At 36.9% G+C, this 68,427-nt stretch overlaps 10 protein-coding genes across 17 annotated transcripts; 7 read left to right on the top strand and 3 right to left on the bottom strand.

Annotated features, from left to right (window-relative positions):
- Positions 1-8,973: 8,973 nt before the first annotated feature.
- On the bottom strand, positions 8,974-10,901 carry LOC125204560 (acid phosphatase 1). Its single transcript, XM_048103249.1, has 3 exons — positions 10,429-10,901; positions 10,141-10,350; positions 8,974-9,287 (listed from the first exon to the last, which is right to left on the bottom strand). Exons 1-3 carry the CDS (start codon positions 10,809-10,811, stop codon positions 9,110-9,112), a joined length of 771 nt encoding a protein of 256 aa, XP_047959206.1. The 5' UTR covers positions 10,812-10,901; the 3' UTR covers positions 8,974-9,109.
- A 2,647-nt stretch (positions 10,902-13,548) lies between these two features.
- LOC125203353 (splicing factor-like protein 1) lies at positions 13,549-17,159 on the bottom strand. The gene is made up of 2 exons (XM_048101678.1): positions 14,704-17,159; positions 13,549-13,861 (listed from the first exon to the last, which is right to left on the bottom strand). Exon 1 carries the CDS (start codon positions 17,016-17,018, stop codon positions 14,739-14,741), a length of 2,280 nt encoding a protein of 759 aa, XP_047957635.1. The 5' UTR covers positions 17,019-17,159; the 3' UTR covers positions 13,549-13,861; positions 14,704-14,738.
- Positions 17,160-17,361: 202 nt separating this feature from the next.
- On the top strand, positions 17,362-21,723 carry LOC125203787 (probable isoaspartyl peptidase/L-asparaginase 3). 5 transcript variants are annotated; one of them, XM_048102235.1, is made up of 8 exons: positions 17,580-17,602; positions 18,128-18,296; positions 19,164-19,536; positions 19,827-19,891; positions 19,999-20,391; positions 20,461-20,519; positions 20,936-21,040; positions 21,300-21,723. In XM_048102235.1, the coding sequence occupies exons 4-8, from the start codon at positions 19,877-19,879 to the stop codon at positions 21,532-21,534; spliced, it is 807 nt and encodes a 268-aa protein (XP_047958192.1). In that variant the 5' UTR covers positions 17,580-17,602; positions 18,128-18,296; positions 19,164-19,536; positions 19,827-19,876; the 3' UTR covers positions 21,535-21,723. The 5 variants fall into 5 exon arrangements, with proteins under 5 accessions (XP_047958190.1, XP_047958192.1, XP_047958193.1 ...); XM_048102236.1 differs by having other exon boundaries at positions 19,989-20,391; XM_048102233.1 differs by lacking the exons at positions 17,580-17,602; positions 19,164-19,536 and adding an exon at positions 17,362-17,536.
- Positions 21,724-28,492: 6,769 nt separating this feature from the next.
- Positions 28,493-32,680, top strand: LOC125205890 (leucine-rich repeat receptor-like protein kinase TDR). The gene is made up of 2 exons (XM_048105068.1): positions 28,493-31,252; positions 32,137-32,680. Exons 1-2 carry the CDS (start codon positions 28,630-28,632, stop codon positions 32,520-32,522), a joined length of 3,009 nt encoding a protein of 1,002 aa, XP_047961025.1. The 5' UTR covers positions 28,493-28,629; the 3' UTR covers positions 32,523-32,680.
- A 1,168-nt stretch (positions 32,681-33,848) lies between these two features.
- LOC125207252 (E3 ubiquitin protein ligase RIN2-like) lies at positions 33,849-40,757 on the top strand. 2 transcript variants are annotated; one of them, XM_048106516.1, is made up of 13 exons: positions 33,849-33,945; positions 34,880-35,304; positions 35,825-35,902; positions 36,192-36,278; positions 36,360-36,481; positions 36,975-37,071; positions 37,156-37,261; positions 38,472-38,629; positions 38,754-38,891; positions 38,975-39,042; positions 39,129-39,356; positions 39,771-40,113; positions 40,357-40,757. In XM_048106516.1, the coding sequence occupies exons 2-13, from the start codon at positions 35,062-35,064 to the stop codon at positions 40,411-40,413; spliced, it is 1,725 nt and encodes a 574-aa protein (XP_047962473.1). In that variant the 5' UTR covers positions 33,849-33,945; positions 34,880-35,061; the 3' UTR covers positions 40,414-40,757. The 2 variants fall into 2 exon arrangements, with proteins under 2 accessions (XP_047962473.1, XP_047962472.1); XM_048106515.1 differs by lacking the exon at positions 33,849-33,945 and adding an exon at positions 33,975-34,110.
- A 1,062-nt stretch (positions 40,758-41,819) lies between these two features.
- Positions 41,820-44,301, top strand: LOC125207729 (BAG family molecular chaperone regulator 7-like). Its single transcript, XM_048107195.1, has 3 exons — positions 41,820-42,500; positions 43,317-43,598; positions 43,886-44,301. Exons 1-3 carry the CDS (start codon positions 41,883-41,885, stop codon positions 44,093-44,095), a joined length of 1,110 nt encoding a protein of 369 aa, XP_047963152.1. The 5' UTR covers positions 41,820-41,882; the 3' UTR covers positions 44,096-44,301.
- Positions 44,302-46,202: 1,901 nt separating this feature from the next.
- Positions 46,203-48,134, top strand: LOC125205802 (plant intracellular Ras-group-related LRR protein 3-like). Its single transcript, XM_048104934.1, has 3 exons — positions 46,203-46,488; positions 47,136-47,302; positions 47,388-48,134. Exons 1-3 carry the CDS (start codon positions 46,252-46,254, stop codon positions 48,001-48,003), a joined length of 1,020 nt encoding a protein of 339 aa, XP_047960891.1. The 5' UTR covers positions 46,203-46,251; the 3' UTR covers positions 48,004-48,134.
- Positions 48,135-51,837: 3,703 nt separating this feature from the next.
- On the top strand, positions 51,838-55,685 carry LOC125205803 (methylesterase 17). Of its 2 annotated transcripts, none has more exons than XM_048104936.1 (4): positions 51,838-52,170; positions 52,895-53,038; positions 54,837-54,980; positions 55,176-55,685. In XM_048104936.1, the coding sequence occupies exons 1-4, from the start codon at positions 51,916-51,918 to the stop codon at positions 55,452-55,454; spliced, it is 822 nt and encodes a 273-aa protein (XP_047960893.1). In that variant the 5' UTR covers positions 51,838-51,915; the 3' UTR covers positions 55,455-55,685. The 2 variants fall into 2 exon arrangements, with proteins under 2 accessions (XP_047960893.1, XP_047960892.1); XM_048104935.1 differs by lacking the exon at positions 51,838-52,170 and adding an exon at positions 52,520-52,830.
- A 4,721-nt stretch (positions 55,686-60,406) lies between these two features.
- On the top strand, positions 60,407-62,881 carry LOC125203778 (protein NETWORKED 4B-like). Its single transcript, XM_048102220.1, has 3 exons — positions 60,407-60,550; positions 61,093-61,173; positions 61,251-62,881. Exons 2-3 carry the CDS (start codon positions 61,101-61,103, stop codon positions 62,681-62,683), a joined length of 1,506 nt encoding a protein of 501 aa, XP_047958177.1. The 5' UTR covers positions 60,407-60,550; positions 61,093-61,100; the 3' UTR covers positions 62,684-62,881.
- A 240-nt stretch (positions 62,882-63,121) lies between these two features.
- On the bottom strand, positions 63,122-64,961 carry LOC125207894 (LOB domain-containing protein 4-like). 2 transcript variants are annotated; one of them, XM_048107403.1, is made up of 3 exons: positions 64,917-64,961; positions 64,628-64,849; positions 63,122-63,511 (listed from the first exon to the last, which is right to left on the bottom strand). In XM_048107403.1, the coding sequence occupies exons 2-3, from the start codon at positions 64,805-64,807 to the stop codon at positions 63,278-63,280; spliced, it is 414 nt and encodes a 137-aa protein (XP_047963360.1). In that variant the 5' UTR covers positions 64,808-64,849; positions 64,917-64,961; the 3' UTR covers positions 63,122-63,277. The 2 variants fall into 2 exon arrangements, with proteins under 2 accessions (XP_047963360.1, XP_047963359.1); XM_048107402.1 differs by lacking the exon at positions 64,917-64,961 and having other exon boundaries at positions 64,628-64,867.
- Between the last annotated feature and the right edge of the window lie 3,466 nt (positions 64,962-68,427).

Here is a 68,427-nt window from a genome sequence, read left to right as displayed (position 1 = left end):
GAAGGCCAAAATTATGTAGACTGGAAATATAAAATGGATAAGATTCTCATTGCTGAAAACTTAAAGTTTGTATTCACCAATCTATTTCCTTGACAAAATTCTATAAAGAAAGTTTAAGAATGCATCTCATGCATGTACTTGACAAGTTCTTTGAGATAGAAGGTCAAACTACTTTCTTTTAAGTAGTAAGACACGTCTTGGTTTATATTGATGAAAGAGGAATACCAATAAGGACGATTTCTAGATTCTATTGGAATATCCACAAGAGATAGAATGTTTTCAGGAATCTTCTGATTCAGTTACTCAAATAGTTTCTACACTCAGTTCATCGCCAAATGTAATAGGAAGTGATTATATGAAGGTTGTTACTTAAAAGTTGGAAACCTTCTACATGATATTCACTTTATTACTAATAATAGAGGAAGATAACAAGATAGATGACAAATTCCTTAAAGGTGTATCTTTCCTATGTCTTAGTTCAATCGAACAGAAGACTAGTAAGGGAAATAGGGAAGAGCTGAATTGTCATCAATGTCTGCTGAAAGCAAGAAATACAAGAAATATTTTGGTGAAAATGCAAACAGCAGATACATTGTAAGTTGGATTGACCTCTTCTAAAGAAGGAAAATGACTTAGATAACAATGTAACTTCTAAAGGAGAGATCTTAATACAGTTGGGCAGTTGTTGCAGTGGGAGCTATTTATTTATGCTTACTTAATTGTTTTGTTTTGATGTTTGAGTTTTGTTTTATTGGTACAGTCTTGTTTAGAATGAATTTATATTCAGTTTCTAAACTTGTTTATGATTAAGTGATGTTCGATGTCATTTTATAATGCGTGCATTATTAAGAAATGTGATTCGAATATCTATCATAGTACCATAGAAAAACAAATTATACATCATAGTATCTAAACAATATAAATGCAACAAGATTGAGTTTCGAACAACAGTTCAACTTCTTAAACAATGAATGATAAAGTATTTATGGCACTTAGTTATAAGGCCAAGAAAGTACTTAATTATTGTTCAAACTGATTTTTGTCTAACTCAAGTGACTATCGTGATTTTAACAACTTGCTTGTTAAATAGCTTGAAAGTCAAGTAAGTCTGGTTGATGCATTATAAGTTAGAATCCGTTGGTGGTTCAAGGGATTCAGAATACTTATAGAGATGCAACATAGAAAGACTAGCAAGTCTCAATGGTCTACACCATAGGAGACGCGCGACGAGTTAAGATCAGTAGTGGGAGTTAAACCATAGTTGACTACTCCAAGCATTCTTCTAAAGAATGAGATAGTCATATAAGAAGATATCGAAGTTCGATAAGTGAACAATTGTACTCAATGATACCTTATCATTGATGGGATATGCATTGAAAACAACGAGTTTACCTTAAAGAAACTACCATAACAACATACGAGTTGTGGACTAGAGGCTAGTCTAGTCCAACACATCTCAAGGTGTCGAGTTATTCCAACATATGTTTTGGAAAAGGTATCCAAGTAACTGGAGTTGTGTACAGAGGTATGTTTTAAAGTTATCCCAAATGATAGAAATGGTATAAGTTCTATATTCTTCAAAATTAGAATGTATTTGTTTACACGAATACTAGATTCTTAGATGAAGATTATGAGAAGAACTACAAGCCTAACAAGCATGATAATTCTCAAGATAATGAGAATATCTATTTTCCATCTTAACCAAGTAGTCATACCATTAGATACTTATGCACTTAGATCAACTTGAATCTAATCCCTGTAACTACAAGGACACATTGACTCATTCAGATAATCATTCTTGATAAGATGATAGATTCTGAATAATAATCTAAGATAGACAAGAATGTTTGCAAGACTTGCGATACTATCAATGGACTATTTTAACCAGTGGGAGCTAGTGGATCTGCAAGTGTAAACATGGATCTTAAAAGGCTAGAATAATGGCTAAAGGGTTACACCTAGAGAGAATCATATTCTCGCCTGCCATTCTGCCTAAGTCGATATGTATCATATTTTCTATTGTAGCCTATTAGGGTGTATGCATTATGATTGTCAAGACAGTTCTCTTTGGTAGTAGAAGTCTTGAGGAGATCACCTGCATGGAACATCTTAATGGTTATGTGCTACAAGTACAAGAAAGTTGAAAGTGCACTATATTTGGTATTCTTGGTACTCTACGATGATGACATCTATAAAAGTTGATAAACAACTTAGAGGGTTATCTAGCGTAGGAAACTGGTTGTCTACCCAGTTTAAGGATGATGGATTTAAGATAAACTAGTTACATTCTAAGCATCTAAGTCATTAGATTGCTAGAAAAAGAATGTTAAGTTTTCTTAAAGAATTCTGACATCTACATCATACTTAGACACTTTAGCATTGAAAATTCCAAGAAAATGTTTTACTTCTCTAGATGGAATTATCTTGTCTCTAACCAAGTGTTTTTCAACACTAAATGAGATCAAGAGGAATGAGACAAGTTCCGAAATTGGAAGTCTTATGTATGCTATGGATGTGTATTAAGTTAGATATTAGCTTTGTCGTTGGCATAGAAGCTTGATATCATTTTAACCATGGCCAAAGACATTGGATTGGGTAAAGAATATACTATAGTACTTGAAGAAGACTAAATGGTATGCTCTAGTTTACCAGACATCCATGTTATGTCCTTTAGGTTACATCGACTCGATTTTATTATTGATCGGTGATCGAGTCATCCTCTGACTATGTGCTAACTTTAGGAGTTGAAAACTGAGTCCTGAAGGAGTGTGATCACATTGTTAGAGTTTGTATACTAGAAATCACGTTTCGAGTGATTGAATACTGTAAAACTCTTATTTTATTTTCCAAGGAATAAAACAGATTATTTTTGTCATAATGTTGTTACGTTTTACATTTAATGATGTTCATGCATGTTTAAATGTATAAGTTAACTTAACAAAGTTTAAGTCTTTGTTTTAGTAAACCGGTTGTGGGCGGCGTCCACTTTAAGGTAACACGGTCAGTTCTAAACAAAGAAAAAGATGAATTTCACAACCTAGTTGGAATTAGACTATCCATCGAGAAAGGTTGCAATGTCAATCCGCATATTTCTAAGCCTTACTGAAATAAGATGACATTGGTTTGGTATAGCACTGAACGGATCTAACAGCAAGAATTGTCCTTAGGCTATCTACTGAAAGGCGAGGTCTTGATAAATATTTGTTTCTTAATCAATGTAGGTTAGCATTGAGCATACGGTATTGATTATGCATTACTTTGACTTATCAAATGGTGCGGGTTTTTCGTAACCCAATAAACCTGATATATTGGGTAGTGGTGATTAATATCTAGCGGTGCTAGGATTGCTATTATATTGAATCATGCGCGAGGAGAGTCTCGTTTGATAATGTCCTCAAGAGGAGCGCGGAACAATGTTTTATTATTCGGAACCTAGCTAGTTGGAGTTTAATTACTCTATGAATAATAAATAAGCGTTTCATGCTAAGTCCACTCTTAGAATTAATAAGAAGTTAATTAATTAAGTCCATAGCAGACATTAATTAATTAATGGACATTTTTATCTTAAGCGCGGGAAATGAAAGTTAAACGGAAACCCGGATTACTTATAATTTCGGATTTGGATGGGGAGAGTTCAATATTACTTCTGTAGTGGCTGCTCGTAATATTCCAATTAAGCTTATATTAAATTGTGGGTTCAATTTAATTAGTAAAAAGTAAATTGGATGAGCACATATCCAAAACCTTCCATAGATCCCTGTCTGGGCCCAAAAGGAACTTAATATAAATAGGAGAATAAAAAAGACAGAAATCATAAGTTTTAATACCGCAAATTTTCGCCCCCCCCCTGTCCAAGAGGAGTTCGAAAAAATTCTCCTATTCCAAAAAGGATTTCATCTGTCTTCTTTATTTGAGTCATAGTATTCTGGTGAGAACAACCCACACCGATATCGAGTACAGTTCGGGAACTGTGAGAGAGAAGATTTGTGGTCTAGTATTCAAAGCGTCACGTGGAAAAGCTGCATATGCCATCTTCAATTCTTTGGAGAATTAATTAGGTATTATTTCTGCTCCGTAGAAAAGCATGTTTTAGGTTTCAATATTCTTAAAGCATGATTAATTCAAGTTATGAGCATGATACATGTGAGAATTATGCGAATAGATTTTGTCTAAATAATCCGCTAAATAGATCTGATTATTATGTGATTTATTTGTGCGATTAATAATTGTTAAATTATGGATGGGGAGAGTTCAATATTACTTCTGTAGTGGCTGCTCGTAATATTCCAATTAAGCTTATATTAAATTGTGGGTTCAATTTAATTAGTAAAAAGTAAATTGGATGAGCACATATCCAAAACCTTCCATAGATCCCTGTCTGGGCCCAAAAGGAACTTAATATAAATAGGAGAATAAAAAAGACAGAAATCATCAGTTTTAATACTCAAATTTTCGCCCCGCCCCCTGTCCAAGAGGAGTTCGAAAAAAATTCTCCTATTCCAAAAAGGATTTCATCTGTCTTCTTTATTTGAGTCATAGTATTCTGGTGAGAACAACCCACACTGATATCGGAGTACAGTTCGGGAACCAGAGAGAAGATTTGTGGTCTAGTATTCAAAGCGTCACGTGGAGAAGTCGCTAGCCATCTTCAATTCTTTGGAGAATTAATTAGGTATTATTTCTGCTCCGTAGAAAAGCATGTTTTAGGTTTCAATATTCTTAAAGCATGATTAATTCAAGTTATGAGCATGATACATGTGAGAATTATGCGAATAGATTTTGTCTAAATAATCCGCTAAATAGATCTGATTATTATGTGATTTATTTGTGCGATTAATAATTGTTAAATTATGTTAATCCGTCGCACCGCTTCCGCTGCCAGTTCCTTCACACATCACAGGCTCTATCATGATAATTACAAGTGTGGTTTCATAGGAAACTACTAAGGTAGTTGTTCATCTCAGTAACTTTCTAATAGCTTTGACCGTGATTCCGAGTATGCCTATGAGTATTATATTTTATTATGGTTACTCTAGTCATGTGTCTAACTCAAGGGAAACACGATCTGATAAGGCTAAGCAATCACATAGAGAGGAAGTATGAAATTAATTAAGGATTAAGTGCGCAGCGAGACATTATGGTTACCAAGATATCATCAGAGAACAACCTGGCAGAATTTTTCACAAAATGCCTATATGGCAACATGTTTTACACATGAGGTGAAAAGTATGGTAGTTCGATGTATCTGAAGGGGTTGGCAGCGGAAGCGCATGCATAAATCAATTACATAATAATCAGATCTATTTAGCGGATTATTTAGACAAATTCTATTCGCGTAATTATCTCACGTATCATGCTGATAACTCAAATAATAACATGCTTTAAATTAAATGAAACCTAAAACATGTTGTTCTAAGGTTTAGCCATTATACCTTGATGATTCTCCAAAGAATCGAAGATAGCTAGCGCCTTCTCCACGTGATGATCTTCAAGTACAAAATCACGGATCTTCTGACTGGTTCCCGGACTGTGAACTGATATCAGGGTGGGCTGATCTCACCAGCGCACTAGGACTTAAATAGAGAAGACAGACATCCTTTCCCACGGAAGAGAAAAATTCGACATCTACTAGGAATAGAGAGGGCCGAAAATTTTGAGAGAAAAACAAGTATATTTTTTTCTGTCTCCTTTATTCTCCTATTTATAATAAGTCACATATTGGGCCCAGACAGGGATCTATGGAAGGTTTTGGATATGGGCTCCCCCAATTAGCTTTTTACTAATTAAATTAAACCCAATTTAATACTCCCTCTGTCCCATTAAAAATGAAACGTTTTCCTTTTTTGTCTGTCCCATTAAAAATGAAACGTTTCCTAAAATAGAAACAACTCTATCTCTACTTTTTCATCTCTCTTACTTTACTCTCTCTTCATCAACTCACAAAACAACACTACATAAAATCCCGTGCCGATTCACAAATGTTGCATTTTAAGTGGGACGGAGGGAGTATAAGCTTAAAATTGGAATATTACGAGCAGCCACTACAGAAGTAATACTGCACTCCCCATCCAAATCCGAAATTACAAGTACTTCGGGTTTCCAATACTTTATATTTATTTCCCGCGCTTAAGATAGAAACATCCATTAATTAATTATTGTCTGCTATGGACTTAATTAATTAATATCTTATTTATTCCAAGAGAGGACTCAGCAAGAAAATCTTATTTATTATTCATAGAGTAATTAAACTCCAACTAGCTAGGTTCCGAATAATAAAACCTTATTTCAAGCTTCTCTTGAGGATGTTATCAAACGAGACTCACCTCGCGCACGATTCAACATAATAGCAATCCTAGCACCGCTAGATATTAATCACCACTATCCAATATACCAGGTTTATTGGGTTGCGAAAAACCCGCACCATTTGGTAAGTCAAAGTAGTGCATAATCAATACCGTATGCTCAATGCTAACGTACATTGATTGAGAAATAATTTATGAGACCTCGCCTTTCAGTAGATAGCATAAAGACTGTCTCGATTGTTAGATCCATACAGTGCTATACCACACCAACGTCATCTTATTTCAGTAAGGCTTAGAAATAATCGGACTGACATTGCAACCTTTCACGATAGGTAGTCTAAGCCTATCTAGGTTGTGAAATTATTCTTTTTCTTTGTTTAGAACTGACCGTGTTACCTTAAAGTGGACGACGCCCACAACCGGTCTACTAAAACAAAGACTTAGACTTTGTTAAGTTACTTATACATTTAAATATGCAATAAACATCCATTAAATGTAAAACATAACAACATTATGACAAAAATAATCTGTTTATTCATTTGGAAAATAAAATAAGAGTTTTAACAGTATTCAATCACTCGAAAGGTGATTTCTAGTATACAAATTCTAACAGTATCATGGTCCGAGACCTGCTTAGAGTATAAGTGGGAGAGTTTTGGCAGTGGGTATACTCGAAAGCATGATTTTGAGTATAAGTGGGAGATTGTTAGGATTGGTATACTGAAAAGCATATTTCGAGCATGTTGCACGGATAGAATTGCTTGTATACAATAAATTCTACAATCCACTTTTAACCCAAGGCGAGAAGAAGTAATTTTATCGCATTGATGTTTGCTTGTGCATTTATAAGATGTTTCTCAAACATTTAAATGTATAAGAAGCAAATAAGTCTAATTCTTCTACATAGTAGACTGGTCGTGAACGACGTTCACAGAAGGTGACGCAGTCGGTTCTTTGTAGAAGAGAAATAGAATTTCACAACCTAGATAGGCTTTGGCTACCTATCGTGAAAGGTTGCAGTGTCAGTCCGCATGTTTCCTTACCTTAGGAAATAAACGACACTGGTGTGGTATAGCACTGAAGGATCTAACAGTTGAGATAAGTCTTTCTTGCTATTTACTGAAAGACGAGGTCTCGGTGATTGTTATTTCTTAATCATTGTTGATATAACATTGAGCATACGATATTGATTATGCACTACTTTGATTTATCAAATGGTGCGGATTTTTCGCAATCCAAGAATCCTGATATCTTGGGTAGTGGTGATCAATGTCTAGAGGTGCTAGTATTGTTATTGCAATGAATCGTGTGCTGGGTGAGTCCAGTTTGATAATATCCTCAAGAGGTGTTCGAAAAAGGTTTTATTATTCAGAAACCCGGCCGGTTGGAATTTATTCCAGAATAATAAATAAAGATTTTGAACTAGACAACTCTTGGAAAAAGATATTAATTAATTAAACTCAAATAACAGACTTAAATTAATTAATGAATATTTATATCTTAAACATGAGAAATAATAAATTAAAGAGGTAAAGCCCAGATTACTCGTAATTTGGGATTGGACAGGCAGTCAATATTATTTTACTATAGTGGCTGATTATAATATTCTGTTGGACTTGTATTAAATTGGGGCTCAATTTAATTAGTAAAAGTCCAACAGGTTTGGCCCAAGTCCAACCTCCATGGATCCCTAATCTGACCCATCATAACTCTATATATAAAGGAGATTAGGGAGAAGACAAATTAATTAATTCATTTTATTCGTTCTCTCTTTGAGATTGACGTATTTTTCAGTTCTCTAGAGAACTGATTTTTGTCTTCTTCTCTAATTAAGTCCTTTCGGTTTTGACAAGCTTTGCCAACCCAAAGGTCATTATCTGAGTTCGGGATACAGATTAGAAGATTCGTGGTCGAGTACGAAGATCTTCATGTGGAGAAGGCGCAAGCAATCGACGATTCTTTGGAGAATCAGATCGGTAATTCTAAACCGTAGGAATTCATGTATTAGGGTTTAAATTTCATAAGCATGAATTAATGTGCGTTCTTGTTTGCAATTTGATTGTTTAACATGTAGTTAATTAATTCCATAATTGGTCAAATAGATCCGTAGATCTGATTTATTTGTGTATGCATGACTTCCGATGTGAAGGGGCACCAAACCCCAACAGTTGGTGCATCTAATTTTTTGGCAAGAGAAATTTCCTACTACTTTTTTGCATTAGAGTTGCTTAATGATTTTAATGACACAACATTTCTGTTATGGAAGTTCAGCTGCTCTGGCATTACATTGATGTTTTATGCTGGTGCATGATAGCGTCATGTTTTTTGAAATTGTGTATTGAAACTTTCTTCCATTTTACCCTTCAGTTTGAATGGTTAGTAGTAGTAAATATTACTATTAATAATAATTAGCAGAAGTAATAATAGATTACTAAAATTTTATTTTGAGAAATTGTTCAATCAAAATTTGATGTGCATGGTATCAGAATAAATGCAAAAGAGTCTAATTAACTTGGTACAATCAAGCAATAGAGAAAACCAACCAAATATAATCATGATTGGCAGTGGAAATTGGCCATTTCTCGCACTTATCCAATCTTATTCAATCAAATCTAATTGGATTATCGCTCTAAGTAAGCTTCTATTTACAATTCAAATATTAACGCATATATAGTAGCTAAACAAACCAACATATATAACACTTATTGTTTTAGTTCCCAGATCTTCCTGTACATCATTCAAATTTGACAAACAATAGATCTACAAGCAAGTTGCAGATAGAGGTTTTTGAATGGTAAAAGAATAGATCAAGGAATGTAATACATGGGATTTGGAAGCTTGAAAGAACGTATGGACATGGAAGACCCCAACAAATCACTCCATTGGTCTCCAGAGTTTCCCACTATTTCGTAACCTTCCTGCTCCACCTCTCTCCTCTTCTCCGACTTGTACACCATTGCTGTCTTTCCATGATCCTCCGACGACCTGTGTAGTAAGAAAACTTGTTAAATTTTCACAAGTTTTAACTAAGTTCCATGAACTTAAAACACTGAAGCATCACCATTTGGATAGATCTTTTTAAAGAATTAAGTTCCATAAATTCAATCAAGACCAGTTATCATCTAACTGCATATATCGATGTCTATGTCTCCCTCACTTAATTCATCTAACAGAAGATATCAATGACTATATCTCCCTCACTTAAGTCATCTGACATAAGACATCAATGACTATGTCTCCCTCATGTAATCGTAATCTATTCAGAGACTATTATACTGCATCCACAAATGTTATAGCAGCCTAAGTGTACCTTTGGTGATTGTAAATCAATCTACGAGGATGCATCTGCATTTCCATTGCGGATTCATGGGGATTCCCAGCATTAGGATTAGGCAGATGGTGCCATTAATCTTACATAAGAACCACTCACACTCACATGTTATGATTCGTTATCAACCAGATAAATAACTAAGCAGATGAAATCATGAAACCAAACTGTTGTTTTCTTAATAGTCCTCAAATCTTCCATAGGAATCCAGCAAAACCATAAAGCAACAGATCATGCAAATGGCTGAGTGCATTTTAGGGCGTTTACTATAGAGGATTATGCATAGATAGATAAAAACAGTATAGACTATCTAATCAGAAACTTGGGATATCCTTAAACCCTTGATTGCTTCTACAATTTGGGTATCTTGCTTCACTCACATTGTAGAAATCCTTATCATGAACATCAAAATATTTGGTAAATCATCTAATTCAAGCTCAAAATCATTTTCACACAATTACAAGATAATCCATAAATACAGAGACATTGAAATAGAAGGGAAGGAATAACCTGAGAATGAGCATGCCCCAATCCCGGAATCCAGATTGGAACAAATTCTCAACCGTAACACCCCGATACCTCTCGCTTCGACCAGTCAACAAAATGACCTTAAATCCCAAATTCAAAACCTCTTCGTACACCTTCAAACTAGACTCTATAGCCGGCGCCCTCCCCATCTCAACCCACTCATCAAATTTCCCACCATCAAATATCTCCGACCTGCACCAATAATCACAATTAAGAATCACACACTATTGTTTAACAAAGTGATGATGATGAGTTGATAACGATACATACCCGTAGCCATGTTGAGCATAATAGGGGAGATTCGAAAGCAGAGTCTCATCCACATCAAAAATCCAGGCGAATTTCCCATCCCCGTTCAACTTAACACTTCTGGCATACAAGACGGCCTCATCGGCGACCCTCTGGAGATCGAGGAGGTACCCTCTCCCTCTCATATATTCCATCACATAATCACGGCACTCTTCAGGAACCGTCTTCCAAGGGCTCAGATTGTTGGCTTCCACAGCCACCCTCCAGCTCGTACAATGTGCTTGGGCGTCGAGTTTATCCAGCTGTGGCTGGTTGATTTGGAGGATCAGAGATGGCTCAGCGTCTTGAGGGAAAGCGAAGGGCAAAGCGAAGGACAAGAGAAGGAGCTGTTTCAATAGAATCATAGCGCACCAATGGAATTATTCCTTTTGATCCAAGGTTTTATATTTTGTGGATTTTTAACTGTTGAAGAAATGCTTTTCTTGACGTGAACAGAAAATCTCTGTTTGTTTTTTTTCTGGATTTCAACTTTATTTATGACCTCAAGCGTGTGAGCAAAGTAAACGGAGTAGTCAATGGGTGGAGAAAGTGTATCTTATTTTATATTCTCAATATTTTGGATATATATTTGTCTAATGATATTCTAAGTATTTAATATACTTAATTTTGGATCTCATTATAAAACAAGTGACAAAATTGAGTGAACGCGTGTTTCATCCAATCAAATTAGGTGCTAATGTATTTTATATTATGTGTAAATGGTAACTTAACGCGTTTAATAAAGATTTGGTATATATATTGACTATCGTATAATAAAAATTTTATGGAGTATTTAGAGTTGACTAAAAGCGGATGGTCGGTGGTCCCATCGGGTCCTAAAAAATGGGTGGAGCCCCGCCTACCTCTTCAAACCTTTAGTTATTGTAATATTGCTGTTTAAATTTAAACTCTATAGCTTCATCACTTGAGATCTTGATTTGCATTAAAAAAACAAAATCATTGTGAGAAATCGGTCAACTTGAGATCTTAATTTGCATAAAGAACCAACATTGAATTTCTTTTCATCATTAACACTAATATTTTGTACTCCTATTAGTTCGGTGCATTAGTTTAGGAGTAGATTCACCATGATTTATAAGATAAAATGTGCAAATGAGCCTCGCAGATATGTATTATTCAAAGAATGGGAAATCATATATTCTTCTTGAGGGTTGAACCGTATGGGAAATCATATGTTCTTATTGAGGGTTTAGTTGAACCGTAAACCTCTTAGTTAAAAACCCAACAACCAAACTATTGGACTACTGCATTTTATATGACATTTATTGAAAATAGTACATTTCTACACTGCAAAAAGGGAGCAGATATGCTATTTTCGGCTAGATTCAAGAGAAAGTTTAGGCTCTCCATACGGCCGGGAGGGGGCGACCGCCCTCTCCTGCCCCCCACCCTAGATCCGCTGCAGGAAATAGGGTTGTGAGCAGAGCAGGTGCTCTAAGAAAACAAGAAGGCTTATGAGGCTGACTAGTTGGCAAGATCTACTCATGAGGCTGACAAGGACGGAAATGACTTAGCATTATCCAAAAGATAGCAATCTTCATGAATGTTTGATCAAGGAGGAAAGAATGAGGAATTTTTCCCCAGAGATTGGAGCCAAGAGGAGAGAGAAGATCAAGACAAATTCACTCACCACTCCACGCTCGAGTTCTTCTCAGCTTCGACCTCTGGAAGCAGGGGAATCTCCACACTCCATCATCATTCCAGAAAGAGCAGTTAGCATGAGATAATTCGTTTTGAAATGCTTTTCTTGATGTGAACAGGAAACCTTTGTTATTTTCCAATTAATGGGATTTCTACTTATAATCTTATGACTTGAATTTTGAAGAGATTCATTGCTGTGAAAATGGCGTGCGATCAAAGTAAATGTAGTCGTCAATTTTATACTCCACAATCAAGATGTTATGCTTTGTCACCCAATTCATCGGATAACGACCTATAAACTTTGTGGTCCATTTTATTCTAGTAAATTTAATAGTGATAAAAAAACACTTGCGAACAAGTAACATACCGATGCCATTGACGACCAAGACATGTTTTCCCAACTAGATACAACCTCAGTAGATCGAGGCATATGCAATTCTAGTCCTAGAAAAGCATTACTATCTTACTAGGAAATTAAAACATTCAAGTGCTCAATCCAGATACAGTAAACGAACCTGCATGTTTAGGCCGAGTTCACAGCGCATTACAGCTTCAGCTATACACTACTACTAAATAAATTATACCTAGAAACAAAGATTCACATCTTAAGGGAAATTGAAGTTCACATCTTGCAACTGCAAGCGCCACAAAGAAATTTCAATCAGAAGATTACTGATAAACTAGAATCAATTATTAGACTTTGAAAGCAAGCCATGCAAGTCTCTTTAGGTATGATAAGACCAAATTGAAACAAACCATGCAAGTCTCTTACATAAGTAGGCTAAACATGTAACTCGTATTTATGTGCTAGACGCTAGACTCAATTATTAGCGAAATTCCAAAAAACTAGAGAACAGACTTTTAAAACCCGAGGGACGCTTGTATAATCATTTAGCTGTCAATATCACAAACACAAACATCATTTAATACAATTACGACCTGTATTCCATTTAGACACAACTGAAACCTCTAACCAAATACTTCTAACAACTTCATTTAGCATCATCTATCTTCTTCCTGCAACCATTCAATTCCAAATCCTCAAGCAACCAAACAATTTATGCTACAACAATTTTCTACTATCGGTGAAAAAGGCAAAAACTAGACTCAATCCAATAACACATAAGCATTAGGCGAGAACCAACAGAACATATGAATGATTATCCCAGCACAATGACACCACCTGCCATAAATGAACTACGAAAAGGCATTAGAAAGAATTAGAAGAAAATGGAATCAGACATGTTCAGAAAGAAACTTCCAGATTAGCCATACCATCTGACCTCATGATCCAAGGTGGGCCTCACCTTGATTTAGATTAGTAGAGACAAGCATCAGCCTGGATTCAAAGTATAAAGCTACAAACACTACAAATAGTTGTAGTAACAAGAAGCAAAAGGTGCACCAAATCAAATCAGCGGGCGTTAGAATAAGACAAAGTAGAGAAGAGCACAAGAAATTGTTAGATAGTCGACAAAAGGGTCAGCAGAGATACCAACAAGTTCAAACATATAATCTTGGAAAATATAAGAAAGTCAGACACGCTAAATGCAGATATATCCGTCTGAATAGAAATGATCCTACAAAGTGAGATTTCAACAGACATATATGCAAATTGATCCTGCAACACGGTTGAATGGCTTCATGGAAACTTTCTGCAAATGTAACAGTACATCAAGGTTATGTGAGTCCCAAACTTCCAACAAGTAAAGAGACATTAGAAACCAGGATGAGAAGTGCTCCAGTAAACAGCCTGTAAAGATATTACATAGCGACAAAGAAACAAGTGTTATTATCTGTTAAAAATCAATGAAAATGATAATATTGTACAAAAATTAAAAGCATGCATGATCAGAAATTAAAGAGAATAATGGGCCCAAAGGAGGCCAATTCTCCAAGAAATGGTAGAGCTGTTGCCCACTGAAACATAGAAAGTTGTATCACAATGGCAATCTGCATAGACTAACAAAGCATTTTATGTGAGGAACAGATATGTAATTCAAACAGTATATGAGCTTTTCAAATTAGTGCTATAGTTTTATCAGGACAAGATCATGACAGATTATAAATTTATAACAAGCAAAACCAAAAATGAAATAAACCTTGGCAAATATATCTAATTTAAAGGGTTATTTTATTACTACAGGGTCATCAATGTGATGTCTAAAAAATAAATGGCATCCAGGATCTTCTTATACTCTGAAATGTATTTTGGCCACAAGTTGATTGCCTGTTCTAATCAACCCTAATTTGTTCTTGAAAAATACTGCTTTGTAACATAGTATTTCCTTATTCATTGCATAAACAATTATTAAAAGCTTAATGCAATTCTACAGTGATATATTAATAAACAATTGAACACATGCCTCATCCATTTTATCTTATTCCCCCAAAAGATGCTCAGAAAAATTCTCCACATTACAATCATGCATTTGAACTCTTCTATGCCAATATCTGAATATAAACTAAACATTCTGCTGCAACACCGTACAGTGTGATATTAGACGTGCCAAAAATGAATAAATGAAGTGATATGTCAGCAAATATCAAGACATGTAAATCGTAGAGAGTAACATAAAGGAGGACTATATTTACCTCATCCTGAAAGCCATCTTTGGAATATCCTCTCATCATTTCATTTCTGCCATGAACTTCTCATATTCAGAGTCCGTGCTGTGGTTACTTTTCTCAGCAGGAGGTGGAGGAGGCACAGATGGATTTGAGGACCACGGAGCATTACTCAAGCTTTGTGAAGGGTCTGAAAAGGACTGGGGTGCAGCAGGAGGGGGTGGTGGAACAGCACCATAATGAGGTGGATAGCTATATGGAGGTGCTGGGTAAGGAGTCTGGGAATTTGGTGGTAACATTGCAGTTACGGAATTGCCATAGGCATAAGTTGGAATAGATTGGACTGACGCACTACTCTGAGATTGTACTCCTGGAGGGTAACTTTGCTGCATCTCCCCAGAAGATGAGTCAGCGGAAGAAACAGCCTGAGTCTGAACACCAGATGAACCTGGAGGCATTGGAGGCGGAGGGTATTGCACTCCATATTGATGAACTGCTTGACCTGGAACTGGAGGGTACATTGTCGATCCTGGTGGTGGAGGAGGATAAGGGGAATATGAAGGAGGTGGTGGAGGTCCCCAAGGAACCGGTGCCCCAGAATACATGCCAGGTGGAACTGGACCACCAGCATTGTACTGCTGGGAGGGGTAGGCACCAATGGGATGATTCAGAGGAGGATATGTTGGCATAGGTGGAGCAGGAGGGCCTGGAGGCACCGTGGGCTGAGGTGGTTTACCTGCGACTCGCACAGCAATTGTTCTCCCATCTAACTTGTGTCCATTCATGCTTGCAATTGCATTATTTGCCTGCTGAACATCCGCATACTTCACAAAGCCATAACCCTTGCTCAAACCAGACACACGGTCTTTGATAACTTTAGCCATCACAATTTCACCAAAAGGAGAAAACAAACTGATCAAACCATCATCCTCCAGAGTGGGAGGCAAGTAACCAATGTATAAGTTTGTCTCGTCAAATTCCTTTGGCTTGAGCAGTGGTGATCCAAGAGCAGCTTGTGTGGTGTTAATCACAGTGTTGGTAGAACTTGCCCAAGGAGGATTCAGGCCTGAACCCCCAGGAAGAGCAAGTGTTGCAGAGCTCGACTTGATTGAAGACTCCGGAACTGTTCCTCCAAGTTCTGCCAGGAAGTTCTGATACTCATCATCCATTTTCTTGCCAGTAGTATTCTTCACAGGGCAATCAATAGTAGGATGCCCACCATCACCACAAATCTTACACAAAACATCACTCTTAAAAGTTGAGGTGCGGGAAGGACATGCATACTGTCGATGACCAGGCTCCCCACACAGCCTACAATACTCTTCATCTCTAATAGTACCATTCAGTGCAGCAAGCTCCCTAAGCTGTTGCCTCTTGTGCTCATTAAGAACCTCGTCAACTGGCTGCAAGAGTTTCTCGACCATACCAGCAGCAGCCTCAAGAGACTCCTGAGTGTCAGCCTCCACCAGCACATGCAAATCCTCATTTTCTGCGGGATCAGGCTTCAAATCCCTCTTCTGTTGCAGCCTACCTTCCTTCACAGACCCTTTGCCCCGGATAACAATCTTCGCACCAGTCTCCCTTTCCATCCTCTTCTGTGTGTTTCCTCTTGGACCAATAATCAATCCAATAAAATTATAACCAGGGTACTCTTTCATCGGTATGTATAGCTTCTTGTGAAGCTTGGGCGGCCTATAATCCGCCGGGGGCTTAAAGGCAGGATTCTTCTTAATAATCTGCGATATGATCTCTTGCCTCTCCCTATTCAGCTTCTCTCTAGCACGATATTCCCTAGTATTAATCCTCACTCCCATGTTATCATAAATAGGTTCCGGGGAGGGTGACCTAGCGCCCTCAGGCCGATCATCCAAGAGCATACCGGATTGCAACTTACGACTAATCTCAAGCAACCTACTATTCAAAGCTTGAATCTCAGGATCAAATTCAATACCTCCGGCGAAGTCCTTCATAAAGTCAGGCAGCTGGATCACCGGCTTCGGCTCGTCATCTGCCCACCTCGACTTCCGCTTCCTCCCACCGGTTCCAGAATTTCCATCGCCGTTGGCAGCGGTACCATCGTTGCTGGACTCGCTCGGGGGCGGGTCCCACCTAGATCGCCTCCGCCTGCGGCTTGTGGTTTCTTCCTCGCCCCCGGAGAAATCTTTGTCAGTGCCGCTGTGCGTGTTGGCGAGACCATTCCCCGACAAAAGGGGCTTGGGAAAATCAGGCTTGGGGACGGGCATAGAAGCATCGGCGGTGTTGGAGGAGTCTAGGGTTTTTTCGAGGGTTTCAGATTGGGGCTGAGAAGGGGAACCAGTGTAATTGGATTGAAGAGTATCCATTGAATTGGAGGGAGAGAGAGCAATTGATGAGATGCAGAAAGTAGGAGATGGAAAGGAAAGAGAGCCGTACAGGAATTTAGGTTTAACTCCAACAGTTGACGGCGGCCGAGAATGGATTTTGGAGGAAATCGTAAAATTAAAGAAGCCTGCTACAGCAACACGTTTTTATATTAATCTTCAAATCGTGGGATTTACTGTATATCTTATCCACGGATACTTAGGCAACTGTTATTAAATCGTGATTAAGTTTTGATTTAATTCAATATATGTACTACTAAACTTTACTTTATATTATTTGAGTTTTTATTTATAAAATTAGCAAATTAAAGATTCGTAACCAATTTGATACAAGATCATAATTTGGTAAGCAACTGAATCAATACTTTGGCACAAAATCACCAAACCAAAGCAATCGATTTAATAACAGTCGGTACCAATTACCACGAAGAACGCTGATGTCTAGCAACTCCCACAAAGTAGATGTCGCTCTTTTCTTCCTCGTTTCTCTCAGCATCTCGGTATCTATCCACTCCCACCTTCACTCTCTCATCACTTTCTCATCGTTTCTTGTGTGAATTCTTTTGGTAACTCTATTTATTTATTTTCACTCCATGTGTTTCATTGTAAGACTTGATATTTTCTTGTATTCTGGGCTCTACGAATTCAGGTCTCTATTTTGTGGTTTGTGTGTAAAATTCTTCGTATTCGATTTTAGGTGCTGATGATATTTGATGTGGGGTGAGAGAGATGGAATTAGGGAGATGTCGGAAAGATGAAAAGGTCCAGTTAAATAAGTAATGCATTAGTGAAGTCTTAGATAAAAGAGGGTCTGATTTTCTGAAAAAAAAATAATCTTGTTTTGGGTGATTTTAGGAAAAAGGTTCCTTGAATGAAAACCTTTTTTGTATTTTATAAAAGGGAAGTGTTAAAACCGATGCTATTGGGTTGTTCAAATTATATTCTCTCTAATCATCACTAGCATTGATGTGTTTCCCTAAAACGAGAATTTTGCCCTGATTTTCTATCGAAAGCTAGATTAAAGATTAGTGTAGTTTATTTCTTTTTTTGCATAGACTCTGATGAAACCATGTTACATCTTGTTTAACTAGACAATTGGAGATGAAGTCAGACCTGTGAAATTCCCTTTGGTTGTGAGCACATGGCCCTTCAAGGAAGCTGTTAGAGCAGCATGGAGGACTGCAGAGAGTGGGCTTTCGGCGATTGATGCAGTCGTAGAAGGCTGCTCTGCATGTGAGCTACTGAGATGCGATGGTACAGGTTAGGATCCGGATATGCCACATGCACGTTCCTTTCCATTTCATTTAACTGCATTTATCGATTTCACAGAATGGTGAAGGTTACATTTGCAGTTGCCAAAAGTGCAAAACTATTTCACTTTGAAAGATATGGAATTCTTGTTCATTGATACTCTGGGGGGGGGTGGATTTACTTTGAGTAATAGGATACTATAGGATGGATTGATAAAATTAATCCATTAATTTTGAGCTTGTTTGACCATCTTATCGTTCAATTAGTCAATCCTACTATATTTTATCAATCTGTGCGAGGCTCAAAGTAAGCACTCCCGTAGTTCTTTCTTCAAATATTTGAGTATTGAGTTTTCCTGATTTTCATTACTATTTAGCCGTTAAGAAGAGATGGCTTTACTTTCATTTACGTTACGTCTTGGGGATTCAGAACTGTAGTTTGTCTTCCTTTCCAATCACTAGGATTTCCACCTCTGTCATTGATTTTGTCTGCTCCTCGATTTATTATTCAAAAAGGGAGGAGAAGGACCTTTATGAGTGGATGCCTCTCTAATACTACATTACTACCTCTTTGTAGCCTTGTTTGTCCAATTGTAATACTTGGTCACTGTTTATGCATGAAAACTGGTTTACATTTCATGGAAAGACATTATTAATTAGACTGTCATTTCTAATTAGAGTGTGATCTGCATTAATAGGTTTTTCTTTTTTGGTTACCTGAAGTGATGATAAAAGTAACAGTTATGGAGATTCTGTGTGTGTGTCTTACTTATCCAATGCAAGGTGTGCAAAGGGGTAGTCCTACTTCTGTAGACTCGCACAAACTTCTTACATGTATCCCATTGTAATCTTGCAATTTGACCCATAACCTTTGCAGTTTTTCATAATTGTGCCCTGATGGCCGGAATTTGAGCCTGTTCGTTGTGGCACTGTAGCCCTTTTGCCTAGGTGGTATGGTTTCCTCCATTCTTATTCCCCCTCTCTCACTTTCTCTCCCTCATCCGTCTCTCTAGTTTCCCCGGAACCGAATCCCTAGCCTCCTCCTTAAAAACTCGAGTTACCACTTGCTGCCACGATGCAGCCGCCACCACTTCCGCAACCGTCTTCTCCTCCAGAAACAAACAAGACTCACTAAAATCACAGGACTCCCCTCTTCTTTTCCCCACTTCTCTGTTGAATCCAATCTACATATATCGTCGCCACTGCAGGAGATTCCTCCACCGCAGCAAAAAGCTACCTCTCTTTGACTGGTATTCGTATCTTGATTTTTTTTAAATGGACGTTCTTTTGTCCATGTATCATGTTCGTATTCCATTCTTGTGAACTATTTTTCTGTTGTTAATTAAGCGGATAAAAAACGTCATTATTGGAGAAATCAAAATAGAATTATTTCTGTTCAGTTTTGTAGCTAAATAGCATTTACAAGGTGGCAATTTAGTTGACCACACTAAATAATATTTTACAAGTTTTGATTAATTCTATGATGGTATATTATAGTATCATCAACTCAATGTTTTACAAATGCTTATTTTTTGAACAGTTGGTCCTGGTGGAAGCCCAGATGAGAATGGAGAAACTACAATTGATGCGATGGTCATGAATGGGGTATGAATATTTAACGTTCCTTATATAGCTGAATATTTTTGTTGAGCAGAGCCACACAAGGTGCTTAATTGATTTGTTATACTTTGCATATGCTAAGATATGAATAGGTGACAATGGAGGTTGGAGCAGTTGCTGCAATGCGGTATGTCAGTGATGGCATCAAAGCTGCTAGATTAGTAATGCAGCATACAGAACACACTTTGCTTGTCGGAGAGCAAGCATCAAGATTTGCAATATCTATGGGTCTTCCTGGCCCCACTAACCTAAGCTCTGAAGAATCTATAGAGAAGTGGGTTAATTGGAAAAAGAATAGTTGCCAGCCAAATTTTCGGAAGAATGTGCTGCCAGTTAATGACTGTGGTCCATATCATCTGAATAGTACCACGAACCTGGGTGAGAAATTTTTCTCGAACAATGAGAGGGTTGGTCTTGATGCATCTAGGCCAAACCATTTTGGTCTCCATAACCATGATACAATAGCAATGGCTGTTATTGACAAAGTAAGCTGCTGTTCTCTTAGTGAAAATTCTATACATGAATCCCCTTTAAGATATATATTGCTTTTGCAGAAAGGACTTATAGCTGTTGGTACCTCAACGAATGGTGCCACCTTTAAGATCCCTGGCAGGTTATAACAGTATTGATTTACATTATTTTTTAACTACAGTATTATTGATAAGTCTAGCATTGACGTTGTCACCATCTTTATCATCTAATGACTATATGAACGTTTCTTAGCAGTCCTACTTTACCCATTCACTGTCATAGTCCTGCCTTCACTCATTCATTGGTGTACTAATTATTTGGTTGATATATTCAAGATTTCACAAGTTCTTGAAAATGAGATGAAAAATGTTGAAATGAGACTAGATCTTGGTAACTAATATCAAACTTTGTATTCATGTGTCTTGCCACACTTCTAGCGCACATTTACACCTTTACTGCGAATATAAACCTAAAGTCCCTATTAGCAAGTCCGTCCTATTTATCGAGCCATCTGTACACTTGGAGATTTATATGCTCTATATGTTTTCTTGCTTGTAGGGTTGGTGATGGACCTATTGCCGGTTCTTCTGCATATGCTGACACAGAAGTAGGAGCTTGTGGGGCAAGTGGCGATGGTGATATCATGATGCGCTTTCTCCCTTGGTACGGTATACTGTCTATCTTTATTTGCCATCTCCGCTTGGGGATAGATTATGTTGATGGTATATATGAGTTGGTATTTAAAGAATTACTCCACATGATCAAACAAGCTCAAAATTATTCAATCCATCAAAGCATGTGGTAAACATGCCATAAGTTGATACACACATTCTAAATTGTGTATATTAGGTTTATGCTCTGGAGTAAACCTGTAAACCCTCTCACAATGGTTTAGCTAAACCATCTTACCCTATTCTTGTAGCTATCAAGTCGTGGAGAGTATGAGGCTAGGCATGGAACCTAAGCTTGCTGCTGAAGATGCCATTGCAAGAATTGCAAGGAAATACCCTCATTTTGTCGGAGGCGTTTTTGCAGTCGACAAGAATGGCATCCATGCAGGTGCATGCCATGGTTGGACATTTCAGTACTCAGTGAGGAGCCCTGACATCGCTGATGTGCTGGTTTATACCGTAAACCCAGTAAAATCAACAGCTTGATGCAGTCACTTCCGCGGCTCATACTTTCTTCTTATCACCTGCACACCTCAGAAATACTCCATATGTTTTGATGGATTGCCTCTGAATGTTATGAGATGCTGCACTTATCTATTGCTTGAAATATCTTTTCTCAACCATTATCTTGTTTGTCTCTGTTTATGACTCAATATAAGTCCACTTTTAGTTTCCTATGTAATACTTCATGACAAATTAGATTCTTGCAAGCTTCATAGCCACTCGACTCATTTAATTAAGTTAAAATTGAAATTTATTAGGAAGACTTTGTATAGGGTAGTAGTGATTGATTAGATATCCTTAATTCTTTTTCTAGTGTTGATAGCCAGAGATGTCAATATATTCTGAAACCCGGTTGGCTAGAGGATTATATTATGATTGCGAATTTATAGTTTGGAAAAAAAAAAATCACTTTGAATGGTCTGTAATTAAAAGCCCAATAACTTGATAGGGGTAACCCTCTGAATTAAAAAATTTCTCATTATTTGATTTTCAAAATTGATCACTTTATTCTTTAATGTTTGTTGAGGCGTGACAATGCATGCAGTCTTGTGTAGTTTGTAAGCAATCTCCTTACCAACTTTTGTGAAACAAAAATTAGTTGCAAGAGTGATGATGATATAATTGAAAAGTTGAAATTTTGAATTTTACCCACTCACAAAATTGTATGCGCACTCACGTTGGGGTTGTTGTTATGTGCATTGATGTTTTTTATAAATAAAATATCAAAAGTAACAACCTCTCATGCCAAGTTATTAGGGTGAATTACATTGGAAGAGCATTTAATTCCTCAGTGGAATTTAGATTTTTTTACTAAGATTATGTGAATTTAATTAAGTAGGAGTGATGAGTGATTGGAGTGATGGGTTGTCTTCCAAATTGGCAAACCACACAAGTCATTGGTAATAATAGGGCTTGAGAGTGAATTTGGGAGATTATGATTGAAGTTTTGGACTTTAGGTTTCTATTACGGAAAAACATAATCATAAAAAATCGCATACAATGTAAAAGACTTCAATCTTCTAAAACACCATAATGAGCTTTTTTGTTTTCAACTTTATCTTTTATGGGCTGCTGTGGCGGTGGACATTATTTCATTTTCATCTTTTCTTTTCCTCTTTTTTTACCATTTAGACATCAGAATTACCGTTCTTAGACTTATGCTAATATTATTCAAACAATTGCAGAGTTTTGATGATAAAGGACTCATGTTTTTGTTTAATTTCCTTTTATGGTAAAACAACATTGTATTAAATTGTTAATCTTGTTTTATCCAATGGTGCCATCGCCCATCAATAACTAACTTTGGAGATATTTTAAAGATATTGGTTAATTAATTAATTGTAGCGATTTATAAATAACTGACAATATTCATATTGCTTTAATTTCAATTTGAATTCCTGGTTATGGGCCTTATAAAAAAACATGAATGTGTGTGTGTTGGTGTTATAGAGAATGAATTAACATCAAAAATCAAAATCATATCCTCAGCACTAATTTTTTCTTTTCCTTTTTTTTTAACTTAAATTTTAAAAAACTCATCAACCCTACCTTATTTGTTCATGGTCTTAATTATAAGCAATATTAAATTATCAACTCTACTGCAGTATATTCTTTTTAGAATCACATATATATAGATACTCATATAACACGTAGACTAAATTTGAACTTAAGATCTCTAACTACGGAAGATTTTGTATCATCTTCATTTCAATTTAATTTAAGCCTCGTCGGTAACTCAAGTACTCAACTATATCTTGTTATTTAACCCCCTAATTTATAATTTCTCCAACTTTTCATATTTACTCAATCAATTACTCAAAAGCTTTGATAACTAATAGGCTATTGAAATATTGCTCCTTATAAATTATTGAAACAATTTATTCAACAAATGTATGTTACACTTGGAAGAGTGGATGATGGGATTTCGACATCGCAAACTAAAGCTTCTTTATTTACAAAAAGGAAATGATATGATCTAACATGTAATGATAAAAACGGGACCCTTTTGAAAATTGCTTTTGCCATTTTCCTAAAATCTTCTTATCTTGAGAGAGGTTTCAAGAGAGTGATTATTATAAATAGACCGCATAGGATCCACTAATTGTCCTCTTTTATGATTACTATAATTAAAATTCAAAAAGGGTATGGACCTGTGATTCAGTCACTAACTACCTGCTAATCATTATCCATCATCCCAACCCATAAATTTTGGACTGCTCCTCTTCTTTAGATTTATATTCCCAAATAGTAATTAATTATTTTGGTGATATGTCGTGGTCATCAAATATTCTATATTGACAAATATCCATTGACCCTCAGAGCTTAATGACTTATAACTCCCCTAAAACGTCATGGATTCGTTACCAAATTTTTCTATTTAAAACGTTTATGAATTAATGTAATTAATCGATAGTAGAACATTAAAAAATAGTGAACAATGCATATTATTTCAATTTGTATAGTGCAATTTGCATATAATTGAAATGAAAGATCACGAAACCTTCAATTCAATATATGCACAAAAAAAGTAAAATAATTATATCAGCGAGGCGCGATTTGACGAATTGGAATATTGAGAACTCCTCGATATGAACTTTGCATCGATTGGGAAAAAAAACACGAGTCCTTATTTAGAAATAAGGTTGTCCTAAGAAATCCGACAAATTAAAAATAATGAAAGAAAAGGTAGACAGCAACTTGGGAAGAAGGCGATATCATCTTCATTCTTCTGAATGCGAATGCGAATGCAAATGCAAACACACAAATTTGTAGTAAATTGCAAGTGAGTGTGAATTACTAGAAAAAAGCAGCCACACTTATATGAAGAGTCCCAATCACCATGTCGGGACTTCATTTCTCTTTTCCCCACTTTTAATATGAATAATCCTATTCCTTTTTTAATTATTTATGGTATTCAAATTTATAACTAAAGCGAATATCGATTTTGTTTTAAATGTTATGGGACATTGGGACGAAGTAGCACTAATATTTTTAATTGGTTATTGATGAACCAATTCGAAAAAGAAAATTCCAATGATCAAACGCAATCTTATTTGAAACCAAGGTTATGTCTACGAATTTACACTCATAAAATAAAAAGAAGAGTTGAGAGTGACTCGATAAGAATAAGACGTTTCTTTTTGTGCGCCTCTAAAACTACTGTTAAATTTTGGTACTACAATAGAATAAGTATATACTCCTTCCATCCAATACTAAGACAAGCTTTAATGCAAAGTTTGGTAGGGTAGGAGAGAGGAGAACGAAGTTTATCTCATTACTGAGAAAATACTATAAATAAAATATACTCATTTTATAAATAAACCAAAATCGAAACATACTATGAATAGTATTTGTTATGGAAGAATGAAGATAAAATTACTTTTAAATAAGAAATAAAAATAAAAATCTATGTAAGTATAAAATGTGTGTTGAAAAAATTAATAAAATGTGATTCCACATATATGTTTATATATTTTATAACGATTGTGAATGAAACAACTTAATGGAATGTGGGATATATTTACTATATTTAATAAAAGTGAAATGATAATAACAGACAAATCAAAATATCAAAATGAGATAAGTATGAATTGACGGAGAAATGTACTTTTACACTTACTAGTAATCACAGTGTTTTCCGCCTACCCTTCAAAGGACAATTAAGTTCTCTGAACTATCCGAGGATCGGCTGCCTCATTCCGCCCTAAATACGCCACTATTGACAAGGCAACACACATTCATGCAGTTTGACCCGATCTCATACTACATCTGCAATCTGTCTCGTTAATATACATGCCAACCTTATCCCCACAGTGTGAGCCATCTCCCAGTCTCAAGTCTGTTAGGACTGTCGACTGCACATTAGTTTGATATTGTCTGAGCCGCACGAATTTATTTTTGGGTCACCCTCGATAGGTTGAAAACTAATTGGAGTTGGACAATATTTAATATATAACTTTCCATTTGTCTCACTCAGGATGGATTTGTAAATCAACAAACCTCCCTTCGAACCGAGACCACATCAGAGCGCAGTCGATACATCGAGACATCATGGGCCCAACTCGAACATGAGTTATCATGGGCCCAACTCGAGCATTGATCATTCAAGGTCCGATCCCTTGGTCATCTAGGGCGTGGCACATCAAGACATTACAGGTTTGACCCAAGCCACCCTGTCACACTGAGACCATGCATCGAGAACGTAATTGACACATCAAGACATTACAGGTCTGACTCGAACTTGAGTCATCCTAGGCCCAACTCGAAAATGAGTAATTCAGGGCCGACCCAAGCCACCTCGGCTTTGACACTACTTGTTAGAATCGTCGACTGCATATTAGTTTGATATTGTCCGATTTAGATTAAGCCTGACTGCACAAATTTTCTTTTAGATTATTCCAAAAAAATCTTTAACAAATTGAAATTAGAAAACATTTAATATAGATTTGTAATCCAACAAAATATGATAACCTCTATTTGCTGGCCGCAAATCTTTAACAAAGTTTAAACTTTGGGGATGGTCTTGGTGGAGGCACACTGATCTAGAATCTGACATCAATAACGAGATTTCGATTTCGACCTACTATTTCGATAAGAATCAAATCAAACAAATGAAACATATGATCTGCGTTTGAAAAAATTTCTTAGGATGAATTCATATTAATGTCACGCCAAGCTTAAACCTTTTTACTTACACCGTTACACGTATACTTCCTCGAGTATCTTCTTACATAAATGCATAGTTCCCCCATCTAATAATATGCGTTCAATTTTTTAATTTTGATTTGTTCATCATTGATTCATTATATCTCATTTACGATAAATCACATCCTACTAATTTATTACAAAATTCAGATAAAATTCACATTTCACTAATTTCTTACTCCTATAGTTGTTTCAAATTTATATATGCTAAATTAAAATGAAGTATATATGCTTGGCGGAGGAATAGTATGTGTCTCATTTTGACTGCACACAAATTTCATAGTATTATTTAAGAATATGATAATCAATAAATTTAAAATTAATTAATCAAAAATAAAAGATACTTGTATCCATCCATTCTATTATCAAACTTACTACACTGGTTAGTGAAAACAAGTACCATAAGGCTAAAGTTTGTGAGCATGGGAAATGGATGAACAATGATTAAATGTTTATGTCTGTCTTCCAAGTTAACATTGCTCCTAACAACATCAATGATTATAAAGCTGGCCGGTATGTATAAATGTGCTCCAGCTATAAATAACTAGATAGCTAATTTTATATTGTTCCTTTATATGGAGGTAGTAATATAACCAAGATGTAATTATCTTAAATTTACCAATTCAAAAGAAAATATTCTTAAACTTTACAATGTCTAAAGATATACCCTCTTTGTCCGCAAATAGGAGTCTCGTTTTTCCATTTTAGTCCATTCGGGAAGTCCGATTCATTTTTAATATAAACGATGATAGAGTCTCACATTCCACTAACTCATTACATTCACATTTTATTTAAAACTAATGCTTATATACAAGTGAAACTCATATTCCACTAATTTTTCTTTACCCATGTTTCTTAACATGTCTTAAAACCCATGCATCAACAAATGAGACTCCTAATAGCGGATACCCATGTTTCTTAACATGTCTTAAAACCCATGCATCAACAAATGAGACTCCTAATAGCGGACGGAGGGATTAGTATTTAATTAGTCAGACAAGTTGTTTTATAATGAAAGCCCTTCCACTTGACTTGATTGAAAATGAAACGAAAGAAAATTACGGAAACTAAAAGAAAATTTGGAAAAATAATGAAGTTGCATTTTTACCTCTCAAACGATCTTCGATGGCAAAAATCCATCACAGATAGTGTTGAGTTTTATTCATAAACTCATTTTGCCAGTCTTGTACAAATTACAAGTCAATTCGATATCATAATTTTTGAAGCTTCGTCAATTGTACCTGCATCAATGTATATAATAAAGCAATGAATCAATATATAGTAGATTTTCATGATTAAAGAATTGAAAATAGTTTTATTTTTATCATATTAAACACGCGCATACACATGCATGTATATTAATAAAAAAAACCTTTCATATAATTTTAAAAAGTTAAATCAAATAAAAGAATCAACTCTAAATATAATAATTAGTTAATCAAAGTAAAAGATTGGTAGTGGATGATGTCCGAGTCTCAACCTAATTAATTGCTAAATTAACTATTACAGGGTTTCTCAATCGAGCAACATTATCGTATCACAATTATACACAAATATGCATCGCACTCACAATACAAAGAGAAAATAACATTGGGGAAATTGTGATATACTATCACTTTCTCGGATCCCGCGACAAAGGTTTGATCTTATTTGTACCCATATTAATAATCAAAATGACTGTTGCTGGCCCAAAATTAAAGGAGCATAAAGAATAATGAAAAGTAGTTGTGGGAGAGAAAAAAAAAGAAGACAAGAGAAATTCAAGAAAACTTTAAGTACGAAACTCAAATTTGAGAACAATGAAAAATGAAAACCATACGCGGGTCCAGCCGTCTACTAATTAAATTACGTATATATATCATGTGATTTTTTGGTATCTAGTTAATTAAAATGATCGATTGTTTTATTCTTATAAAGAGAGTTACCAAATGAGGTATACGTGTTATGCTATGACTGATTACGTTGATTTACTGAATGAATTAAAGAAAAAGCAAAGAGTGGCTTAAAAAAAGCGAAGTAATTAACCAAGAATAGGCTTTGGTGTTGGTTTTAGTATGAATCATGTGTGTATATACACAAGTTTCTCATAGTTTTAAGTTACTATGTAACTGACAAAATTGCAGTTTGTAGTTTGTACGGTATTGAAGTATTTGGAAGGAGGAATTAAGGTTGGATTGTTGTTAAATACATGAAACACACACATTCTCGGCGTGAAGTGAATCATGATGAAACGCCTCCTGCGCCTTTGCACTCCGAAAAAGCAAAACCATCCATCAAAAACTTCCCCACCTTAAATTTGACTTCCTCTCAACACTCACTCCTCCATTGCTCATGTCTCATCACTAATTCATCCACCATTTTCTAGCTAGCAGCATGGACCTCCTCCTCCCCACCACCACCACCATTATCATCTTCTTCTTCATCATCCTCTCCGCCACCGCCACCACTCCTCCTCCCCAACTCCTCTCTCTCCTCTCCATCAAATCCTCCTTCAAAGACCCCCACAACACATTCCGCGACTGGGATGGCTCCACCGGCAGCTGGTGCTCCTGGTCCGGCGTCCAATGCAACCACAAAACATCCCAAGTCACCGCCCTCGACTTGTCTGGACGGAACCTCTCCGGCGCCGTGTCACCCGACATCAGACATCTGTCGCATTTGCATCACTTGAATTTGAGCAGGAATTCCCTAGATGGTCCGCTCCCAACCCCCATTTTTGAACTGCCTAATCTTCGGACGCTCGATTTGAATCACAACCTCTTCAACTCAACCTTCCCACCCGGTGTCTCCAACCTCAAATCTCTCACTTACTTCAGCGCTTACAGCAACAACTTCATCGGCCCTCTCCCCCAAGACTTCATCCACCTCCCCAATCTCGACACTCTCAACCTCGGCGGCTGCTATTTCGACGGCGCAATCCCCGCCAGTTATGGCAGGTTTCCCAATCTCAAGTATTTACACTTGCATGGGAATCTACTCACAGGCACAATTCCAATCGAATTAGGCTCACTCACTCAACTCCAGCACATGGAAATCGGGTACAACCAGTACGACGGCGGATTGCCGCCGGAAATTTCAGGTCTCTCCAGCTTACTCTATCTGAGTATCGCATCAGCAAATCTCTCCGGCAGCATCCCGCCTGAGATAGGCCGCTTGTCGAAGCTCGACACTCTGATTCTCTTCGGCAACCACCTATCGGGATCAATCCCGGAGAGCTTAGGTGAAATGGAGAGTCTGCAGCTTCTTGATTTATCGGATAATAAACTGACAGGGGAGATCCCGAGCGGAATCTCGTCACTGCTGGCGCTGAAAATTGTGTCATTAATGAACAACAATCTGACAGGCCGAGTTCCAGATGGGATTGGTGAGCTTCCGAATCTCGAGATTTTGAATCTCTGGAACAATTCTCTAACGGGAAATCTACCTCAAAAGCTAGGCTCCAACGCCAAGTTACTGCGCCTCGACGTGTCCTCCAATTCCCTGTGGGGCCCAATCCCCTCCAATCTCTGCCTCGGTAATAAGCTCCTCAGGCTCGTGCTCTTCTCTAACCACTTTACTGGTGCCATTCCTTCATCTTTACCAAACTGCACCGCGCTCTCGCGTGTAAGGATTCACGACAACAACCTCAACGGCTCGATTCCGGTGGGGTTTGGATCCTTGCCGAATCTCAGTTTCATCGAGTTAGGCAAGAATCAATTATCCGGCCCCATACCGAGAGATCTCGGCGATGCAGCGAAATTGGAGTTCTTGGATATATCAGGGAACTCGTTCGATTCCGAGCTCCCTGACAACATATGGAACTCGCCGAGATTGAATATTCTACTGGCGAGTTCCTCCAAACTGATTGGTAAAATCCCTGATTTTGTTGGGTGCAGGAGTTTCTACAGGATAGAGCTGGACGGCAACAATCTCACCGGCAGCATCCCGTGGGATATCAGCCACTGTATGAAGCTCATCAGTCTGAATCTGCGTGGGAATTCCTTAACAGGAATCATCCCATGGGAGATCTCAATCCTCCCTTCCATCACAAATGTTGATCTCTCAAACAATCTCCTCACCGGCACCATTCCTTCCAATTTCAACAACTGCACTACACTCGAAACCTTCAACGTCTCCTTCAACCTCCTCACCGGTCCCATCCCGTCCGCAGGGTTCGTCTTTCCGAGTCTCCATGCTTCTTCTTTCGCCGGAAACGAAGGGCTATGCGGCAAGGTTTTAAACAAACCTTGCCGGATAGACGGGGTCGCCTCCGGCGACGGGGAGGCAGCCCGCCACCAGCCGAAGAAGACTGCCGGAGCCATCGTGTGGATCATGGCGGCGGCGTTCGGGATAGGCCTGTTCATTCTTATCGCCGGCACGCGATGCTTCCAGGCCAAATACGGCGAGAGGTTGTCGAACCAGGAGGCGGGGCCGTGGAAGCTGACGGCGTTCCAGAGGCTGAATTTCACGGCGGAGAATGTTCTGGAGAGCCTGAAGGCGAGCGACCAGATAATCGGGGTGGGGGCGGCGGGGGCGGTGTACAAGGCGAAGATGCCGGGAGGGGAGATCATCGCGGTGAAGAAGCTGTGGGTGAAGAACAAGGAGGCGGTGAGGAAGAGGCGGGACGGAGGCGGGGTGCTGGCGGAGGTGGAGGTGCTGGGGAATGTGAGGCATCGGAACATCGTGCGGCTGCTGGGCTGCTGCACCAACAACCAGTGCACGATGCTGCTGTATGAATACATGCCTAATGGGAGCCTCGACGATCTGCTGCATGGGAAGGAGACGTTGGCGGCGGATTGGTTCACCAGATACAAGGTTGCTTTGGGGGTGGCTCAGGGGATATGCTACCTTCACCACGACTGCGATCCGGTCATCGTGCACCGTGACTTGAAGCCTAGTAACATACTGCTGGACGCCGAGATGGAGGCGCGTGTGGCCGATTTCGGCGTCGCCAAGTTGATTCAGAGCGATGAGTCTATGTCCGTTATTGCTGGATCATACGGCTATATTGCCCCCGGTATGCTCTCTCTCTCACTCAACTCTCTGTGTTAAAAAAATAAAACTATCATGAGTTTGTTTCAATGAATATTTTGAATCTGATTATTTATCTAGCAATAGCATCAAGTTTAATCTTCTGGAATAAGAGGCTTGATTTATCATTGTTCAATCATAAGGCTTCTAATATGTTTATTAATAGTACTCCTGTTGAGCTCAGTTATCTGTACAACTGGGTTGAGATATATATGTGCATATGCAACTAGAGACGAGAATGAGGGTGAACATGCAGAATATATCTATTTCTCTCTTTTTAGTGATATGGGGTGGTGGGGTTTTTGCTAGTTTGTTATTGGTTTGAATTTGATCTATACTATAATAATGTCAAGGCATGATGGGTTAAGTTCGTTGTGTAGGGTGACGATAGAGAATGTGCGTGTCATTTCATGCGACTTTTAACTATAGATGAATAGTGGCGCTTGTCTACAAATACTCATGCTCTTCATCATTACTTCATTCAATAATTATATTCGGAATGCAACAACATCAAGCTTTTGTTTTTAAAAAAAGAACAATATCAAACTTTAGAGAGATAAATTAATATATTTTCACATTAGGCACGGGCATGATTCTATTACTTTAATATTCAAACTTACACCTAGAGGTGTAATGTAATACTCATAAGGTAAGGCGCCCCACCACCAATTAGATAGGATGATAGCAGAGTAAGAAGCAAGCATTTCTTTAATATTCACCTCTTTGTCGCCGTGATTTGCTACTGTTTCGGTGCATACCCCACTTTTAGCATGGAGTAAGTGCTGTTCCTTTATTTTTCACTTTTTTCATTATACTTTTGACCCACCAATATTTGTTTTGTTTATATATTTATCTTTATTTTGTGTGCAGAATATGCTTACACATTACAAGTGGATGAGAAAAGTGATATTTACAGCTATGGAGTGGTGCTGATGGAAATATTAACCGGAAAGAGGTCGGTTGAATCAGAATTTGGCGATGGGAATTGTATAGTTGACTGGATAAAATCAAAGATTAGGATGAAAAGTGATGTAAAAGATGTGTTTGACAAAAATGCTGGTGCATCTTGTGCTTCTGTGAGGGAGGAAATGACGCTAGTGCTTAGGGTTGCATTGCTGTGCACTAGCCGCAATCCAGCTGACCGGCCCTCGATGAGGGATGTCGTCTCCATGTTGCAAGAGGCCAAGCCCAAGCGGAAACTGCCCGAGAATGGTGTTGGTGATGTGGTTCTGGATTTTTCGGAGACCAAGTACTAGAATCATTATATTTTTATATTTGTGTGTTTGTAAAGTTTTGTGATTTTTTGCAAGATTATTTTGCATTTTGAGTAGAATTGTGGGGATGGTATAGAAGAAGAAATTCTCTGGTGTTTGAATTTCATCAATGAAATGTTACCACTAATATTATGGTTCTAGGAATCCTTTTAATTAAAGCCCAAATAATATTTGACCCAAGCAAAGAAAGAGCAAATCGCGAAGTTTAGGCCTAATATAAATAATGACTTGCAACTTATTATTGCCATTCTCAATTATTAATTTTCATGTGTTATAAACTTATATATAGTGGTTGTAAAGTAAAGTTTAAACAACTAACCAAATCTACAAAATAGTAGTACTACTAGTATATGAGTTTATCAATCTCCATATTATCAAAGTTTCGTTCTCCTTCATGTTTATTCTAATTCTTTTACAAATTAAATCAACTAGTTCATCATATGAAAAATTTACGTCCAATGTTAAAAAACTGGTTCACACACAATACTCGCAAGGCCTTTGAACTATTTTACCACTCCAAAGTTATCATCACACACCCAATTTATTCGTGCAATAAGTTTGAAAAAGGTTAGTTCAAATTTCAAAATTAAAATCAAAATTTTCAAAATCCTCATTTTACAATATGTTTATACCATATAGTAAAAAATTTCAAGCCGGTAGCATTAAACAATTGGGGTATATATATTGCACAAATACAAGAGATACCAGAAAATCGTCAACCACGCTAAATATTGATGTGAGTTTATGTTTAGTTCGAGAAATTTGGAATAAAATTATTCATATATTTGTAAATGCATGTTTTATGTTTATTTGCATACGGATCCGTAGAATGCATTTTCACCATTTTTTGTAAAAAGATACATTCCTATATTAGAAACCTATAGTACTATATTTTCGATCTAATTAAGAATTTTGCCCATACTAATCCGTTCCAAAGCAAAGAACACCTTATTATAGCAATATATCGTCCAAATTTGCAACAACCAGATTTTAGAATTAAAAATATGCCGATATTTTTCCAATATAATATCAATATTATATTAATTTTTTAATATTGTTCGTATATGTGTGTGATTTTTTTTAATACTGTGGAAATTTATTCTTTCGGTAATGTTAATCAATAAAACTGGTGAGAAATCGAACACGATAAAATGTCAGCATTATGAAAAAATACAATATATTATTTTCTCAAATGTTTAGTTTTTAATATAGTGGTTTTAATTTATTCCCAAAGACTAATCGTCACTTTTGTCGATACACTTGAATTAAGAGTACATTTATAAAAGTAGATATAAAATCCGAAATTCACTGACATTTTCCCTTCCCGCAAAAACGTAGAAAGAGAAAAATAGATTTCACAGATTCTGCTTGTTATCAGACGCCTTCAAATCATCGTCCCTAATTCGTATGACTATTCAATTTCTGTTGAATTTGGGTTTAGTTTAACTACGCATATTTCCTTATGCATCTCGATTCATTACAATTTCATTTTGTTTCTTCCTTTTGCCTTAATCGTGTATGATTATAATTTAGTCAACGATTTCCGGTCTGAAGTTTGATTTTTGATGAGGTAAATTGCGCAGCTTACAGTTCAATCTGTAGGGCTAGGTCGGTTTCTCATTTTGGAAAGGTTTCTAATTATAGGAATCGAATGTCTTTTTGGAACGAATTGCGTCAAATTTGAGCAATTGTAATAAACAAAAAAAAGACAGAAAAAGGAGGGTTAAATCGCGAGTGCATACATACGAAATTCCTCGATTGTGTGCTTGTATGAATGTGGATTTTGTTCTTCATATTTCTGTTATTTGTTAAAAAGTAAAGGCTGTGCCCCATTTGTGTTATTCTTCCTGCTCTTGTTTTAGCAATTGTTTCTTGATGTGCTCCTTTTTCCTGATTTATAGTTGTTAGACGTTGGGCGTGTCTTGTACTGGAAAATCCACACAATTGTATGTTGTTTTATGGTCATCTGGTTTCCCAACAAAAGAAGTTAATAAATAATAAGAATTTGCAAGAACGTGTGCCCGAGTCCTAGCTGACAAAACTCCAATCTATTGACTGCATCTGTTGAATATTGTGTTACTTGTGTATGCATGTGGCATGTCTCTCAGTTGATGGCGTGTATGGAAGGTTGTCTTCTCATTGATATAAGAGTTAGACTGGACATTGGTTGAGAAATCTGTTTACTTCAATTGGCATAAGTTCTTGTCGATTTTTCATAAGTGCATTGTCATTAACAGATTTTTAATAAAATCATTTGTGTATTCTTGACTTTTGTAGGCCTTCCTGATGTTTTTTTAATCTTTATCTGATCCTGTCTTATGGTATTTCTTTTTTTCCAGGACGTACTTTTGGAGCCGTATAAACCCTGATAATTTTGAGGAGTGTTTCTGAAACTAGTTAAAGCTGTATCTGTTTCTCTCCAGTGAAATTTCAGGATTGTTTTTGCGGGCAAAGGACAATGCTAAGATTGCTCTCATGAAAATTTTGGATACTGGATTTGGTGGAACAACTTCTCATATTTATGATGGGTGTCAACTTCTTATTCGTTTCTGCTGTCTGTACCATTCTGAGCGTAGTTGGCATTCAGTATTGGACAGAAATCTCACTTGCAAAGAATCAATCAGATGTTTTGATTGCAAATGATCTTATTAATTCAGAAAATGCAACCCATACTCTTGAGCATCTATTTGGTTCATACACGACCCTTATGTTGGTTTCCAGTTTGGCATTTAATGTCACCATCTTGGTAATCTTAGGCCTAAAAGTAAGTTTCTTCTTCTTTATGAACTCACTTTGATATGTTTAAGCTTCCTGTGTGGAAACATCTTACTCTTTGTTATGCCAAAATTGTGGAAGATGTTCTGCAGTAGTATCATTAACATTATTAATCTATTTGACAAAGGGTTGACTCCTGAGAATTTTAGTTACTTTTACTCATATTATATTATGCTAACATTCACTGATATGTAGTTATCACTTCTTAAGTATGTTCTGACTCAGTGCAAGGTAACAGTCGTGGTGACTTAAATTAAGCTTAGATTGGAATAGCTGCCAAATTATTTAGTTAACGATCAATATTGTGGTGTTTTATTAGCATGTTTCTACAGAATACTTGAGTAGTCTTGCCACATTATCCCAACTTAATGCATATTGATCTGGGTTTCTTGGAAGGCCATAATCTCTCTGCTCAGATTGATGGTTTCAATCATGACGATATCTGTTTGGCAAGCAAAACTTGACTTACTTCTCAAAAGTTATAATCTTTCCTTTTTCTTTTAATGCAGACAATATTCTTTTCGGAGCTGTATACATCTGAAATCCGAAAAATGCTTGAAAAGCTTGTGAATTACATCATCTACAAGGTTTAATCTTTATTCAAATTATGACATTGTATACTTGCAGCAATAGATGCATATAATGCAACTTGAAATATCTGATTATAAAGTGCCTGAGGTTATATCATCAATCTTTTTGTTGGGGAAGTGGTGCAATTTTTACTATTATTTTCATGGAAAGGGGTTATATAAGCACGTGTGTAAGTTGTTGAACTGATGAGCAAAATACTTATCCAATGAGGATCTAGTGATGCATGCATCAAGATTTGCTTTGCTTGTTTTGTTAAAAGAGTTGTGATTATTCAGCTTTTGACAGGGGACTTTTCTTCCGTTGGTAGTCCCACCAACAATATTTCAATTAGGTCTATGGTCAACTTGGCTAGCCATGCTTTGCTTCTTAAAGGTACGCATTACAAGAAAACGAGATAATTAGCCTAACATGATGGCATATGCACAGCTGATCTAATATTCACTAATTATGCAGATGTTTCAAGCTTTAGCTAGGGATCGACTTGAACGCTTGAATGCTTCTCCTTCTGTCACTCCGTGGACATACTTCCGTGTATATTCTGCTTTGTTGCTTGTTTTCTCAGTTGACTTGCTCTGGTACTTCCTACACACCTTATGTGTGATTATATCATATATGCTGTGGTTTCCCTCTCTTTGCAAGCACTAGTTGATTATTTTGAATTTTATATTGAGTTGAAGTACATAAAAATAATTGCTCAGTGATTTTTTTTCTAGATATAGATGACTGTCAGATACTGAAAACTCTCCAATAAATCCACATGATCCACTCAGATTTGCCAAGACATTTATCATCCTGTGTATTTCTTTCGCCCATGTGTAAGAAATAAACAGTATGAGTTGTTTGCTACATTCGGTACCTAAGTGAAGGGCTATAGCAATGTGAAGGATACCTGATTTTGTTTGCCCACATGGCTTGTATGGAATTCTGAATTCTAAACAATTGGGAGAAGACTTCTGAGATTATTTTTTGTTACTGTATATTTAAAAACCTTTGAACTTCATGTTTACGCTACTTTACGGTTTCTGTGATGTTTTTACCTGAAATGTTTGCATCGGTCTATTTTTGCAGGATATTGCTATGTCTGAGAATATACAGTACAATGACTTCATCAATATTTTTGTTGTTATTTTTTGAGCCTTCTAGCATAGCTTTTGAGACACTACAGGTATTGTTACCTTTTATGTTGGACTAAAACAAGCATAATATGGTGAACCAATTGGGTCTGACAGTTTGGCAATTCCTTCTACAGGCCATTGTGGTCCATGGGTTTCAGTTGCTTGATATATGGATGCATCACTCAGCAGGAGATGCATCAAATTTCCGATTATCTGAAATATTCAATATGTTTTCAGCAGGTATTCTGCTAATAATTTTGTTTTTGTAAAACAGGATAGGATAAGTGTGATCATATTTGAATGACCTCCATCTAGTAGAAATTATGGCCGGTGTGATATATTTATTTGTTATCATATTCAGATCAGATAGATGTGCTGAAATAGAAAAATCAAATATAATCTAGCAGGTTTGAGATTCATTGGGTGCTCTTAGATGGAAAATGTGTGATTTTGTTTTTCTGTTATAGTAAATGATAATGAAGCTGATTATTACTAATCAGATAGGAATGATTACTAAACATGAATGATAAAATACAATCGGATTCAGAAGAGATAACTCTACTTCCCAAGTGCAATAGGCGCCATTCTCCAAAGTTATAGAAATTCTAGATGAGCTGACTTTATATGCCTAAGTTGAGCCCAAAAAACCCCTCACTCCTTTGACTGAAGTAGGAATTGGCAAACGTAGAATAGCAACACCTTGGATAGATCTATCTGCAAACCTTTGATAGAAACAAGTATTCCACCACTGTCTGTGTTGGGAAATAAACACAAATCATATAACGAATATAAAAGACGAAACACAAGAAATTGTTTACCCAGTTCGATATGATGTGTATCTACGTGAGGGGGCGATGACAATCCAGGAATTTTCACTATACAATTTTCGGATACAAGATACAATGGAAGAGCAGATTGTAAAGGCAAAAATAATGAACGCTGGCTAATCCTGGTCAAGATAGGAATGGGCCTAAAATATAATTCTACCGCAGCTCAATTTTTTGCCGCCGTCGGGGATTAGTTCACTTCCTTTCACGCTCCATACTCAACACTCTGCTCCTATAAACATTTCTGTAGACTAACAACACAAGAGTGTGCCTGCAAAAGGGACATAACTATCCCTAACCAGCCATGTTCTGCTGCCACTCAATACCTGCTATACATCAAAATACCATCAAAGTAAAAGAACATAAGTTTCAGTGCTGACAGGTGCATTGGTCAGTGACTCACAGGCTCACAGTCCATGACTGAAATAACTAACTCAACTAAGAAAAAAAAAACTATATGCCCAGTCCATGAATCAAGTGCGTAACATTTTCTGTAAAGCTACTCCAAGTTCCATAATTGTATTTTTCATTTAGCATTACTATGAATATTTAATAATGAGTTGAAATAATTTGAGCCCTCGAGGTTTATTGAAGTATTTCTTTGGGTATTATTGATTTCTTAGGTTCATTGGGGGAATGGAAGGGCATGCTTATCCGGAATTTGGGATTTTTCCTTGACATGATGACGTTGCTAACGGCTCTTGCTCACTACCTATATATTTGGTGGCTTCATGGCATGGCATTTCATCTTATAGATGTGGTCCTTTTCCTAAATATTCGTGCAAGTTCTCTAGTCTCCCTTTTATGGTCTTAAAGTGCATTTATGATGTTGTCATATTGTATGTGTAACTCTGGTTTCCCCTTGCTGGTTTGTACTTATTTTGAATATTGATCATACTTTACAGGCCCTTTTAAGTGCTATTGTGAAGCGTTTAAAAGGGTTCGTCAAACTGCGAATGGCTTTGGGAACCCTTCATGGGGCACTTCCTGATGCTACATCTGAAGAGCTCAAAGCATATGATGATGAGTGCGCAATTTGTAGGGTAATGCTCACTTATATTTTCTGGCTACAAATTTCAATTGTTTCACAGTGTATATAAACCTGCGAGTATTCCAATAATCACAGGAACCGATGGCAAAAGCTAAGAGGCTGTCATGTAATCATTTATTCCATCTTGCATGTTTGAGATCTTGGTAAGTTTGATATGTAATTTCTGAAGACACCTTCTTGCAGTTGTTGTAGCTGTGAGAAGTATCATTTGATTGATGTGTCAGCGCAGGTTGGATCAATGTTTAAATGAGAGCTACTCATGCCCCACTTGTCGGAAGCCACTCTTTACAAGCAGATCTGAAAGTAGTGTGAATCCAAATGCTGCAGATTTGTCTAGGGATGAGCAACTTGCTCATCAGATTAGTACTGCACTCAATGGGCCAGATCTTCCCGGTCATAACATGCACCGTGGAGTCTTTCCCAACCAGGCACAGAATGTAGAAATGAGTGATTGGAGGTCTTAATCCCTTCTTGATTTCTAATAGATCACGGATATTTGGATAGGGCTTTCTTTCATATAAGTAAAAAAAGAAAGCTCTTTGTAGTGGCATCTTGGTTATAATTATGGTGATTGCTGATTAGGATGAATTCTCTTACCGTCCCATGTTTATATGTGAGAACTGAATTTTCTAAGTTACATCTTACTTCAAGATTGTGAAAGGTTCACTGGTGATGAGACTTTACTAGTGATTGATGTATTTGGTCTGATTGCACTCTTTTCTTTTCTTCTTTCTTGTTTGATTGTTAAAATATGACCTACTTGTTCTGGGCTCTACTCTCTTCCAGTGCTTAGCTATTCTTCTAGCTTTCTTTATTTCCTGAATTTCAGAAGCAATGATGCAATTCTTTTCTTTTCATTTTTCCCTTGTAGGAGGACTGGTGTTAATTTAAGTTGGTTGGGGTTAGATGGAGCTGGCCCATCTGGATTAAATCGTGTTCAGATGTTAATGAGGCAACTTGATGTTGGAGAAACATACGCACAGAGTACGCTTCAAGATGCTGCGTGGAGTCTGTTTCCTCCAAACCCATCTCAGACCAGTACCTCCAGATCAGCTATCCCTCCTGCTGCCTCAACAAGATATCCTGGAGGCACTAGTGGTTTGCATATGAGGTCAACATCTACTGCTGCCAACACCAACCTAGAAAACATAATTACAATGGCCGAAGCAGTTAGAGAAGTGCTGCCACATGTTCCAGACGATGTAATCTTTCAGGTACAGTTACACTGAATGATGCTCTGCTTATTTGTAACAATTATAGAAACCCATTATCTGTTTATCTAGATATATATTAAGTCCTTTAGCTAGCTTGCAGATCTGATCATCACTAAATCCTTTTCTCTCTTTTTTACTTCCCCTTCCTATCGCATTGTAAAGAGTCTAAAGACGACTTAAACTGCTGGAATCTCGGAGTATTTCTTATGGGAACGTATCTGATTTAGCCACTGAAACATGCAGGATTTGCAGCTGACAAATTCTGCGATGACCACTGTGAATAATCTTTTGCAAATGTGATGGAAGTGGCGATACTCTTCTCCAGTGATTTTTTAACAGTGCAGGCTGAAGCGGGTTGAAGCTCGGAATGCACATGATTATAAGGTTTGTGCAGTAGAAGCTCCCCCCTTTTGTACAGCAGCAACACACTTAAACATCCTTGAGAAACGTGCAAATAATTAATTTTGTTAGGAGAATAAATCCAATTTCAGTCTAACTGAATGGATGAAAGAAGGAAAGGGCTGTGTGTATCTCTTTGTAGTTGTGATTTTTTGTTAATTTTACTTCTTTTGCGGAATGTTGTTGTCTTTCTACTATATACCTCTTTGATGTTAATTTCATGAAATGTGCAACTTCTCCGTCTATATCTTAAAAGTTACTCCATTTCTTTAATCTCCGAGCATATCTCCGTTCACTCTTGCCTATATTTTCTTTCCAACTATATGTACTCTCTCCATCCCAAGATAAGTGAGACATATTCCTTTTTTGGATGTCTCGCTATAAGTGAGTCATTTTCCTTTTCGGTAAAAAATCTTCTCTCTTACTTTATTCTCTAACTATTTTATTCTCTCTTCACTCATCTACTTTTCTCTCTCCACTTTAACTATTTAAATATTAATCAATCATATGCTTAAAAGAAACATTTCACTTGTCTTGGGACGGAGGGAGTTGTACTAAGTTTACCCATATAAATGTGCAATAACGTCTCGCCAGAAAAGTGTAGTAGATCAATTATTTGATTACCTTATTATGTTATGGGAGTTTTGCCACGGTTTGATAGGTTGATAAATGATAAACACTGGTTATTTTTCTGTCGTAATTGCTTCAAATTGCTTATTTGGGCTTTAGATTACTCATTGAAACTATGATATCCAGTAAGCATGAGTTTTGCTTGGAAGTGACACAAATTTTAATACTGTAATAAATAATGGAGAGTATTGTGAATATAGAATGACCCTTTATAATATTTCATTCATCTGTAAAAAATACTCATAGTACTAAAAACTTTTGAAAGGATATCAATTTTATTGCACAATTAGTAATATAAGAAAAATAGAAAGAAATATTGTTAGTAGAGAATGAGTTGCCTTTAACCAAATTTTCTAAAATAAAAGGTGCATAATTTTGAAAGATTGACTAAAGTAAAAATAATTTTTAATCTCTTATATTTGTCCCAACTTCTGTTTTCAGGCATACATAAATATTGTTAAATTTGATTAACGGCGTGCGTAATTGGGACGTGTGTACTAAAATTAGGGAAGCCATTATAGCGTACGTCTGTACTAAAATTAGAGAAGCCATTATAAATTGGGAATTTCTTTTTTTGCAACTAATTTACCCAATTCATGCAACATTGCACTGAAACAGCTGTTAAAGAAATTTTTTACCGTTTCTAATTTCTATGTATATACATATATAGAGTGTAGGATGATTGATGCTCATCTCTGACGTACGAATTTTTTACTAGCTGTATTCGGCCATCTCGAAAAATGAGCAGATTCCGGCGATTCGACATCGTGGGCCGCCGCAGACCTTCCTACTTGATCGAACAAACCATCTTTTCCCCTCCAAAGACTCTCTTCCTCGACTCTCCTTCTCCTTGCTTCCCTGCATTTCCCATTCCCGAAGACGTGCTTCCATTTCACACTTCTCCCCCCTTTTTCTTCGATGAATTCGACGCCGTCACTGAATTGATCCAGATCGAAACAGCTCCCTTCCGCCGGGTCGGGCTCGGCGAGCTGCAGCTGCAGGCGCTATTCGACCGCGTCTCCGATTTGGAGTTGGGATTCGAGCGGCTACAGAGGGAGAAGAAGAAGAAGAAGGAGTTGGAGGAGAAGTACTCTTGGACGGCTGAGATAGGGACTGCGGAGAAGCACAGGAAGTACAAATGGAGTACCGAGATCAAGGGCGGCGAAGATGAGAAGAAAACCTACAAATGGACGGCTCAGATTAAAGGAGAGGGCAGCCCTGTCGAGCGGACTTACACCGTTGAGGTCTCCAGCGGCAAGCCGAAGAAAAACAAAGTGAAGAAGGAGAATGCTAAATCAGATCCTCGTCCTATTCAGATTGAAGAGCCCTCTGATCATGGCGCCATTGTCTTGAGACAGGTCCTGTTTTGTTTTATGATTACTAAATCAATTTCAAAAATTATACAAGTTTATAGAACGCCTTTGTTAGTATAATTGTAGGTTTTTGCTTTTAGGATTACCATTAAGCTGGATATCAAATACTCCATTTGTTTGACTTTGGTTCATTGCTAACAGTTATCTAAAGCATTGGATTCAATGTGATTAATGATATGAAAACGTTCTTGAAGCATTTTGAACTGAAGCTTGGGACTGCTAAAATCTTATGAATATTTACTGATGCGGTTTGAAGAAAATGTGTATACCCTTAGATGTTAGTATTAGATAACAAATTGACCATTAGAGTTCTTCATGCTGAGTGAAACTGCTCTTGCCTGGATATTGCAATGTGAGCATTTAGCTCTAGTTGTGATTTTGAGGGAAAAAGGGGATTATTATGTGGGTTTGTGTAACCCTGTCCTAATATTGTAGCTGTGGTTTGACAAGTTTGTTTTGAAGTGATTCATCGAAAGGGTGAGTGCGTTGCTCTCTCAGAAATGCGGGTTAGGAGTTAGTGGTCTCCCATTGGTGCTTTAGGATAATAGACATCCCAAGAAGGAGAATGTAAATGTGGTTCAGAGGGAAATGTGTTTGTTAGTTGTAATTTCCGCACATTGTGTCCGTTTATTTTAACTTGAGATGCTAGTCTTTATGGGAGGTTGTTCTGATAGTATGAAGTACTTGTGATTTTGGATATCAGTATTGCATTTGGTGAATTCCTTTTGAGCTATCTTTCTATATGTATTACTGACAATCAGCTTATATTTGTCTTGATGTTTTCTTAACTAATGGTAATAGGCTTTCACTAAGAGGCCACAGAAGAAAAAGGGAAAGACTAAAGAGTTATCCCCACTAGACGCAGCTGCATTAATTCAGATGAGTTTCCGAGCTTATCTTATCCGTAGGTCTCAGGCTCTGCGTGCACTTCGGGAGCTGGCAATTGCTAAGAACAAGTTGAAGGAGCTCAGGGGTCTGTTCAACAATTTCTCATATCGTCGCCTTCTTTCCCGTGCTCCAGAAGAGTGTCAAAGGTTCTCTGAGAAGATCATTGTTCTGCTTCTCACTGTCGATGCCATTGAGGTAGCAAAAGATTGTCATATTTGTTATTCTTCCTTGTCGAATTCCGAGTTTATCTTTCTTTTATAATCATGGACTGTTACCTGTTGTCTCAATAGAAAAAATATCCACTCATTTGCTTATAGTTTTGCCAACCAATGGGAGTCATAAGAAATAACAACACATGAAATACAAACCTGGTTGAATTTCTGGTGTTTGAGGATTTATCGTAGAAGTGACTATGTTCTCTATCCAGCTCATTGTTGGAGCAATCTTTTATACTCCATGTTTGTTGTCTATCCTCTTTGCAGGGTGCAGATTTGATGGTTCGAAGTGCAAAAAAATCAATGGTGGACGAGCTGGAAGCAATGCTGGATGTTGTGGACCCTCAACCTGGAGGAAAATCGTCGTTTGTGAGGAGAACTTTTGATATGCCTGACAGTGTGATCAACAAGGAACTTGCTGCAGGGGTTGCAAAGGTGGTTGAAATGCTTGATGAGGAGGAGTCCACTGCTTCGTGAATATCATGCATCAATTCCAAATATCTGGAGTAATAATTTGGTGTTCAGCTTTGACCGGATGTTGTAACTTTGTATCTGTAATACTACCATCTATCTATCACCTAGCTCTTTCAGCTAGGCAGTTTCCCTGTTCTTCAGCACTTATTTTCGTGTTTCGAACATGAGAGTTTCTTCATCTATTGAAAGAATCAAACTAAGTCTGTTTATGTTCATCGCCTATACACACTTCACATTCACATGCATGCTGTCTTATTTTTTCATTTTGGTTTGTTTACCAAATGAAAAATGTTCCCTTTGTTTTGAGCAATTACAACCTTTTGCATTTCACGACACACCTCCAGTCTCCAGACTCCAGTTTATGTTATGGTTTCCTGGAAATTAGAATAAGTATCTTTTTTAGCGCTAGAAAACGAGGTCATTATAAAATCGAATTGTTTCATTTTTTAAGTGATGTTTTATAATGATATTTTATTGGTAGATTTTTGGTATAAATGAAAATAGTATTGTTACTTCCGAATATGGTTCCGATGACTTTTAACCTTAGAAGATTGAAGGTATCATTATCAGTATATGGGAATACGGGTATCCACGGATACTCGACCCAAAAAAATCGGGTATCCAAACCCGAAAATCATCAAAATGTCTATCCAAAACCGCCCCGATATATTTTCGGGTACTCCAATACCCACCCCGGGTATCCACATCCGACGTATCAGGTATCCAAATACCCGACTCTTTACATGTGTTAATAATTAATTAAAAAATTAAATTTTATATATTAATAGAAATATAGAAATATCTAAATCGACTAATATCTTTAATGTTTCATTTATTTTGTACTAGTATAAAACTAAAAAAAATGGATCACTTTTATTTTAAAGTATAAGATTATATTTAATGCAAAATGGCTAAACCTAATTTAAAATATGCTTTAAATAATAAATTGGATATTTAGGTAATACTCGATACCCATTCGGTTTATCCAATACCCGATTTATCTTATATTTCAATACTCAATCCCATAAAATTGGATATTGAGTATCCAAATTCGGCGGATATCGGGTCGGGTATGGGTAAATCCAATACCCGATATCCGTATTCTCACCCCTAAGTATCAATATAAAAAAGGGATATTTGACATTTATTTGATTTTATCATAATTTTTCGTTGTTTTCTCGTTAATCTAATTATTTTCATTTTTCAAGTTTTTGCAATTATGCCACAATGGTCAAAAACGAAACGCATGTCACTGAAATATCACATTGTATTTAATAAATTGACATTATTTATAAGAAACTCAAAATTGAATGACATAGTCTTTTCCAAAATAATACCTCCTTTGGTTAAGAATTTTTTTTTATAGGAGTAATATGGAAGGAGTACTAATATTTTATCATAGTATTATATTTAATTGTTTTGTAATTAACTTTGATCTTCACTAATATATAGATAGGTATGTGATATTATTAACTCACTACTAAATTGCTAATTTCAATTAAATGATAGGAGTTAGATCATTTAATGGCACAAGTTCATATAATCATAAGTATCAATCTCAAAATTTTGAATGATTACAACTATCTCAATTTAAATTATTTTTTCACGCAATATATATCAAATTGAAGATAATTTTATAAGGATTCCAATGAAATCTTACGTGTATATGTTCCTATGTTAAAATTTTAAAAAATAAATCAGAAAATTTCAATTTTTTAACAATTAGTCTAATATCAATATAGATAACATAATATGTCAATATAATACTGCAATGTTAATATTATATTGTGTTGATATATTCAGTATATTGTGTTAATATTTTTAATATACTTACTTTGATATTTTTAATATACTAAATGTGGAGAAATAGTTAATCTTATCTTTTTAATATTAAAATATAAAAAATTAAATTACATATAATAAATTATAGACTACTAGATATCTTAATTCTTAAATTATAGGAGTAGTAGTTAGCGATTAAAGGGTGATGAGGACTCCACTGTATAGATAATTATGAAAAAGTACTAAAATTTTATATTTCAATTTTGAATTAATCAAAATTTAAATAATAATAAATCATATAAAAATAAGAAACAAAGAAGGTAAAATCCCCAATTAGAATGAAATGTAATCAGAAGTAGAGTTGATCGAGAATTGAGATGGATTTTGTGGATATACAGCTGATTGATGAGGCAGAAAAGGGGCAGGTGGAAGGTGAAGATGAAGGAGGAGAAAGTGTGGATGATGAGGTTATTAGGGTTTTACGAGAAGCCCTCCACGTTGGTAGGGTGGTCGAAAGAGTTGACCTCTCCGGTCGCCACCTCAAATTTCTCCCTGAGCTCTTTGGCAAGATTCATGCCCTCCTCCTTCTCGATCTCTCCCACAATCAACTCAAGGTTTTTTTCCTTTTCTTCGGATCTCAATCGGATTACTTATTCCACTTCTCATCACATTCATTGGAACTCACCTTCAAGTTTCAACCAACCATTTTATTTCTACTGCTCAACTTGTTACTCACTGTGACTCACTAATTCTGATGATTTTCTATGATTAACGTTTGTTTCAATCTAAAAATATATATATCGGTGCTATGTTTGAAATTATATTCTCTTGGTTTACGATCATGAGTTGTATTGTTACCTTCCTACAGTCAGTAGCTCGTATAAACAAGTTCACCTGCAGGATTTGATGAATTAATCAATTGCAACTCTGCTTTACTTTTGACATCATTCTTATGAGATCTCTCGTCCTCTGTTACTGTCTCGACCTAAGTATAAAATTAGCTATCAAACGCTCTATTTTTATTACTCCTATATGATTTAAACCTCGAGGAGTGGTAATGGTATGGTGTATTAATGTGTCTACAAATGTGCTTCTTTGTATTGCACTTGGAGATGCTATTTCCATGATATTTTTGAAATAAATAGTGATTAGTCATTGATGTGGATGAAGCTCGTGCATATAGGTTTTGTAAACGGTTTCAAGGTCCTTTACTGGATAGAATTGTATGTGTTTCAAGTTCTGATGCATGACTTTGTTTCAGATGATTCCCGACTCAATTTCAGGACTACAAAAATTGGAAGAGCTCAATGTGTCATCAAATATTTTGGAAACCTTGCCGGATGCCATTGGACTCTTGGTGAATCTAAAGGTTTTGAATGTTTCTAGCAATAAATTAAAGAAACTCCCTGAAAGCCTCGCTGGTTGCAGGTAACCATTTAATGCTGATGAATTATAGATATACCACTCAAATGCATCATTGTATCTTAGGATATTTTTTCTTCTTGATTAACAGGTCTTTGATTGAGCTGGATGCAGGCTTTAATGACTTGATGTTTTTGCCAAAAAACATCGGTTATGGATTGGTGAATCTTGAAAAACTCTCTGTCCATTTGAACAAGCTAAAAGCTTTTCCAAATTCTCTCTGTGAAATGAAATCATTGAAAAGTTTAGATGCTCATTTCAATTCACTTCATAGTCTACCTCATGCAATTGGTAAACTGACAGAACTTGAGGTCTTGAATGTGAGCAGCAATTTTACTGATTTAGTTGAGGTACCTGATTCAGTTGGTGATCTATTGAATCTTAGAGAACTTGATGTTAGCAACAACCAAATTCGTGTCATTCCCGACACTATTTATCAGCTTGAATATCTAACTAAGCTTAACTTAGATCAAAATCCACTTGTAATTCCTCCAATAGATGTAATGAACAAAGGACTTCAAGCTATCAAGGAATACATGGTGCAGAGACGCCTTGATATTTTGGAAGCTGAGAAAGAACAAAGTTTGTCTGCAAAAAATGAGGCGTCTTCTGAGATGGGATGGATGGAATGGGGCTCATCCATGCTCCAAAACGTTTATTCCGGGGGAAATACTCGAACTGATCCATTTTTGGATCAGCAGTTGTAAGTGGCATCATTATTTCATACATGTATGGTTCTTTTTTTGTGGTTATGCGAAGTTAAAGTTTGTATTGACTATGAGTATATTCTCTCAGTTGTTGGATAAATAATGCTGAATAAGTAACCTATTGTATGCAACTCTTGTTAAATTTGTGGTCTTTAGCTGATATATGAGAGTCCCACCATTCAAATTATGAATTTGTAACAGCATCTATGAATTTGTAATAACCAAAATATTGTTTTTTGATAGCTTGTATTTCAGTTTCTAAACTTTCTTAAGTCATAACAGAATTTATGAATTTGTAATAAACTGAATACTGTCTTTTCATAGCTTGTAGTATTTGAGTTTTGAAACCTTCTTAACAGACTTTATGAAGTTGTATTGAACAGAAGATTATTTTTTGATAGCTTGTAATTTGGGTTTCAAAACCTTCTTAACAGACATTATGAATTTGTAATAACTAGCCAGAATATTGTTTCTTGACATGTATTTGTCATTCTAGATTGAGTTGTCAATAGACAGCAAAAGAAAACCCATCTACAGTATTAGTATTACTTTTCAAACAGAAATTATACTCTATTTATTTTGTTAAGAATATATTAGGTGTCGTTCGGTTGCATGACTCATTATTGTATGATTATCCATTTAAGATAAGTTGTGAGATATTTTAGTTGCAAGAGGATGACTATGACTCATTATCATATGATTATCCAATTAAGATGTGTGATTTAATCTCATAAATCAAATATTAGTATATATTTTCTCATGAGATATAAACTTACTAACCGAATAATTCCTGTGTTATTTATTTTTAGTAGTGTATGCTTTACAAGTCATAATGTATAGCAGATGAATTGAGTGGCCATCTAATAGCCCACCTCATACTTCTTTATTTGCAAATTTTGTATAAAGTCAAAACGATAAACAAGATTGTCCGGCTGCAGACAAAAACAAAGATTGTGAATTATTCAATGTTTCAACCGGTGCGTATGCCGGCCAAAGAAAATAAATATAAAATTAGGCGGCAATGTTTGAGCAAGAGGTAATGGATTCCTGAAAAAGGGAAATGTGATAGCTACACATCACCTAAGTTGCTTCTCCAATGCATTGAAATAGTACATGCACATATCGCCCATCACCATCCACAAACTAATTTAACCCCACCCCTTGAGAATATATTCACTGGTCCTCCTATTTTCTTTATTTTGGTAATCTTTAATAAAAAAACAAATATAGATTATTTAAAAGCTCAATTACCGAGGAAATTCAATCATTTCCAATTGAACTTACTTTTTGAAACATAGCCATTTTCTCAATAATTGCCTCAATAAAGTTTCCAATATCTTACACAATAGAAATCAATTTAGGAAAATTGCTATGCCCTTTTTCTCTAAACTAGCAAAAGTAGTTATCAACTTACCAAAATAGGAGAGTAGAGTAGAAAGACGAACGAAACTGAAATTTCCTCAAATTTTGATATTGCACTTTTAGATAAAGAACGAACCGGCCTAAAAAATTGGGAATTTTCAAAAATAAAATCGAATAGGAGTACGATCTAGCATAAGAGTAAGGTTGTTACAAATGCAAAATTATACTACTACTAGCATTTCTCTTTCACCACTGTAATTGAGTCATATATTTCCTTTTTACCCTTCTTGAATTATTTCTCTTTTTTTTTTTGGTGAAATGTAATGCGTTTAATCCATTTGACGTTATTCATGCTTCTACTTTATTCTTTTCTAACTATTTATTTATTTTACTTAATTTATTACTATCATTTTAAATTTCATGTAAAAGAACCACCAACTATAGTATAACAGACTAAAGTAGAACTTATCTTAATTACCCATGTATAGTTGATAGGAGTAATAAAAAACTAGAGAATGATTATTGGCGTTCACGATGATGTAGTACATGAACGATTACATGAAACCATAAAATGTACGTGTTCACTTTTGGGGCACACACACGCATACAATAAAATGCATTGGAAGGAGAAATTAGGATAATCTGGAGATATAATTTGATCACATTTGAAAATTTATGTTGGAACTTGAATGTGCAATGGTAAAAAAGCCCAGCTCATGACTTTATCAATTATCACCCCTACAAGGGTATACTAGTCTTAAAAAAATTAGTACTTTTAAGATGAACTGATTTCAAGTAAATCAGCATTAAATGTACAGATTTTTATTAATATTTTAATTTTATGGCTAGCCACATTATGGCCATTTAGCATCACTCAAATTGCTATGCCCTTTTTCTCTAAACTAGCAAAAGTAGTTATCAACTTACCAAAATAGGAGAGTAGAGTAGAAAGACGAACGAAACTGAAATTTCCTCAAATTTTGATATTGCACTTTTAGATAAAGAACGAACCGGCCTAAAAAATTGGGAATTTTCAAAAATAAAATCGAATAGGAGTACGATCTAGCATAAGAGTAAGGTTGTTACAAATGCAAAATTATACTACTACTAGCATTTCTCTTTCACCACTGTAATTGAGTCATATATTTCCTTTTTACCCTTCTTGAATTATTTCTCTTTTTTTTTTTGGTGAAATGTAATGCGTTTAATCCATTTGACGTTATTCATGCTTCTACTTTATTCTTTTCTAACTATTTATTTATTTTACTTAATTTATTACTATCATTTTAAATTTCATGTAAAAGAACCACCAACTATAGTATAACAGACTAAAGTAGAACTTATCTTAATTACCCATGTATAGTTGATAGGAGTAATAAAAAACTAGAGAATGATTATTGGCGTTCACGATGATGTAGTACATGAACGATTACATGAAACCATAAAATGTACGTGTTCACTTTTGGGGCACACACACGCATACAATAAAATGCATTGGAAGGAGAAATTAGGATAATCTGGAGATATAATTTGATCACATTTGAAAATTTATGTTGGAACTTGAATGTGCAATGGTAAAAAAGCCCAGCTCATGACTTTATCAATTATCACCCCTATTTCTTCTTCTTTTATTGTTTCACTGTTTTTCATGAGTTGCGGATCTAAAAAAATCTAAGTCGATAACTTAAAATAGTTGAATTACAGGATCCATTAGAATATGACAATATGTAAACATCAGACTAACAATTCGGCAAGTTTTTGTTATTTATGATAAATTCAAAGTATTTGGGCAATATATATTTAGTAGGCAGTAACTGTAACGCATTCAGAAAGAGAGTAAAACAGCTGGCCAACCAGCATCACTGCTGCGCTGGCTAATGGAAAAAGAAAAATCTACCTTTTATTTTTTTACTACCCATAAAAAAACATGTTTGTGGACCGTGCATCTAGATATTGGTCACTCAGATAATTCTAGCATTGTGATAAGGAGATAATTGTCAGACAAAATTATTGAATGTCAAAACAGTAATTATCTAACGCTCTATCTTGATTTTGTTGTCAGACCTCTCGTGCTACTGTCGAATTAATTTTAAACTTTGTGTCTATTGATTTTGAACCATGAATGTTTGGTGCCACACTAAAAATGCTTTTATTGAAGAATTGAACGAGTCCCTAATGGAGCACTCTGAGGTCGTCATGTTTGGTAGAGGCCACTATCAATCATACTCCATTTTAAATATTTTTTCATCAAACAAGAAGACCTGGCTGAAATCCTGGAACAGTTGAAACAACAATAAATTATAAATAGATTGAAAAATAATCACATTCCTAAATAACAGAATCTAAATGGTTTATTTGGGAATAGTGGATATTATTTTTTGGATGCCGGTTTTATTTTATGGGTTAAATTAGGATGCATACAGAATTACATGTCTGACTACTCAATATAAATGAAAATGTACCAACAAGTCTACACACACTATAGTAACCAAAAAAATAACAATACTAATACAGTGAATTTTTTAGAGAGAGAGAGAGAGAGAAGTAGTGATGATGAAAGAGGAGGGGAAGTTGAATGGTAATGGTGCTCCGGCGGCTCACTTTGTGCTGATACATGGGATCGGCGGCGGCGCGTGGTGTTGGTACAAAATGAAGTGCCTTATGGAGAATTGTGGATACAAGGTGACATGCCTTGACCTGAAAGGCGCCGGCATGGACCAAACTGACCCAAACGCCGTCGTTTCGTTTGAAGACTACAATCAGCCACTCCTTGATTTCCTCTCCTCCTTGCACGACCACCAACAGGTGTTTGTCAATTGAACGAGTCCCTAATGGAGCACTCTGAGGTCGTCATGTTTGGTAGAGGCCACTATCAATCATACTCCATTTTAAATATTTTTTCATCAAACAAGAAGACCTGGCTGAAATCCTGGAACAGTTGAAACAACAATAAATTATAAATAGATTGAAAAATAATCACATTCCTAAATAACAGAATCTAAATGGTTTATTTGGGAATAGTGGATATTATTTTTTGGATGCCGGTTTTATTTTATGGGTTAAATTAGGATGCATACAGAATTACATGTCTGACTACTCAATATAAATGAAAATGTACCAACAAGTCTACACACACTATAGTAACCAAAAAAATAACAATACTAATACAGTGAATTTTTTTTAGAGAGAGAGAGAGAGAGAGAAGTAGTGATGATGAAAGAGGAGGGGAAGTTGAATGGTAATGGTGCTCCGGCGGCTCACTTTGTGCTGATACATGGGATCGGCGGCGGCGCGTGGTGTTGGTACAAAATGAAGTGCCTTATGGAGAATTGTGGATACAAGGTGACATGCCTTGACCTGAAAGGCGCCGGCATGGACCAAACTGACCCAAACGCCGTCGTTTCGTTTGAAGACTACAATCAGCCACTCCTTGATTTCCTCTCCTCCTTGCACGACCACCAACAGGTGTTTGTCAATTGACACACGTGTCATCATATAAATCAATCATGGATCATGTTTGATGGTGCAGGTGATTTTGGTGGGGCATAGTGCAGGGGGGCTGAGTTTGAGTGATGCTATTCATAGGTATGGAAAGAAGAAGATCAGGCTTGCTATTTTCATTGCTGCTACCATGTTGAAATCAGGCTATCTCACCAACCAAGATCTTAAACACGTAACTACTCCTACTATTTTTTTTATTTACTCCTTTTAATTTCCATATGTATGCATGCTTGGCAGCTACTAGCATTTTAGTACTCGCCAAAAAACCACCATCTCTACACCATATAATATCCCAATAAAAGTAAAAGTGAGTATATGGAGTAGTAATTCTCATTTATATATTACTATATCATTCATTTATTAAAAATGAATGAAGATACTAGTACTAGTTTTTTATAAGATGATATATTTAACTATGGATGAAATGAATATTAGAACGAAGTTTACTTATATAATTGTCTTGATTGTTGGTTTTAAAAAAATGTCTTCAACGTCATAACATGGAAATGCAGTTTTCATTGTTCGACTATTTTATTGCCTCAATAGATCTGGAGTACTAGTAGTCTATGCTAGTATCTTTTTTTTAGTAAAGAGTATTTAATTAGCATTTCGATAGACTAATTGATAGGGTTGTTGAAAATAAAATTAATTTCTCCTCAATGCTACTATTTCCTCTGTAAGATCTTAAAGGGCACTAATAATGATACTAAATGAGAATTGAACAAAGTGGTAGTAATAACAAATTCAATTCCAGTTAATCTTGTTACTGTGAGACGCAATAGATTAAGTGGATTTTCCTATTCTTTTACTTTTATCCTTTTGTCTATTTAAAGATGAACCGGTAAGTATGAAATACATATACTATATGTAAAACATCATACTATTATTTTTCAGAAACATTTCCGACGTTCAATCATATTTTAAAGGATAAAAAACTATTTTGATGCATACCGAGTTTGGGCTTATTAATTTGGTATCGGAATTATTGTCAAAGTTTGGTTGTGATTGATATTACCATATCAATTTTATTAAGTTGAAAAGGAATACCAAATTATTTCAAAGTTGGGTTTAAATTGGATGGTTCAAAAGATATGACAACTGTCACAAAATTCAGGTCTTTGTCTGAGTCCAATCCATCCATCGCATATCTTTCGAACCATTGCACATGTTGTGTAACTTTAGCAATCTCAATGGGACCGACCTTCATATCATATAAATGTGATTACATAAATGCTTTATTCCTTTAGCCCTCATCCTACATCCTTATTTCTTGGAATTTTTTAATTTTTTGCATATGATCGAGAATTCGACATAATGTCACCAAATTCTAACATGGAATAGACAATAAAATACATGAGATAGGAACGAGTTTTATTATCTCAAACAAGGGTTCTCATTACCAAGCTAATTAATTCATACTGTATTTTTTTCTATACTGAATTTTCGATCATATCAATCTTTAAAAATGCTCCAAAGCTCGGGATACTTATTCCCTATATTTATTGATGGACCACTTTGGATGAAAACAGATGTCAAGTCAGGGGCATATTGTTTTGATAATTATTTTCATTTAATTCTAGTAATAATTTCTAAGATTGCAGGGAAGCATCAAAAGATGAATGGTTGATTGATTTCCACTAAATTTGAGAATTGTGAAAAGTGGGAAAGCAAAGAATCGTTGAGTCATGTTGATAGTGAAAAAGACTCACTAAAATAAAGTAGGCTTGCAATTTTTCCCCCAAATCTTAATAATTTAGGACTTTTCAAGAATGGACACGTGAATAATTTAAACTTTTAAGTTTAAGGATCGACTAATATATGGGGCAACATAAGCGTGATTATTAAAAATGTAAGACACAGTTGCATTATAGGAGTACTAAAATTTGTTAAAGTTGATTGATGTTTTATTTGGAAATTAGGAATGGTCACATTAGCATAATCTTTATTTTTATGCTGTGCATAAATAACAGGGAGTGCCAGACTTATCAGGATTTGGAGAATTGAATGAAGTATATGATATTGGGTTTGGATTAGGAGCAGATAATCCTCCAACGACAACACTTATTAAAAGGGAATTCCAGCGCAAGATCATTTACAACCTATCCCCTCACGAGGTATGTGTGTTGGCCTAATGGTAGAGTGATTAATTTTGAGGCCAAATGCTAAAGTTGGATTCGAGTCCATAGTGACACGACCTTTAAATTTTTTTATTTAATTATTAAAAAAAGTAAATGCTTCTAATATACTACTACTAGTACTTTTTCATTATGAAAGAAGAGTATGTTTGATTTCAATTTATTTGGATTCAGGATGCGACTTTAGCAGAGATGCTGCTAAGGCCGGGGCCGGTTCAGGCCTTAGTAACGGCTAAATTTCCATTAGCTGAGAAGGATGAAGATGAGGTGCCGAGAATCTACATCAAAACGACGCAGGATAATGTAATAAAAGCAGAGCAACAAGAGGCCATGATCAGCAAATGGCCGCCTCAACATGTGTATGTTTTGGAGAGTGATCACAGCCCTTTCTTCTCTGCTCCCTTCTTGTTGTTTGGCCTCTTAGTCAAGGCTGCTGTTTCCTTTGGATATTGATTCATGCAACCACAACTACTCCATATGTTCATCACAACCACAATATTTATTTTTTAGTATATCTATTAAAATGTGAAGTCTAGAGATGCTTTAATAGTTCAATTGGAGGGAACAAATCCATGCACAATTGGAATCTGTGGATAGTTTTAATTGAACATGAATAAACAGTCTTGTGTGAATAAACAGTCTTGTGTGAAATGTTATCTATCTATTTATGGATGTTTATGTTTATGTTTTTTTTTTCTTTGAGTTACAACTCAAACATCTTCACATTTATGCACATTAGATGATTCAAACTCTCGCCCTACTAATTGGAGGTGAAACGTCTTACCAACTAACCATTTTTTAAGACAATTTGCATTAGTGATATACTCCTAATACGCTTTCCGTCCCACTCAAAATGTCACATTTTTCTTTTTTCGGGATGTCCTATTCAAAATTACATAGTATTTTTAAAATGAAAACACCACTATCTCCATTTTATTATCTCACCACTTAACACATTAAGCTTGCATACAATCTTCTGGCAAAAAAAAATGTTTCACTTTGAAGAGTGTATATAATTTAAGGACAAAAATGTAGTAATATAATGTAACTAATGTTGGCTTACGAGCAAGTCCACAGCAAGATGTCCTTCCTTATCACATTCTCTTTCGTTTACACTATTTATTTAGGGTGGGGATCCTCAGCTATGCATTTTTGCACAGCAGTCCCTGCTGTTACTCACGAACCTATAAAATTACATATTTATTTGATTTATTTTATTAAATTTATTTAATTATTTTATATTCTTGTGAGGAACACCAGAGGCTACGGTCCAAAGATGCAGCAGAGGATTTTCACCCATTTATTTATGAGTCACAAACTTTTTTTTCTTCATCACGCCCTTATATTTAATTTCCTTTATCATTATTCATAAGTCTTCAAATTTTATGACTTCATGCTAATTTGATAATAATTGTGGTATTTATTCATATATCCTAATCCTAATTATATTAATATGTGAAAATTTTAAAAATACATACTATTTTATTAAAATAGTTGAAATTACATAATTGAAACAAAGAAAAACTACTATAATTCTAAAAAACAACTTGAAAGATGCTCGAGACCTTGCATAGATTGTTGGTGCTTGACATTTTTTAGTGTAGTACAAATTTACAAAGTGTTCTCATTGTTTTTCCATTATCTGTTGCACTGCTTGTGTGGTTAATGCATTTTTTCTTTGTCTTGCGGTTTGTCACATTTTGTACAATCGGCTATATTAGCGTTCACAAAAATTCTAGTCCGAAAAAAATGACAATTAAAATTTTTATCAAATAAACAAATAAAATTTTGCCTAAAAAGGTCGAGACACGCGCCTAGCACGCAAGGGCGGTCGCAGAAAATTATTATAGTAAGGCCTATATATTCTAATTTTGTATGAGATAATATATTTCCTATATTTTATTGTTTTGATAGGGACTTTTGCACTTCATTTTACATAAAATACCAATAAAATCATAATGTTAAATAACTAAAATTATAAAAAAATTAACTTGGGAAGGGCTTAAGCCCCTCCCTAATCACATGTGTGTCCGCCCATGCTAGCACGGTTGGCTGGGTCACATGTAAGCAGCATGCCCGTTGTTGTTGTTGTCGTCGTCATGCAACTCTAATCCCCGTCTCTTACCATAACTTTGGTGATATTATCCATGGCAGGAGCTGAGCCTGCTTATAAGAGTATCTCCAATGGCGGCTAGCGGATCGGCTAGCCTATCCGCTAGCCTCCACTGGGACCGGCCAGCGCGATTTCGGCTAGCCGATTGGCTAACACACGCCGATTCACACGACCGGCTAGCCAATCGGCTAGCCTCTATTGTAGCCTCCAAATCAGCTAGCGGTTTTTTTATATTTTTTTAATATTTTTTTTTAGATTTTTAATTAATTATGTAATTTTTTTTGTCTTTTAATTAATTACGTAATTTTTTTTGTATTTTAATTAATTATGTAATTTTTTTGTATTTTAATTAATTATGTAATTTTTTTAGGACGTAGTATTTTTTTTTAATTTACATAAAATGATTGCATTTTTCCGTATTTGTGTTGTAAACCGTATTTGCGTGAATGTAATTTTATGCACGGTGATAGATTTTTTTTTAAATTATGTATTTTTTTTAGTAATTTTTTTAATTTTAAATAAAATTATCGCATTTTCCCGTATCTGTGTCGTAAATTTAATTCCGTAATTTGCGTGATTGTAATTTATTATTTTTTATAATTTGGCTGGCCTATGACTGATCTATTTCTTGTCCTGATGATGTGGCAGGAGGGGTTTCTTGTCCTAATGATGTGGCAGGAGATGCTCTAAGAGGGTGAGACAAATGCCCCTCCTCAAATATTTTAAACTATAGTACTCCCTCCGTGCCATAGTAATAGAGTCATTTTGCCATTTTGGTATGTTCCGTAGTAATAAAGTCATTTCCCTTTTTAGTTAAAGTCAACACATTTTTCCACACCTACTTTAGAGCATCCGCAACGGTGCTCAAAACGCTGTCCGTCCGTCCGTGCCAGCGGCAAGGACGACCTCGTCCGCCGCTGTGAGTTGTCCGTCCGTGCCTGCGGCACGACGCTGCTCTTAGCTAAGAGCACGTCCGTGCCCAGCCCTACTTGGCGTCTTCTTATTGGCCAACGGCATAGCCGTTGGCATATTCAATTTTTTATTTTTTTTAAATTTGAAATTTATTTTAAAAAATATTTTTAAATAAAAAAAAATATTTTCCCACTTCCCCAAAAATTATATCCGTTTTTTATCCACTTTTAATTTATTTTTCAATTTTTTTCCCCAAAATTCACATTTTCATCTATAAATACCCCCACTTCAAACAAAAAAAAAAAATCACATTCTCATCTATTCTATCATCTACATTCTCTCATCTTTTTCTCATATTCTCTCATCTAAATTCCCACCACACTACACAATGTCCGGCTCCGGCGATCATCCCTTCGGCAATCGCGGTTGGAACCACGATTGGTTCGACTCCGACTCATTCCCTAGTCCGAAAACGCAATTTATGGCCCCTCCTCAAACCCAAGGTTCACAAGCTCCGGGTGGCTACCGTCCTTACCCGGTGCACGACCAAATGCCTCCGAGTTCGGGTGGGCACCCGAACCCGGATCGGGAGGGAGCAGCAGCTCTACTCCTACTCCTACTTCTATTCCTACTCCTACTCATCCTGTTCGTGGCACCCGCACCCCGTACACTCCGGGTGAGATGATGGCGATGTTCAAAGCCTACTTGGCAGTCTCCGAAGATCCGGAGACTGACACGAACCAAACCGGAGAAACGTATTGGTAGCGCATTACTCGTCTTTACAATGAAACCCGGCCGGGGGAACCATCTATCGCAATGATAGTATGGTGCGCAATTGCCTCTTCAGATGCAACGAGACAATCGGTAAGTTCCAGGGGTATTACCTCCAGGAAGAGCGGTCGGCGGGGAGCGGCACGAGCGAGCTCGACATCATCATCTGCCGCCTTGGCGACCTACCAACGCATGGAGTTCAAAGCGTTCAAGTACCTCGATTGTTGGCAGGAGGGGCGCCTACATCCGAAGTATAAGGGCGGCGTAGTAGCATCCTCCTCCAGCTCCTCCAGCAAATGGTCGAGGTCGGTAGCCCTATCCGACGGCGCCTCCGATGATGTGGCTACCCAGCTTGTCGCGTCTCGACTCCATCCGCCCCCGCCCCCGCTCCCTTTGTGCCTCCTCCACCCCCGAACAACACGTTGTGGACCCTCTTGGGTCAACTCTAATTGAACGATACGTCTAAGATGACTCCGGATCAACTTGCAACACATGAGCAAATGATCCGGGGTCTCAAGAGGCAATTGGGGATAGATGACTAGTCTTCCACGTGTGTAATTTTTAATTTGTAGGATTTTAATTATGTATTTTTTTATTTTCTAGGATTTTAATTATGTATTTTTATTTTTTAAGATTTTAATTATGTAATTTTTATTTTTTTAGGATTTTAATTATATAATTTTAAAATTTTAATGCATTTTAATATTGTTGAAATGTTTTTATTTAAATTGAATAATAGAATGGTGGGATCCTTGAGCTTTTCCTTAGCTAAGAGTACGAATGTGGGTGTTGTGCTCTTAGCTAAGGACAAAGAGTAAAAGTGGGTCCGGGTCCACTTTCGTGCTCTTAGCTAAGAGCACAGATGAGGATGCTCTTACACTCTCTTACTTTTCTCTCTCTCTTCATCTCTCTACCTTTTTCATTTTCCACTTTATTCTCACTTTACTTAACTCATTTAACACAATTTTTCTTAATTTCCGTGCCGAAAAGAAACGCTTCCATTACTATGGAATGGAGGGAGTACTATTCTATTGTCCAATTTTGAAAAAAATTTAAAGTTCCTTATATTTGTCTATTCTCTAATACTTAAATTTTTTGCACATATAATTTTACCCCCTTTCATTTATAATCCTAGCTCCGCCCTTAGCCCATGGTAGGAGGCTAGGAGCTGATAATTGTGATAGTTTTATGACTTCATTCTAGTGGATAATTATGGACTTCTCTTTGCGGAAATGAATTATTAGTTCACATTTGGGTATTTTCATGTGTTTCTTAGTTTTTGGATTGTTGTCATGTCATATTCAATCTAATTTTAGAGTTTCAAATCTTTCATATGTGAAGATGTATGGTATTGTGTCCTTTATACCTAAATTTCAGAAAATAGAGGGCCATTTGTCCAAATTGAAATACAAGAAGAAGAGACGATATAAGTAAAAATGGAATGGTGTACAACTTTTTGTCGATAGCTTTTAAATTTTAAATCCATAACGTTAAAGGCGGGAAACATGGGCCCGTTGGGGGATGGAGTCATTGTCACTTTGTGATGCCATGTGAGCTGTGTCCCATTCATATTTTCCCTCTCATCATTTTCTCCTTGTTTTTGTTTTGCTTCAATTCAACTTCCAACTCTTTCCCTCCTTTACCTCCCCCTAAAATTCTACTCAAATCTCAGGTTTTCTCCATTCATTTTACAAGTGAGTTTCGACGCCACACCATTTTCTCCTGCTTTTCTTCACTCAACTGTGTTTCCTCGGTAATTGACTCAACCCTATTCATGAATGTTTGTGAAATTCTGCCTTTTGCACAACTTACGGCACTTACTTGCTGTGCGATTGTGAATTATTTTGTTCATTTGATTCGGAATTTCTTCATATTGTGTTAGGATCTTGTTGCTGTGGTGTTCTATTAACTAGATTAGTAATTCGTAGAAAGAATTATCTATGCCATAATTCAATAGAGTTAATGTAAACTTCAATTTACTAAAGTTGTATGAATCGTGAAGTTATTGAACAGTGTATGAGTTTTGCAATTTGAATTAGCTGAAGATGATTGAGTTTGAAGGCTGAAATAGCTGAGTAATGGTGGGAGAGGATATTCTGAGCTATTGTTGTTATTATACTATCCCCCTTCGGATGTGTTTTTGAATCCTCAATGGATAGGCTACCTTTTTTTCATAAACTTATTGTTATTAGTATCTTGCTTCCTAAAATTTCTTGGTATTCATGAATTTAGAGAAGATAGTGCTCTTAGAACTGTTGCTTTTCAGTTACCAACTGTTTATGTTTTTAAAAGCAGGATAAAAAATGGAGAATGAAGTGAAGTCACCATCATCAATTCGTGTGGAGAATCATGAATGGCTAGCTGAGAATATTAAGGGTAAGATCTAAACTCTGTATGCAGATCTATGCTCATCATGTTCCTAAACATAATGGAATCCTTGAATATCATACTAGGTTTGGATCAGGCTGTCAACGAAATGCAACTTTTGGTTGAGAACCATGCGAATTTTTCTGAGGTCAAGCTTGGAGATGATCAGCTCTTGCAGCCTGAATTAATTGCTTGTGTCAAGGACATCTCCCACAGGCACCACGTGCTTGCTCACCACTACAATGAAATGATGAATTACAAGATAAGTAGCCGATTAAACCATCCTTTTTTAACACCAGACAAGAAACTGGGCATGCAAAACATCGCATCCCAAGTTGTTGGTTCAGATTCATCTTTGAGTTCCGGCGGTGGAATTTCGGACACAACTCCAGTTGAAGGCTCTGATTCTTCACTGCTGTCATCAGATTCTGATTCCGAATCATATAACTCGTCTCCTGTTGCCAAAATGCTGAAACATGAATTTGTGAATGGGGGAACTGAGATTTCAGAAATGGGAGGAATGGTGATGAGGCTTTCTGACTGTGAGAAAGAACTGAAGGCTTCGAAAGAAAAACTTTTTTCTGCAGAAGGAGAAATTGCCAAACTGAGGAGCGAGTTGCTGAAAAATGAAGCATACATTGCTAAAATGGGCAGCATGGAAGCTCAACTTGCGTCAGCAGAGAATCAGCTTAAGTTGCAGGAGGCTGATTTGGACAAGGAGAACAAAAGGTCTCTGATGCTCCAAAACCAGATTGTTGATTTGGAAACCAAACTTGAGTTGGAGAAAGGACAAGTTGAGGAGCTGCAGGAGAGTGTGAAAAAGCACACAGCAAAGCTGTCTGATTGTGATCTTGTGATACAGAAGCTCAATTCTGACCTCCAGGATGCTTCAGGGATTTTTGCTCTGGAGAAATGGCAGCTCGAATCCTCCGTTTCTGAGTTATCTGAACGTCTGACTTTCCATGAGGGAAGATCCAATGAGCTGCAGAAGCAATGTGAATCACTTGAAGCTGAGAGAATTGAGATTGTAGAAAAGCATGAAGCTCTGCAAAAGAGCTTGCAAGATAATCTTGAGTCAGTGAAGATAGAGCTAACCAAGAAAAACTCAGTGGTGGACACTTTGAGTAAGAATCTTGATGAGCTGAACCTAAATTATGGCATTCTGATGGCGGAGAAAGATGGAGTCGATGCAAAGTTGCAGAAACTCAACACTGATATAAGTGCCCGCGATGATCAAATCCAGCGTTTGGACTGCATTCTGGCTGAATTGAAATGCAAAGAAGAGCATCTACGTGCAGAGGCTGATACTGCTAACAAGCGAATATCTGAACAGAAGTCAAGAATTGTTGAGTTAGAGAAGGAGATTGGAATGCAGACAGTACTGATCTCTGAAACGGCTGAGGGAAAAAGAGAGGCTATAAGGCAGCTGTGCTTTTCAATCGATCATTTCAGAAGCGCATATGAAGAAGTGTGTGAGGAATATGCAATTCGCAGGCAGCCTGCAGCTATGGCGCTGTAGTTCTTGTTTCCTTGGGGTGTTCTTTCCGATAGTTATATGAGCCGGTGGTGCAATATGCTTATTGCTTTTTCATGTTATGTTGCAGCATGTTTCTGAATCAATGTCGAGAGTGAAGTAGAAACTATAATCTTGTGTAAAATAGCTGATGCATTTTTCTGTTTGTTAAGCTTATTTATGCACATCTATGATTTTATTCGATTTCTGATGCCTTCTCACTTTTCTGGTTTTATATACTTAGTCCATCCCCAATGAGATAAAACAATAGGATGTCAGCTCAGCTGCAGTCACCTGAACAACCAGAGAGTTTGAGCTTCAGAAACTAGTTTGTGTTTAGTGTTGTCATGTTAGTTGACATCAAACAAGGGTGTTATGATTTTGTGACTTTAGTGTTTGGCTCTTGAAGCCACATCTAGAATAATCAAACAGATAATACTAGTGTTTACCATTGTTTTAACTAAAAAAAGACAATCACCTCAAAAAGCACATAGATAGAGTTATACTAACTATACTTGATAATTATATAAAGCATTTACAATATGGTGAATAGTGGTAATCATGCATCCCTTGGTCAACTGAGATGTTGTATATATAAACCTATAAGTTAGTTGAATCATTGAATGCTAATGGGTGAGTGTGGTTATTGTGTGAGTGCATCCGCATGTGCACAAGCTGTGCCTGCGTAAGGGCCAGCTGAGCCTGCAGGTCGTCGATCTGTTGCTGTAAAGACGAAATTGCCCCCACGCATCCATATACAGGATCCCTCACCCTCGCCTTTGCTTCGTACACCATCGACCTCACTGCGTCGCCTCTTTCATGCTCCTCCAATTCCTACATTTCACTTTTTTCTTTTACTTTAACATAACCAAATCTAAACAGTATTAGTACTAAATACTAATGTATGCTACTATTAAGTAATGCTGTTTTATTATTGATTATTGATTGTTGTAAATTACCTAAGTTGTTTTGGGATTGATTTAGAACAGAGGATGGATTGGTGTTGGGGTATAGTACATTTTAGATAAATATTTGAGTACTAGTACTTAATAATTATTGGTATGGAAGGGCTGTGTTGATATAGTTAGTGTCGGCTTAGTGAATTTGTGCAAGTCATTAACGGAATGCTCCACCATATACTTTTTTCCCCCTGTACCAATCAAATTATAATGTAAAGGTGGCACTTAGCACAAAAAAATCAAAAGGAAAAAAAACGAGGAAAATCAATATTCCCACTGAAATATCTTACTACATTAATTAAAGTTATTTGATATGTTCATATCAGTCGACAACCAATATTACACCCTACTCCTCCACTAGTCAAGACTCAAGATAATACTTCATCCGTCGTTAGAATTTCTCTCATGTAATAAATCATACTCCTAATATTGTAGTACTCCACATTTTAGTGTTATACGGAGTAATAAAATATACTCCGTAATTAAAATAAGTACATGATATTTAAAATAAGATTTGTATTATTGAACGGAGGGAGTATGATATATATTGTAAATGGCATCTACCATATCAAATGCATATATATGAAATCTATCTTGTACTACATCAATATCCTAATTAGTCGAGTTATATAGAATATCAATAATGTTTTTACATAAGGAGCTCACATAAGGTATGTAGTAAAAATGATCATATTGTACAATATTATAATAAAAATTATGAGAATAAACACTTTTATAATAGTAATAGATAAAACATACTCCATATATCATCTTATACTGTTACTCTTAAAATAAATTTATAACAGAAGTACTATAATAGGTAAACCATATTTCTTAATACAAGATTCCTTAACTTTTTATATAGGTATAGATTTATCAACTAGTTGTGTATGTACGTAGCATAGTTTTCTCTGGATGACATTCTATCAAAGTAGCATTTGTAAAATAAAAAAGAAGAAGAAGAATGTATGGAGAGAGTAGAGAGAGAGACCTGGAGTGTTTTGTTGATATTGCTAGCACCAAAGACCTTATGCACGCAGGCGAACTTGTGTGGCTCGTCGGCCGGAAAATAAGGCGCAAAAACGCAATCTTGGGCACATCTTCGCCGAAGGAGCTTGCACGCAGCGCACGGAGACGCCGCACTTCCTCTCCTTTTACTACTATCCTTCATTCCTCTCTCTAAGTCTGTGTGTGCGCGCGTTCAACTCACTACCTACATTTATATATTTATAAACATATGTAGTGAATATATTTCTTTTTATTTCGGTTGGGGCTCATACTTATTTCAACATGCTGGGATTTGTTTTTCTTCTTTTGATCCCCTTTTTCGTACCTCAAATATGTCATTCGTTGAAGAAAACAGGAAGTGTGTGAAAAAGATTTGATGTGAAGAAATTTAAAGGTTGCGATTGGAAGACTTATTTAGGAGACTAATTAATTCATAGAAGATGTAGGAAATCTTACCTTTGGTCCTACCACTACACAGGTTTGGATTTTCATGGGACACCTACAGTTAATAAATCGATAAAATTAAAGGTTTGGTCGGAGATTGTTAAGCCAAATTAGTTCAATTTGATTTAATTCATAATTTTATTGATGTAACTAGTTGATGTTTTTTGCTTTCCATGGCGTCTAATTCTCGACCAAGACTCTCGATTGGAACCCAAATTTAAAGTTTAATGCTAATTGATAGTATTAGATTGGCTTTGTTAGTAAATGGGGCCCCACTAAATCACAAATGGATTTATTCCTAGACCGAATAATTCACCAAAAGATATATAAAAGCAAAAATTTATAGGGCCCATTTTCAACTAACTAATAGAGAAAATCTTATACAGTATTAACAAATTGCATATTGGGGGTTGTGGTGCTGCATCTTTCTGTTCATTTTGTAGAGAACTTCCGAATTTTATTTTGGGCATCTGAACTCTACTAATCACGTACTTGAATATTAGAGCATCTCCAATAGCGGCTAGCCCACCGGCTAGCCGATTCGCGTCGTTAGCCGGTCGGCTAGCTGAACCATTGGAATCGACCAATGCGTTTTCGGCGAGAGAATAGGCAAGCGCACGCCGATTTGTGGGCGCTGACCGATGCGCTGGCCGCCATTGTGGCGTGCCGATCGGCGAGCGATCGGCCAGCGCTATTTTTTGTTTTTTATTTTTTGAATTTTTTTGAAAAACTATATATACACGATTTTAATTTCATTTTCATTTGCACCACTTGTTTTAATGAGTTTTCTCTCTCTCTAAATTTATGTACATGAGCAACATCGAGCGATGGACAACAACAACGAGTCCAGTCCGGCGACGAGCGGAACTCAGACTCTCACGGTACCCGTGGGGTCTGGATGGGGCCAGATAGGCGGGCAGATGGGCGGGTGGGCGGGCAGATGGGCCAAGGGTTTAACATCCCTTGGCAACAGTTGATGGGGATGACGGCGGGAGCGCAAGGGGGGATGCCGGGCAGGGGGCAGGCCAGCGGCGGGCAGGCAACGCCGGGGTGGGGAGGTATGCCCCAGATGCCGCAGCAGATGCTGCAACAGATGATGGGGATGATGCCAGTATGGCAGAGAGGGATGCAGCCCGGTATGCCTCCCAGGATGATGAACGGTCTATCGTCCCTCTCTTGATTTTTAGACGGTTTCGTCTCATACGTCGACCCCAGTGGAGACGCAGTTCACTAGGGATGACCGTTTCTCATTGCATGTGCTGGGGGTCGATATCGGGGAGGTGGACACTGCCGTTCCAGCGGGTCGGGCCGCACCGAAGAAGAAGAAGACCAAGGGGAAGAGCAAGGTGGTCGGCGAGTCGTCGCGGCCGGCTGTTGACGACACCCCATACGGAGGATGAGTACGTCGCCCAGGCCAAGGCATGGTTGTCGGTTTGCGACGATCCGCTGGTTGTTCGTCAACATGTGGGCTAAGATTAGAGCAGCCTACAGGAGGTACTGCCCTCACAGAAAGGACTACAACGGGGAGGGGTGCTGGAAGGGGAGGGAACGCATCGGGGCCGCGGTCGGCCGATTTTCGGGGTTGTACACCAACGCCCTCCGCATGATGACTAGTGGGCGGGGACCGAGGAGGACGTCCGGAGGATAGCGGAGAGTCAGTTCTCCGTGCCGGGGATTTATAAGGAGTTCACCTTACTGGGAATGCTATCCGGTCTTGAAGAACTTCGAGAAGTTCCGGGCGGGGGTCGAAGCTGGGTGGCCGAAGAAGCGAAGCTGTATTCCAGCGATTACAGCGGCAGCAGCGGCGGATCCCACGACCTCCCCCCGGATGCTGAGGAGTTTTCGACCCCTCCATCCTTTTCTCGTCGCCCTCGCCCGGTTGGCCAAAAGCGGGCGCAACGGGCAGCGAGGGGATCTTTCCCCCTATCGCCCCAGGAGGACCTCTCGGCACCCCCCCCACGCGTGTACACCTTATTCTCGCGTCAAAAAATGCGGGAACAGAAGTACAACGTCTTCCAAGAGTGGAGTGCCGCAACTGACCCACGGAGAAGAGGTTTCTTCACTCGATGCTCGAGAGCAAGCAAATGGATTTGGATGCCACGAGGGCACTGATGGGGGGCTCAGACGTGGGCTCAAATGCCACCGATGTGGAGGTCCCGGGTGGCAGCGGCAACGGCGGTGAGGACGACGACGACGGCAACGACGATGAGGAGTAGAGAAAGGCGGGGCTCGTGTGTGGAAGTCCGGTTTTTTTATTATGTATTTTTTTTTATCTATGTATCTTATTTTTTATTTAAATGAAATGAATGCATTTTTCCGTATATGTCTCGTAAATTTAATTCCGTAATTTATCGTAAATATAATTGCGTAAATGTAGTTGTTTTTGAATTATTTTTATTGCGGCTAGCCTGTGGCTGGCCTAAAGCCATTGGAGATTCTCTTAGAATTAGGGGTGTCAATGTACCCCATAATCAGTGGGCTGGTCCGAATAGCCCGTTAAATTTATAGGGTTAGGATTTGAAATTTTTAATCCGATAAAATCAAAACCCAATTAGCCCGCACCCGATTAACCCGCAACACATTAGGGCCAGACCCAAAAACCCGATAAAATTTTTATTATTCTATATTTTTTTACTCCTAATTCAACACTTTATTGATTAATTTTAACTGAAAAAATAAATATATAAAATTATAGAGTAGTGATCAAGGTCTAATTAATTTTAAGTGTATAATTAGAGAATAAATCTCAGCCACTCATTATCTTAATCTAATGACTAAATTAAGTATTCATTTTCTGTGAATAAAAATTGCATGGGGGTAATTTGGGAAATCAACTTTGTTCATATTCTGACATACACATCACATTCATGCATACTCTCTCTCTCTCTACACGAATGAGATGGAGGAACACGAATCAACCTCCTCTCCGGCAACGCCCTCCTCTTGCAGCTGCATCCCCCCTGTCATCTCATCTATGTGGCCCACCGGCTGTGCCCTCGTCTCTTCCTGCTCCCCTTCAACCTCCTACCGCTTCATCTTCATCTCCGGCGTGACGTAGTAGGCTTCCAAATAATATTCCGCCCAACTAGCGGCGTCGATCGCAGCTTGTAATCGTCAATGCACCTTAAGGCGAGGCTGAAATCACCTAACCTAGTTTTCATATTTCGGTTGTCAATTTGAGATCTGCGTGTGTATGGCGTCGTCTTGCTTGTCGATTGTGGAAATTGTTTGAAACTAAAAATTGGAATTTCAATCGCGAAATCAAGGATCACATTCGATCAATCCAACACTTATTCTGTATTTTCACTCGTCGATTACGTCTGTAATGGACTTTATAGC

The sequence above is a fragment of the Salvia hispanica genome, chromosome 2, assembly GCF_023119035.1.
Source record: "Salvia hispanica cultivar TCC Black 2014 chromosome 2, UniMelb_Shisp_WGS_1.0, whole genome shotgun sequence".
Classification (NCBI taxonomy): Eukaryota; Viridiplantae; Streptophyta; class Magnoliopsida; order Lamiales; family Lamiaceae; genus Salvia; species Salvia hispanica.
This window is presented reverse-complemented; position numbering and strand designations above follow the sequence as displayed.

What these genes read in the sequence shown, in the direction of transcription:
- LOC125205802 (XM_048104934.1), top strand. Translation starts at nt 46,252, where the DNA reads ATGGATTTTGTGGATATACAGCTGATTGATGAGGCAGAAAAGGGGCAG. An exon ending in TCTCCCACAATCAACTCAAG is followed by an intron (nt 46,489 to 47,135) that starts GTTTTTTTCCTT and finishes ACTTTGTTTCAG; the next exon opens with ATGATTCCCGACTCAATTTC. An exon ending in GAAAGCCTCGCTGGTTGCAG is followed by an intron (nt 47,303 to 47,387) that starts GTAACCATTTAA and finishes CTTGATTAACAG; the next exon opens with GTCTTTGATTGAGCTGGATG.
- LOC125203787 (XM_048102233.1), top strand. Translation starts at nt 17,474, where the DNA reads ATGTCTAGCAACTCCCACAAAGTAGATGTCGCTCTTTTCTTCCTCGTT. An exon ending in TCGTTTCTCTCAGCATCTCG is followed by an intron (nt 17,537 to 18,127) that starts GTATCTATCCAC and finishes TTGTTTAACTAG; the next exon opens with ACAATTGGAGATGAAGTCAG. An exon ending in ATGCGATGGTCATGAATGGG is followed by an intron (nt 19,892 to 19,998) that starts GTATGAATATTT and finishes AGATATGAATAG; the next exon opens with GTGACAATGGAGGTTGGAGC.
- LOC125207252 (XM_048106516.1), top strand. Translation starts at nt 35,062, where the DNA reads ATGATGGGTGTCAACTTCTTATTCGTTTCTGCTGTCTGTACCATTCTG. An exon ending in TTCTCAGTTGACTTGCTCTG is followed by an intron (nt 36,482 to 36,974) that starts GTACTTCCTACA and finishes CTATTTTTGCAG; the next exon opens with GATATTGCTATGTCTGAGAA. An exon ending in CTTGCATGTTTGAGATCTTG is followed by an intron (nt 39,043 to 39,128) that starts GTAAGTTTGATA and finishes GTGTCAGCGCAG; the next exon opens with GTTGGATCAATGTTTAAATG.
- LOC125203353 (XM_048101678.1), bottom strand. Translation starts at nt 17,018, where the DNA reads ATGGATACTCTTCAATCCAATTACACTGGTTCCCCTTCTCAGCCCCAA.
- LOC125203778 (XM_048102220.1), top strand. Translation starts at nt 61,101, where the DNA reads ATGGAGAATGAAGTGAAGTCACCATCATCAATTCGTGTGGAGAATCAT. An exon ending in GCTAGCTGAGAATATTAAGG is followed by an intron (nt 61,174 to 61,250) that starts GTAAGATCTAAA and finishes ATATCATACTAG; the next exon opens with GTTTGGATCAGGCTGTCAAC.
- LOC125205890 (XM_048105068.1), top strand. Translation starts at nt 28,630, where the DNA reads ATGGACCTCCTCCTCCCCACCACCACCACCATTATCATCTTCTTCTTC. An exon ending in ATACGGCTATATTGCCCCCG is followed by an intron (nt 31,253 to 32,136) that starts GTATGCTCTCTC and finishes TTTTGTGTGCAG; the next exon opens with AATATGCTTACACATTACAA.
- LOC125207894 (XM_048107403.1), bottom strand. Translation starts at nt 64,807, where the DNA reads ATGAAGGATAGTAGTAAAAGGAGAGGAAGTGCGGCGTCTCCGTGCGCT. An exon ending in ATATCAACAAAACACTCCAG is followed by an intron (nt 63,512 to 64,627) that starts GTCTCTCTCTCT and finishes AGTGAAATGTAG; the next exon opens with GAATTGGAGGAGCATGAAAG.
- LOC125207729 (XM_048107195.1), top strand. Translation starts at nt 41,883, where the DNA reads ATGAGCAGATTCCGGCGATTCGACATCGTGGGCCGCCGCAGACCTTCC. An exon ending in GCGCCATTGTCTTGAGACAG is followed by an intron (nt 42,501 to 43,316) that starts GTCCTGTTTTGT and finishes TAATGGTAATAG; the next exon opens with GCTTTCACTAAGAGGCCACA. An exon ending in TCACTGTCGATGCCATTGAG is followed by an intron (nt 43,599 to 43,885) that starts GTAGCAAAAGAT and finishes TCCTCTTTGCAG; the next exon opens with GGTGCAGATTTGATGGTTCG.
- LOC125205803 (XM_048104936.1), top strand. Translation starts at nt 51,916, where the DNA reads ATGATGAAAGAGGAGGGGAAGTTGAATGGTAATGGTGCTCCGGCGGCT. An exon ending in CCTTGCACGACCACCAACAG is followed by an intron (nt 52,171 to 52,894) that starts GTGTTTGTCAAT and finishes TTGATGGTGCAG; the next exon opens with GTGATTTTGGTGGGGCATAG. An exon ending in CCAACCAAGATCTTAAACAC is followed by an intron (nt 53,039 to 54,836) that starts GTAACTACTCCT and finishes CATAAATAACAG; the next exon opens with GGAGTGCCAGACTTATCAGG.
- LOC125204560 (XM_048103249.1), bottom strand. Translation starts at nt 10,811, where the DNA reads ATGATTCTATTGAAACAGCTCCTTCTCTTGTCCTTCGCTTTGCCCTTC. An exon ending in TATGCTCAACATGGCTACGG is followed by an intron (nt 10,351 to 10,428) that starts GTATGTATCGTT and finishes TTATTGGTGCAG; the next exon opens with GTCGGAGATATTTGATGGTG. An exon ending in TGGGGCATGCTCATTCTCAG is followed by an intron (nt 9,288 to 10,140) that starts GTTATTCCTTCC and finishes CTTACTACACAG; the next exon opens with GTCGTCGGAGGATCATGGAA.